At 51.2% G+C, this 70739-nt stretch overlaps 2 protein-coding genes across 2 annotated transcripts in view; both read right to left on the bottom strand.

Annotated features, from left to right (window-relative positions):
- The window catches only part of MATN1 (matrilin 1), a 9589-nt gene extending 7633 nt beyond the window's left edge, over nucleotides 1-1956 (bottom strand). Inside the window, exon 1 of the mRNA XM_088841755.1 lies at nucleotides 1860-1956. Coding sequence (XP_088697881.1) covers nucleotides 1860-1956 — 97 coding nt within the window. The remainder of the gene's footprint in view (nucleotides 1-1859) is intronic.
- A 15813-nt stretch (nucleotides 1957-17769) lies between these two features.
- On the bottom strand, nucleotides 17770-43810 carry LAPTM5 (lysosomal protein transmembrane 5). Its single transcript, XM_055398143.2, has 8 exons — nucleotides 43651-43810; nucleotides 27961-28054; nucleotides 27037-27113; nucleotides 25261-25395; nucleotides 24444-24566; nucleotides 23206-23301; nucleotides 20661-20753; nucleotides 17770-19159 (listed from the first exon to the last, which is right to left on the bottom strand). Exons 1-8 carry the CDS (start codon nucleotides 43735-43737, stop codon nucleotides 19070-19072), a joined length of 795 nt encoding a protein of 264 aa, XP_055254118.2. The 5' UTR covers nucleotides 43738-43810; the 3' UTR covers nucleotides 17770-19069.
- Between the last annotated feature and the right edge of the window lie 26929 nt (nucleotides 43811-70739).

A 70739-nucleotide genomic window follows, 5' to 3' on the forward strand; every position in this document is an offset into this window, starting at 1 on the left:
GGAACAGGGCACCAGGGGCTACTTGGGTCCAGACCTGAGGCCTCAGGCAGAGTAGACCAGACATGAATCAGCCTGGCTGGATCCTACTGTCAGCCTGGGGACACTCAGGCAAGCAACTTGCCAGAGGCCCCCAGCTCAGCCCATAGGAAAGACAGAGGTTCGAATGGTGCCTTCACCGCGCTGAGCCTCAGTTTCCTATCTGTACAATGGGCAGGCGATCCCTTCCTTACAGAATCCTTTGAGGACAAGCCAAAATATGTGTAAGGTGCCAGCTCAGGGCTGGGCATGTAGGGTTCTCAGAGGCAGCAAAGGAGAAGATAGCCTTCAAGTCTCAGGTTTCAGCCCAGAGTGTAAACAAAGGATTCTCTTTGCCCTGCCTGGGCAGAAGGGAACTGAGGGTCGGCCCTCCGGCAGGCACCGCCTTGAAAACCCGTCAACGTGGACTCTTTCATCTGAGCATCAAAGAGAATCAGCAAAGTGCACCCAGTTTGCCCCAATCCCGCAGAGCCTGCTGGCTGGTATCTAAGAACAGGAAAAACAGCAGGAGTTCCTCGTGGCCACCTTGGCAGTCTGACCAAGTGGGCCCCCAAGACACACCCCCAGGGAGTGATGTCTTTCCAGACAGCGTGGGAAGCAGCAAGTACCACATGCTGGGAGGGACACAGAGCCCAAGTGAGGTAGACGGAGTCAGTCCTAGCTCCGCCATTATGTGGCCTTGAGCAGATCATTGCAGCTTTGAAGCTTTGCTTTTCTCATCTGCCTGGAGGGGAGGATAGGTTTAATGCTTGATGTTATCACTGGCCTGGCCCTGCAGCCAGTACAGAAGTCTACACTCTGTCCCGCACTAAATCTGGGCTGCTCCCAAGCAGGGATGCAAGAAGAGTCAAGAAAGACAAGGTGTGTGGACGGTCCTATCTCCCAGCCACGGTGCTCCAGGCCTGGACATCAGAGATCCTCAAGGGACCTCAGAAATCACCTTGCAGCTTGGCTTCCTGGACCCCACTAGCTCAGGCTCCGTTCTGTTCCGTCGCTCAGTCGTGTCCGACTCTTTGCAACCCCGTGGACTGTAGCCTACCAGGCTTCTCCGTCCATGGGATTCTCCAGGCAAGAATACTGGAGTGGGTTACCATTTCCTTCTCCACAGGATCTTCCCGACCCAGGGATCGAACCCGGGTCTCCCGCATTGGAGGCAGACGCTTTAACCTCTGAGCCACCAATGGGTAAACTGAGGCCCAGAGAGGGAGAGGGCATTGGCCACACCATGGGACAGTGGACCAGGAGCCAGGAGGCTCTTAGGCTTGCTCACTCACTGTGTGGTCTTAGACAGGTCCTCCCCTCTCTAGCCTCAGTTTCTCCATCTGCACAGGAGGAGCTGGGCATCCCAGGACTCTGTCCTCACAGCTGAAACTCAGAGTGGTACAGCTCATGGAGAGCCCAGTCCAGAATATGCTGGAAGGGCTGGTGGAAGGGGGAATGTCGTCTTGCAACCCCCACTAGATCTGCAGTCATCTGAGAGTCATGAGCTCAGCCCTGGGCCTGGTTGCAGCCCCAGGTGTCAGCAGGCTGCACCCTCGGTGACCCAGAAGACCAAGGTCCCTGCAGGATGTGTAATCCCTAAGGACAGCCTGGGAGCTGCGAAGCCCAGAGACAGGCTCAGAGAAGCCGTCTCTTGCCCCCTCCGCACAGGACAGGGTCACCGTCACCCCACCCTGGTTCTTGTGTTTGTCACCATCTCTGTCTGCTCCTGGGTCAGCCCTGTGGGGCACCCCTGCCTTCCCCACATCGCCCATGCTGTATCCCATTTAGCCTCTGTCTGTCTCAGTGCCCAGAATCCCCCACCTCACATGGGGCCCCCTCACCTCTGGACAAGGGAGCGAGGCCAGGGGCGCATGGGGCCTGGAACAGCAGCAGCAGCAGGCCGCAGAGCACCAGGCGGGGGCCACCGAGTGCCCTCATGGTTCTGGCACGCAGGCAGTAGCAGCACAGTCGTGGGGGCCAGTGGAGGCCAGGTCTTATCAACCTCACTGACCGCTGGCCCAGCCTCCCAGTCAGGCGGGCCCCCCACTAACGTGGGGTCAGCCCCCTTGGAGGGCGGAGCCCAGCTGAATGGAGGTGTGTGTGCCAGGGAGGGAGGGACGGAGTCACCCTGCCTGGGCTCCAGAGGCCCCTCCGACCACAAGGGCTCCTTTGCCTGCAGAAGCTGCAGCTGGAATCCAGGAAATATCAGGTGGGTGGAGGGTAGCTCCTCTGGGGCCCAGAGCCTGCCCTGGTCTGAAGCTGCCAGACTGAGCCCACGTAAACCTGAGTCCAACAGCCTCGTACCCCAGCCCTGCCCGGAACCCTCATCCCACACCAACACTCTTCTCCCACCTACAACTCCAGCCTTGGCTGTCCTGTCTGCTGGCTCTCCACACACACCCTGCTCTCCAGCCGCGCCTGGATCTGAGTGCTCCTCAAGCCTTTGTCCCCGCAGGACCATCTGCCCATGTTGCCCCCTCCTCCTGATCACTCTCTGCCTAACAATCTTTCAGAGTCATATCGGAGTAAACAGGTACACGAGCCCCTTGTAGGAGTGGGGCAGACTTCAATGGTGGTTCAAATGGTAAAGGATCTGCTTACAATGCAGGAGACCTGGGTTCGATCCCTGGGTTGGGAAGATGCCCTAGAGAGGGCGGGGCAACCCACTCCAGTATTCTTGCCTGGAGAATCCCCATGGGCAGAGGAGCCTGGTGAGCTATACAGTCCATGGGGTCGCAATGAGTCAGAGACGACTGAGTGACTGAGCACAGCGCACCAGGAGCAGGGCGGTAGGGCAGAGGGTTGAGAGCACAGACTTAGGAGCCAGATGACCTGGGTATGCTCACTACTGGCTGCGTGACTGTGGGCAGGTTGCTTCACCTCTCTGCGCCTCATCTGAAAGGTGGGGATGCTAATGGTGCCCACCTCCCAGGGCAAGCAGTCTTATATGAACCATCTCATCGAATTCTCTGGACAGCCCTTTGAGGCAACCAGTACTATAACCCCCACTTCCCAGATGAGGAACTGGAACCAGAGCTTTGCAGTAACTTGTCTTAAGTGCAGCTGAGCGTCAAAGCCAGAAGAGGGGCCCCGGGCCAGGGCTCTCAGGCACCCTGCTTGCCTGGGGGAAGCTTGGTGGAGGCGCCTTCTCCCTGCCCATCTCTCTCACCGCTCCCCTGGGTTAGGACCGCTTCCCTGTGCTTCTGTACCTTGTCCGTCTCGCCCGTGAGTGGATAAGTGTCTGGTTGATTCATCTCTGCATCCGGGCCCAGTCCAGGGTCTGCACAGACGAGGCAAAACTAAAGGCTTATAAATAGAGGCGTATAACCAGGAAGGGTCCCCAACATTGCATCTAGGTCCAGTTCAGTTCAGTCGCTCAGTCATGTCTGACTCTTTGGGACCCCATAGAGGCCTCCCTGTCCATCACCAGCTCCCAGAGTTTGCTCAAATTCATGTCCATTGAGTCTGTGATGCCATCCAACCATCTCATCCTCTGTCATCCCCTTCTCCTCCTGCCTTCAATCTTTCCCAGCATCAGGGTCTTTTCTAATGAGTCAGTTCTTCACATCAGGTAGACAAAGTTCTAGAGTTTCAGCTGCAGCATCAGTCCTTCCAATGAATATTCAGGACTGACTTCTTTTAGGATTGACTGGTTTGATCTCCTTGCAGCCCAAGGGACTCTCAAGAGCCTTCTTCAACACTACAGTTCAAAAGCATCAATTATTTGACACTCAGCTTTCTTTACAGTCCAACTCTCACATCCATACATGACTGCTGTCGGTAAAGTCTCTGCTTTTTAATATGCTGTCTAGGTTTGTCATAGCTTTTCTTCCAAGGAGCAAGCATCTTTTAATTTCATGGCTGCAGTCACCATCTGCAGTGATTTTGGAGCCCAAGAAAGTAAAGTCTGTCACTGTTTCCATTGTTTCCCCTTCCATTTGCCATGAAGTGATGGGATGGGATACCCTGATCTTCATTTTCCGAATGTTGAGTTTTAAGCCAGCTTTTTCACTCTCCTCTTTGACTTTCATCAAGAGGTTCTTTAGTTCCTCTTCACCATCATAAGGGTGGTGTCATCTGCAGGTCCAGTAGTTGATGAGATAGAGAGAGCATGGGCTTGACCATCTGAGAGACCCAGGTTCTGCTGCTCACCAGCTGTGTGACTTGTAGCTGGTGACTTAGCCTCTCTGAGCCTCAGCTTGTTGCCATGCAAGATGACAAGGGAGTGCTAACTCTTGGCTTGCCTGCCTCACTGGGACCATTGAAGAGTCAGTGAGAGGATAGAAGTGGAGATTGTAGGGCTGAAGGATTATCATCTTTGGGGAGGCATAACTACCAATACTTAAGACCTGTGATTTCACTCTGTATAAATTACACCTCCATAAAAGGAAATATACGGATTTTTCTTATTAAGTGATTGCCAGGCACAGCTGACCCAACCAGCAGTGTCACAGCCTTCAGAAATCATGAAGGCAACAGTCCCTTGTCCACGTGACGTGGCACACTCACTCACCGTGTCACTGTGTGTCTCTCGTTCCCCCAGCAAACCTGTGAGGTCAGCAGGCCCAACTCTGTTAGCCCATTTGTCAGATAAGGAAACGGGCGCAGAGAGGGTCTTGACCTGCCTGAAGTCACCCAGCCTCTGTAGAGACAGAACCAAGCTTAGAAATCAGGTCTTGTTCCCCTTTGCCCCTATTTTAGAGAACAAGGAAGTTAAATCCTTCTGACTTTTCATTTTAGTTTCATTTTTTCACAATTCACCACCTCCTCCAATCAGTGGAAACTGACTTCTTGCCTCTCTGCAACTTGTAAGTCTGCTTCTCTCCTCCTGAGATGCCACAGGACATGGTCATTGTGGCCCATAGCACTTCCCAAAATTGTGTTCTGAATGTGGGACCTGCTCCCGCACCGCCACGCCCACCCTGCTCCAGAGGATGTGAGCTCCCTGCCTGCAGAGGTCTCATCTGTCTCATCACCAGTGAGCTCCCCAGGCCTGGCCTGGTGCCCATCACAGATCTCTGGTAAGCACGTGAAGAAATGAATAAAAAGAAGGGACTGGTGGAGAGCTGGGTCTACGTCCACGTTAACCAGCAAAGGCCAGACAGGGCTGGGCGACGGTGACCGATGGCGAGGGTTCCCCACCACTCCCATTCTGAAGGTGGACGAGCAGAACGTGAGCTGGAGCCTCCTTGCCCCCCACCGTCCCTCTCCCGATGGACAGGGTACAAAGCCCTCTTGGCCGGGGCCGCGGCTGGGCCCGTCAAACAGCTCTTTCAGCTCCATCTCTGAATGGCAGGTCTATGGGCTCCTCAGAGGAACACAAGCGCCTTCTCTGTGTCACTTTGCTCATTAGCGAAGCCACAGAAATATGCTACAGGTAGGTTTTCAGGAACAGAGATGGGTTTCCCCCAAAGGGGCAGCTTTAACATTCCATAGCGGGAGCTTAGGGAGGGGGAGGAGACCTGGATGTTAAATATATACATTGAGGAAAGAAACTAAATATTTGTGTTTTTAAAATGTGAAACATTTTACCCCAGGAATCAGAATGGGGAACAGTGTGTCCGGTCTTGGCCAAGGAGAAACAGTGCGTTAAGCCGCCTTCACCGAGGCTGCTTCTGAAGTCAGATAGGCAGCCCGTTAAGGGCTCCCCCGTTCCCTCTCCTTGTTTTCACACACCTCGGGTTTCCAGAGACTTAAAGCCTTCAGTGTTTTATCCAAGAGAGAGTGATCCATCGAGAGGCCTCTGGGCAGAGTGTGGGTCAGGGGAAGGCCCGCAGGACTCCCCATCCTGTGCCCCATGCTCAGTTCTTTTCCTAAAGAACAAACCTGGGTATCTTTAGTTGCAGCACAGTCCACGGGTGCCTGTCCCCTTCCTCCTTCCAAACCATTATCACCATTTAATGTTGTTGTTCAGTCACCCAGTTTTGTCCAGCTCTTTGCGACCCCACGGACTGCAGCACGCCAGGCTTCCCTGTCCATCACCAACTCCGGGAGCTTGCTCAAACTCATGTCCATTGAGTCAGTGATGCCATCCAACCATCTCATCCTCTGTCATCCCCTTCTCCTCCTGTCTTCAATCTTTCCCAGCATCAGGATATTTCCCAATAAGATGGTTCTTTGCATCAGGTGGCCAAAGTATTGGAGCTTCAGCTTCAGCATCAGTCCTTCCAATGAATACTCAGGCTTGATTTCATTTCGGATTAACTGATTTGATCTCCTTGATGTCCAAGAAACTCTCAAGAGTCTTCTCCAACACCATAGCTCGAAAGCATCAATTTTTCGGCGCATATACCTTTACTATTTTTTTTAATGAATCATTCTAACTTTAAAGCAACTCACTTTTGGGCAAAAATTTCTCCTCCTAATTTGAAATGGTAGCCATGAAATCATTGATTTGATGTACAGATTACATGTTTATTCCAATATGCCTTCAAATAAATTCAAAACAAATTAAACTTAACTTTTTCATCTACATGTCATGGAAAATTATCTTGATTTCTGTCCCTGGTGCTCATGCCAGATATTAAGGAATCCTATGAAGTGAAAAAAGTCTTGGAATCAGACAGAGCTGGCCTTGAGGCTCTGTTCTGTTACCTGCCAGCTGTCTTGACATTAGATGAATCCCCCCACTTTTTTACCCTTCGTCTGTAAAGTTGGGCTCTCAACGCCAGTGTCAGAGGACGGTGGAGAAGGAACGGTATGGAAGGCCACACCTGTGCTTATGGTTCTCAGAGTGCCTTCTTGTGTTAGTCAGCAAAGAACAGGCTAAGTGACAGTAACAAGCAAGCACTCAGATCACAGTCGGTTCAGTTCAGTTCAGTCACTCAGTCGTGTCCGACTCTTTGCCACCCCATGGACTGCAGGGCGCCAGGCCTCCCTGTCCATCACCAACTCCCAGAGTTTACTCAAACTCATGTCCATTGAGTCGGTGATGCCGTCCATCCATCTCATCCTCTGTCGTCCCCTTCTCCTCCTGCCTTCAATCTTTCCCAGCATCAGGGTCTTTTCAAATCAGTCAGTTCTTCGCTTCAGGTGGCCAAAGTATTGGAGTTTCAGCTTCACTCCTTCCCATGAATGTTCAGGGTTGATTTCCTTTAGGATGGACTGGTTGGATCTCCTTGCTGTCCAAGACTCCAAGACGGGCCCTCTGCAAAGCTGCCACCAGCTTGCTAACCCATCATATCCAAGCCTTTTGCCTCCAGTCACACGGACAAGAGAGAGAAAAGAAGCAGACATCACCAGATTCTTCCTGGGGATGGAGTGACTCCCGGGGGAGGAAGTGAGTATCTAGTGAGCAGGACACTCTCTGTCACTCTTCTCAAGACAGAATAACTTGTGATGGTCTTGTATCACCTCTAGATGAATATTCAGACCTAGCTGGGCATTTAGGGTCCTTCAAAATCCAAACAGCTGCCAGTCTCTCTCCCTGCCCCCCGCCTTCCCCATCTCTTCTCTGCCACAGAACGAGTCACTCCCTCCTCTATCTTCTCTCCCCACACTTTTTTTTTTAACATTTATTTATTTGACTGCCCCAGGTCTCAGCTGTGGAATTTTTTACTTGCAACACAGAAACTTTTAGTTGGCAGTATTGGGGATCTAGTTCCCCCACTAGGGATCGAACCCAGGCCCACTGCATGGGGAGCTCCAAGTCCCAGCCCCTGGACCACCAGGGAAGTTCCCTCATTGCATATTTTTATTAGCTAAGGAGATCCAACCAGTCCATTCTAGAGGAGATCAATCCTGGGTGTTCATTGAAAGGACTGATGCTAAAGCTGAAACTCCAATACTTTGGCCACCTCATGCGACGAGTTGACTCACTGGAAAAGACTCTGATGCTGGGAGGGATTGGGGGTGAGAGGAGAAGGGGATGACAGAGAATGAGATGGCTGGATGGCATCACCGACTCGATGGAGGTGAGTTTGAGTGAACTCTGGGAGTTGGTGATGGACAGGGAGGACTGGCGTGCTGTGATTCATGGGGTCGCAAAGAGTCGGACATGACTGAACGACTGAACTGACTGACTGATCCCTGTTCTGCCTCTCTCCTGCTCTCACTGTACTCCCTGGGACCACCTCCCAAAAAAACGACCTGCACCCAAGTCTATGTCTCAGGATCTGCGTTGGACAGGGGCGGGGGTGGGGAACTTAAGCAAAGTGAAGGCAAAGCTTTGGGGCCCACCAGGGCGTGGAAAAGAACAGAACCCCCAAGTGAAGGCCAGAAAGGGACATGCCCCTACAGTACCCCAAGGGCAGCTGGGATCTGTGGAGTGTGGAGCACAATTCTCATTCATATGCCCTTGCAAGTCACTCCGTTTTGTATTTCCTTCAGTTGCTCCCAAGCTATCCAGACAGTTTGAATAAGATTGTTCAGAGGAGGATACAGATCCCCAGGCTCCATCCCAGACCCAGGGAACCTGTATTTTTAAGCTCTCCAGGTGGTTCTGCTATAACTAAAGCACCTATCTCACCCAGCCTCCAATAAGAAACATAAATTCTCTCTCTGTCCCTGGGAAGCTGATGTCCAGCCTATGGTGTTCAGCCTCTTGGACAGAGAGCTTAGAGATCCCCCAAAGTATTGTCCATCCAGCTAAGAGAGCAAGTGAGCCTGACTCCCCCATGTACCATGTTCAGCAGCCTGAAGATCATGGTCACACCCCTACTGAGTCAATTCTTCTCTAATGAAAACTTCATTTCCTACAACCATCCTTTACAACACATGGATTTCAGCACATGGTGCCAGCTCCCAGTGGCATTTTAATTTGTCTCTTTCCCTCTTAAAAAATCAGAACTCTGAGTGTAATATAATGCTTTAGCTAGCAGAACGGATATATTTTCTCCCTCATTTTCCAAGGTATCTAACCTCTCTCTTGGCTGCCTGAAATCCCTGCTGTTTTCCCTCAAAGCAGAGTATCTGGAGACCTGAGAAGAGCATTTGAGGATGTGCGAACAGTGGTTGGCTCACCTGTTCCACCCTTCAGTCTCAAAACTCTGAATCTACCCTGACCAAGACTTCAGACGTGCAAGATCGTTGATGCAGCTGCCACTTAGACACTGAAGAGGAAAAATAAAACTTCCTCCAAACTGGGAAGGAGTGCTACATTCTTTTCCCTTTGCTGTGTAACAAATTACCACAAAATTAGCAGCTTGAACATAGCAAACAAAGTTCCTCACAGTTCCTGAAGGTCAGAAGTCTGGGTTCCCAGTCCCTCACAAGGCTGAACTCCAGCTGAAGTCAAGACTAGGCCTTGTTCTTCTTTTCTGGATCTCAGGATCCTCTTTCAAGCTCACACTGTGGCTGGCAGGATTCAGTTACTTGCGGTTGTCAGACTGAACCTCTGCCCTCCGCTCCCCTTCCCCGGCCTCGTTCAGGCTGCTACCCAGGAGACACTCAGGTTCCAGCGGCCACCTGTCATTCCTTGTTATGTGGGCTCCCCCAAGGCCTCTCACCCTTCACATCTCTCCCATGCCTTTCCCCCTCTTCCAGAAGAGCCCAGTCCCTTTTAAGAGATCAAACTGATCAGGTCTGGCTCACCGAGAATAATCTCCCTTTCTTAAAGTCAACTTGCCAGATAGGATAACCCTAAGCCAGGAGTGACTGTCTGATCAGAATCCCAGAATCCACCCACACTCGAGGGGAGAGAACTAGACAAGGTCATAGGTCACTGGAGGCTTCTTAGAATTCTACCTACCTTAGGTGGTATGTGTGGAGGGGGAGAGAAAAACTTGCCTGGTGGTCCAGTGTTTAAGAATCCACTTGCCAATGCAAGGGACACAGGTCCAATCCCTGGTTTGGGATGATCCCACATGTGGCAGGGCAATTAAGCCTGCAAGCCACAACTACTGAACCCACACGCCGCAACTACTGAAACCTGTGTGCCGAGGGCCCATGCTCCACAAGAGAAGCCACTGCAATGAGAGGCCTGTGCACCCTAACTCGAGAGTAGCCCCTGCCTGCCACAGCTAGAGAAAAGCCCATGCACAGCAATGAAGACCCGGTTCAGTTCAGTTCAGTCGCTCAGTCATGTCAAACTCTTTGTGACCCCGTGGACTGCAGCACGCCAGGCCTCTCTGCCCATCACCAACTCCCGGAGTTTACTCAAACTCATGTCCATTGAGTCTGTGATGCCATCCAACCATCTCATCCTCTGTTGTCCCTTTCTCCTCCTGCCTTCAATCTTTCCCAGCATCAGGGCTTTTTCAAATGAGTCAGCTCTTTTCATCAGGTGGCCAAAGTATTGGAGTTTCAGCTTTAGCATCAGTCCTTCCAATCAACAGTCAGGACTGATCTCCTTTAGAATGGACTGGTTGGCAGTCCAAGGGACTCTCAAGAGTCTTCTCCAACACCACAGTTCAAAAGCATCAATTCTTCTGCGCTCAACTTTCTTTATAGTCCAACTCTCACATCCATACATGACCACTGGAAAAACCATAGCCTTGACTAGACGGACCTTTGTTAGCAAAGTAATATCTCTGCTTTTTAATATGTTGTCTAGGCTGGTCATAACTTTTCCTCCAAGGAGTAAGCATCTTTTAATTTCATGGCTGCAGTCACCATCTGCAGTGATTTTGGAGCCCCAAAAAATAAAGTCTGACACTGTTTCCACTGTTTCTGCATCTATTTGCCATGAAGTGATGGGACCAGATGCCATGATCTTTGTTTTCTGAATGTTGAGTTTTAAGCCAACTTTTTGACTCTCCTCTTTCACTTTCATCAAGAGTCTTTTTAGTTCTTCACTTTCTGCCATAAGGGTGGTGTCATCTGCATATCTTAGGTTATTGATATTTCTCCCAGCAATCTTGATTCTAGCTTGTGCTTCATCCAGCCCAGCGTTTCTCATGATGTACTCTTCATATCAGTTAAATAAGCAGGGTGACAACATACAGCCTTGATGTGCTCCGTTTCCTATTTGGAACCAATCTGTTGTTCCATGTCCAGTTCTAACTCTTGCTTCCTGACCTACATACAGATTTCTCAAGAGGCAGGTCAGGTGGTTTGGTATTCCCATCTCTTTCAGAATTTTCCACAGTTTATTGTGATCCACACAGTCAAAGACTTTGGCATAGTCAATAAAGCAGAAATAGATGTTTTTCTGGAACTCTCTTGCTTTTTCGATGGCAAAATGTTGGCAATTTGATCTCTGGTTCCTCTGCCTTTTCTAAAACCAGCTTGAGCATCTGGAAGCTCACGGTTCACATATTGTTGAAGCCTGGGTTGGAGAATTTTGTGCATGACTTTGCTAGCGTGTGAGATGTGAGATGAGTGCAATTGTGCGGTAGTTTGAGAGAAGGGAATGGCAAACCACTTCAGTATTCCTGCCTTGAGAACCATATGAACAGTATGAAGACCCAACTTAGCTAAAAAAAATTTAATTGATTAATTAATTTTCAAGAAAGAACAAAGAAGGGGCAGGGGATTGACAAGTAAATATGACATTTTTATAATACAAATGAACCTATAAAACAGAGACTCAGACATAGAAAATAAACTTAGTCACCAAAGGGTGGGGAAGGGATTAGGAGTATGGGATTAAAAGACACACACTTGTATATAATGTAGATAAACAACAAAGATTTACTATATAACAATATTCAATACTTTGTAATAACCTATAAGGGAAAATAATCTGAAAAAATTAAATGTATAGATCACCTTGCTGTACCCCTGAAGCTAACACAGTATTGTAAATCAACTATACTTCAAAAAAATCTGATTCAAAAATGGACAGAGGAAGTGAATACACATTTTTTTCAAAGAAGACATCCAAGTGGCCAGCAGATACATAAAAGATGCTCAACATCACTATCAGAGAAATGCAAATCAAACCATAAGGTAGCTCCTCACTCCTGTTCAAAGGGTCATCATTAAAAAGACAAGGTAAACCAAACATCTGTGAGGATGTGGAAGAAGAAGGATCTTTGTTGCCTGTTGGTGGAAGTGTCATCATCTCAGCCACTGTGTAAAGCAGGTGACGCTTCCTCAGAAAATTAAAAATTGATTTGGAACCTTCTATTCCAGGAATGCCACATTTAGGCCTATATCTAATAAAAATATAAAAGTGAAAGTCGCTCAGTCGTGTCTGACTCTTTGCAAACCCATGGACTATACAGTCCATGGAATTCTCCAGGACAGAATACTGGAGTGGGTAGCCTTTCCCTTCTCCAGATGATCTTCCCAACCCAGGGATCAAACCCAGGTCTCCCGCATTGCAGGCAGATTCTTTACCAACTGAGCCACAAGGGAAGCCCCCAAAATATAAAAACCAGATCTTAAAAAGAAAAAAAGAAATACAGCACTTTTCAGTTCTGGCAAAGTTGCTTCAGGGTCAGTATGGGGAGGTGAAAGTGAAAAGTCGCTCAGTCGTCTCCAACTCTTTGAGACCCCATAGACCATACAGTCCATGGAATTCTCCAGGCTAGAAAACTGGAGTGGGTAGCATTTCCCTTCTCCAGGCAATCTTCCCAACCCAGAGATCGAACCCAGGTCTCCCTCATTGCAGGCGGATTCTTTACCAGCTGAGCCACCCAGGGAAGGACTAGGTGTTAATGACAGCAAGTCTGCTCGTAGTGCTTACCGAGTCTTCACGCCCTTCGCTCTGCAGTGCCTTCAGTGACGAAAGGTGTTGGGGAAGCAACCTGTGGAATCTGATCACCTGAGAGCGAGGTCTGGCCCTGTGCTTACAGAGTGACCATAGCAACAGGAATGTTACAGTGTCAGTGTTGTTCCACCTACAGCCTCTGTGCATGCGTGCATGCTAGTAGCTTCTTTGCAACCCTATGGACTGTAGCACATCAGGCTCCTCTGTCCATGAGATTCTTCAGGCAAGAATACTGGAGTGGGTTGCCGTGCCCTCCCCTTCCAGATGATCTTCCTGACCCGTCTCCTGCATCTTCTGAATTACAGTTGGATTCTTTACCCATAAGCCACTTGGGAAGCCCACAGCCTCTGTAAGGATGCCCAATGCCAAGAACATCTGAACCTTTCCTTTCCACCCTCCCCTTATGACACCTGACATCACTTCTTGGGACAGAGGAGCTGGGAAGGTGCACGGTGACATTCTTTTCCCTCCACGGTTCCACCTGTAGCCCCTTAGAATACCTTGGCTTTTCCCCACTCCCTTGGACTAGAATTCAGCTCCACCTCCATGTAAAAGTGTCAGCACCTTGGCCCTGGCAAGAAGGACAAGGCTGAACAACTTGTGGTGTCCGTTGTAAGTTGTGAGTTCTCAGAGGGGAGACTTCCAGACTGGAACCACCCTCTGACCTGTGATCAACATCTCCAGGTCTTTGCCTCGGCTGTCCCCCTGCCTGGCCTGTCCCCCCAGCATGTGGGCAGAGGAAGCTTCAAGGTCAATGTCCTGCTTGACCATCTGGGCCAGGGAGGAGCAGGGAAACCGTTTACCAGGTGGATTCTGTTTATTTAAGCCTGCAGCTCCCCTGTGTTGGCCGCTCCCTGCCAAGCCCACTGCCTGTTGCAACGCCCTTGCTGGCTAAGGAGGCCACTTCCTCCTGGAGTCCCAGGGGAGAGGTTGGAATGTGAGTGCTGGCTCCAGAGAGCCCATCCAGGAGGGCAGGGCCCTCAGAGACCCACAGAACCTGCCTTGCACACCCAGAGTAGGTGCTCGCACACCACCCAGACCCAGCATCCTTGAGCCTGGGACCTGCTCACCTTGCGAGTTAAGACTACTTCATTACAAGCTGGAGATTTCTTTTTTTTTTTTCTCTCTCTTTTTTTGTTGCTGTTTTGTTTTTGGCCATGCCACATTACATGCAGGATCTTAGTTCCCCGACCAGGGGTTGAACCCATGCTCCCTGCAGTGGAAGTGCAGAGTCTTAACCACTGGACCGCAAGGGAAGTCCCCAAATTGAAGATTTCATGGCCAGATTGGGCATGAATTGCTGGTCTCCCCCCAGATCTCCCCACAATATGGAGAACTTACCCATAAGCAGGGCAGGGCTCCTTCATCAGCTGTGGGGGTGTTGCCCATTCCCACCACCCCAGGCTGTTGCAGTGTCGCTGTGCTGCCCTTCCGACTTATGGCCCCTTCAGGCCACAGCCTCTGTGCACAGGAACCACTGTGTCCCGTGTCTCATCTGACCAAGTGTTATCTTGGTCTCAGGCCCTACGAGCAGCCAGGAAGGCTGGAAGCCAGAGGCAGGACAGGACACGGGGGCATGTGCTATCATGTGAGAGCATGCCTGGGAGGCCACGGGCCAACACTACGTCCTGCTGATGGGGTAACACCTCTGTGAACCCTGTGGAAAATGGTATACATGAGCTTATTTGCAAAGCAGAGAAAGAGACACAGATGCAGAGAATAAGTGCATGGATGCCAAGGGGGAAAAGGGTCGGGTGGGAGGAACTGGGAGGTTGGGGCTGACACACATAGACTATTGGTGCTGTGTATAAAACAAACATCCATCCTAGAGGAATCAGTCCTGAATATTCATTGGAAGGACTGAGGCTGAAGCTGAAACTCCAGTACTTTAGCCACCTGATGCAAAGAGCTGACTCATTTCAAAAGACCCTGATGCTGGGAAAGATTGAAGGCAGGAGGAGAGGGGAACGACAGAGGATGAAATGGTTGGATGGCATCACCTACTCGATGGACATGAGTTTGAGCAAGCTCCAGGAACTGGTGACGGACAGGGAGGCCTGGCGTGCTGCAGTCCATAGGGTTGCAAAGAGTTGGACACAACTGAGCAACTGAACTGAACCGATAAAATAGACAAATGATGGGAATATACTGTATAGCACAGGGAACTCTGTGGTGTCCTAAATGGGAGGGAAATCCAAATGGGAGGGAATATATAGGTAGGTATGGCTGATTCATTTGGCTGTACAGAAAGGAATACAACACGGTAAAGTGGCTATACTGCAATAAAAATTAATTTAAAAAGCAACCCTGATGACACCCACCCACACGACATCGCACTCACATGTCCTCGGGTGGCACTCATATCCTAAACCCCTCCTCCTTCACGCTCCTGCCTCCAGACCTGTGGATGCGGTTGCCCCTCAGCACCTCCCATCACATGGTCCCCCAGGCAACTCACATGCAAACAAAGCTGATTGCACCTCTTTTGTCCACTATCAGGTGTCCTCAGCTCAGAGCTGGGCAACACCGTCCCAAAGGCTTTCCAGACCTGGGCACCAATCTCATTACCCTCCTCTTCCTCACTTCTGCCCAGCAGGTCGTGCTTCCCAAATGTCTCATGAATCTATCCAGCCCCATAGCGAATCCATGCTTGAGTGTGTGCCCCCAACGTACCTCACCTGGACCACCTCTCTGTCACCTTCCGTCTGGGTCCTGCACCCACAACAGACCCCCAACCTCTACCATAAGCAGCGCGGGGCTCTGGAGCCAGGCCTGAACTCACTGCCAGGCATATAAGGGTAATTATGCTTCTGTCCCCATCTTCAAAGGACTTCCCAAGGTCATTCTCACGCCATCATTCTGATCACCGGCAAGGTGGCCGAGGTGGGCCAGGAAGGACCAGAGGGAGAAGCTCAGTCTCCATCAGGCATGTCGGAGTCAAAGCCCAGCTCCAGCCCTCAACTGCTGGTGACTTTGACGGTGACATTGGACTTGCCCGCCTTGAGCCTCAGGAAGCAGCATCGTGCGGCACCTGCTTGTGAGGCCAGTGGGAGAGGCAGAGACGACACACTAAGCAGCCCACTCCCTGACTGTTCCTGCCACGTCACAGCCCTGAGAAACTGGGTGTTCCCTCCCTTCAGCCACAAGGGCTTGATTTTGTCGCCCCTCCTTCCCTCCAAGAGACGGCCTGTCTGGGCGGCCCTCACCTGCCCAGCCCGCACACAGCCCCTCCTTCCTGGGGCCAGCTCTTTTCCGGGCATCTAGCTCAAATAGGCCCTCTCAGTGGGTCACCCGGCCCTGTCAAAGGATCCCTGTACAAGCCTCAAACGGGGCATTGATGGGGCTGCGGTGAGGACTGCCCAGTGATGGTGGGCTGGCTTGGCTTGGCCCGGGCCACGTGACTTCCCCAAACCCAGCTATTTCCTGCTCCTCGGGCCAGTGACACCCCCCACTCCCCACCCCCCACCACAGCCGCCTGGCCACAGGGCACAATTCCACTACACATCTCTGCCGGTTCCCTGGCTTCAGGCCAGGGGTGGAAGTGGGAAGGAGGATGGGAGTGTCATCTCAGGATTTGTCCTCAGGACACACAGCCACTGTCCCTTGACAACTTTTTGATGAAGACGCAAGGCCAGTCCCCTCCTCCTGTGGCCTCTGCCCCCAAGTTACCACTTGCTGGGGGTTTCTGGGTAGGGGGGGCTCTCTTCATATGAATCTTCATAAGAAGCAAGAGCTCACACAGACTGCATCCCCAACCCCCTAAACCTGCACTTGCAAGTAGAATAAAAAGGCACTTAGTCTAAGCCCTGACTGCTGTGTGGCCTCAGGAAAGCCAGTTAATGTCTCTGGGTCTCAGTTCCTTCATGTGTGAATGAATGGGAGGTTGCTGGCTATCTCCATTAGAGTCTCACCTTATCAGTTGTTTGGGCATTGGATAAAAAGCAGATAAAATCCACTAAGAAATCTGCCAATCTCAAGAAAACCTGACAACTCCAACAGATTGACAGCAGGCCTCAAATTCCCTTCTCTCTTTCCCTATAGGGGGACATCACCAGCCTTTTTATGGGTCCCAGAATTTGGTCTCTTCCTTCCTAAAACCCAAGTCCGATCCTGTAACTCCCCTGCCCAAAGCCCCTCAAAGAGTCCCCTATCCCAGGATAAGCCCACACTCCTGGCCATGGCATTCAAGGTTCTGTTAGGTCTCTGTTGGTGCTGGTGACAGAGCCCAACTCAGACTGCCATATGCTGTCTGCCAGCTTCACTCCCAGGCAACTCAGCCTGAAAGGAAGAAGGCTAGAGGTGGGAAAACAGATTATTGAAGATTTTGATTCCTGGATCCAACCATGCCTGAAGCTGAAATTCCCTGGATTTTCATTTATGTGAGCCAAGAAACATCGCGACCACCATTTATTTCTGATTGCTATTTTCAGTAAACGTGGTTCACTAAATTTTCTGTTACTTGCAACCATCTCCTTCCTATAAGTGCCCTTCTTGGCTGAAGTTAGCCAGGGTGGGCTTGCAGCCAAAGAACCCTGATGTACAAAAAGGCTCTTCATGACCCAGGCCCCAAGACACAGCCAACCTCCGCCTTACTTGCAGCCACACTGGGCTACCTCCCCCAGTTCCTCTCCTTGCCTCCACAAGGCCTTCTACACTCTGCCACTTCAATCCAGAACATCCTTCCCCACTGTGCTCACTGCTGTCCTGTCTCCCTTCAGCTCGGTGAAACCTCTTCCAAGAAGTCTTCTCTGGCTGATGGGGTCCCTCAGACTTTCCCCAGGATGGTGTTATAATCATTACAGGCTATTTACAATCATTTATGCTTCTGCTTCCTGTTACCCAGTCTGAAGGGTAACTGGAGGCTACTCAGATCCACTGTGGTCACCCCAGTGCCCATCATGGGACCTGGCTCCAGGTGGCTGCTGTCCAGGTGAGTGCAGTTCATACCTTGTCTGGGAAACCTGAGGGGGTTTACAGGGTCCATGATTTGTGATCAGAAACAGTGCCAGGTCATGACACTCCCTACCTGGACATGGGCCCTGTGAGTTTCTGGACCAAAAGAACAGTTTGTGTGTATGTGTGTGTGTTAGAGTGATGAAGGTTGACTTTCCAACCCTGGCCACACACCATATTTTAGGAACCACATGAGCCAAAGAGAAGCGTGTTGCTGCTTTATTAAAACTTCTTCCCCATCACACAAAGCAATGGCACAAGGGGAGTTGGTGGGGAGCCCCTTGCACAGCTCTCTCCCTCTGCAACCCCCTCACAGACCCCAGAGAACCTGCTTCTGTGGCCTTCTCTCCACCTTTGGATCTGTGCCCTCAGAAATCCTGGCCCCTGGGGAGGCAGACAGAAGAGGTGGTACAGGTACCAAAACCTTCCCTATGGCCCCACCAACATAAGCCCCCAGGGCTGGGTCTGTGCCCACAAAGGGTTTGCCTGTTTTGACTGAACTAACCTGTGGATTTAGTCCAACAGATGCATTTCCCTGATTTCAGGGCTGAATTTCTGCTTGACCCAAGTGTCAGGCAGAGCTGGGTGGCCTAGAGCTAACTGGCAGTGGACAGGCTGCAGGATGGGCCGATGGTGCGTTACTAGAGATGACCGCAGTTGAGGACACCCGTTTCCCAGGACCCATGGCTATGTGACCACACTGGCCGTGAGTGACTGGTTGTTGAGGATGACAACTCTTTAGTAAACCTATTGTGTGTCTGTAGGGGTTGTTTGATGATTAAAACAACTGCTGCTTCCTGTTTTGGCAAATGCCTGACTGCATTTTCATTTGAATGAGCAATTATTCAGGACTCACAAGGACTGAACTGATCACAGCGGCAGTTGGGTTATTGGACTAGATTGAATTGAATGGTTTGGGGGATAATTTGAGTTTTCTTTATTATTGGATGTTATCACTAAATTAACTGAGGGTTGGCTGACTTAATCATTGTTTAAGCAACTATTGGAAGAAATTGGACGTATGTATTTGGTGGGAAGGACCAAGTGATGATTACTTGACTAAATTGCTCTGTGAATTGACAACTATTTACAAATCAATGCAATGGACTTTGTTGTTTGACCACAATATTTTCACTGAACTGACAAGTGTGTTTTTTATTTGTCAGCCCCTTAGTAAAACTGGTCAAGTTGAGAGTTACATAACCAAACTCACTGACCTTAGAAAGACCAGTCATGTAGACCAATGTCAGAACTGATCGAAAGAAGCCAAGGGCTGTTGGACTGAATTTTCGAGACCCAAGGAATCATTCAGCCTAAAAGGGTTGACCCATTGTGAGCATCTCCCGGGCCCCGCAGGAAAAGCAGGCCAGCGAGGGGGACACAAGCAGATGGTCCTGAAGTCAGCCAGGTGGTTCACCCAGGCCACGGGGGCCACCAAAGCAAAGAAGCGGATTGCGAGGCAGCTCCGCCCCTCCCAGCACCAGGGCTGGGGCCTGGCGAGCGTCACACCTCTGAGTACGGGGGTGGCGCTGGGCCCCCCTCTGGAACCTTGTATGGCAGAGACACGGCTTCCTCATAAGATGGCAGGACCACCTGGGAGAGAGAGAGATGAGGACTGAGAATTGACCAGCTGGGAAAACCATCCCAACCCGGGGTCAAGGGGCTCCAACCCCCACATCTGACAAGATGATGAAAATGATGAAGAGGATGACGACTAGCATGCTTTGGGTGCTAACTACGTGCCAGGCATTACACGAATAAGACAGGTGCAGACAGACGTGTTTCTGCCTGTTCAGCATCAAGCCCCCTGTTCTGAGAACAGTATACCGTTTTCCCTGGGGAAACATTCTCAGTCCATGCACTTTCAGATCATCCTTCTGACCTAAGGGAGTGGATATGAGACCTGCAGTGGTCACTCAAAGTAGAATTTCATCCTCCCTGGCAATCCATCATTGGTTTGGGGAAAGGCTTGTAACCCAGCCTGGCCCAGTCAGACATGCTCCTGGAATGTCTTTTTTTTGTTGGGGTTACTTAGAGGGTGGGATGTCAGTCTAGGGCTATTGGCAGCTATTTTGTCACCATGCAGACAGGGATGTCTAAAAATGAAATCATTTCTGGACATCAGGCCTCAACTGTACCTGAACCAGACCTACACTGGACTTTCAAGTTATATAAGCTAATAAATTCCCTATTTTTTTTAACATAAGTAAGACTGAGTTGGGTTTCTGACACTAGCAACCCAAAAAAAGTCTTAACCAATACAATCCCCATTTTACAGATGAGGAAAGCGAGCCTCCAATAATTTAAACCAGCTGCAATTTTGCATCATTTCTCCAATCAGCTGCTTCTTAGTGCACTTCACCCTTCTTCCTGGAAGATCCCTTCCCCTTTTTCAACTGCTGCTGCTAAGTCACTTCAGTCGTGTCCGACTCTGTGTGACCCCATAGACGGAAGCCCACCAGGCAAGAACACTGGAGTGGGTTGCCATTTCCTTCTCCAATGTGTGAAAGGGAAAAGTGAAAGTGAAGTCGCTCAGTCGTATCCGACCCTTAGCGACCCCACGGACTGCAGCCTACCAGGCTACCAGGCTCCTCCATCCATGGGATTTTCTAGGCAATAGTACTGGAGTGGCTTGCCATTGCCTTCTCCGCCTTTTTCAACTAACTTGTACCAACTGACAGTCTAAGATTTGGTCAGGTGCCACCTCCTCCAGGAAGCCTTCCCTGAAACCCCAGATGAGGCTAGATGCCTCCTCTGTGCTCCCATTGCCCCTGTGCTTCACGGCAAGTTGTAACTGAATCTCCATGTCTAGGTTTACTCTGGACTATACTCTCCTCCAGGACAGGGTGGCATCTTAATTTTCTCCACATCCCAAGTGTTGGATGTGAGGCCAAGAAAGAGTAAGAGGCAGAAAATGTTTAATGTGTGAATGAATGAATTGAATCCTAGACAGAGTGGAAAGGGATCTTCACACTTCTTCTGGTCCAACTCTCATCTTACAAGTAGAGAAACTGAGACCGAGCAAGGCAGAGAGACCCGCCCTCAGTGATACAGCGAGAGGCAGACCTGGGACCTGAATGCCCAGCAGGCTCACCTTTTGTAGCATCTTGGACCCACTCCTCTCCTCAGCCGAGTTCATGTACTTCATGAATCTGTAGCATCGCCACACACACTTGAACATGTAGACCTGGAAAAAAGGCCCAGGTCAGGCTATGCTGTGTGATCCCCTTCTCACCACCCCAGCTGCCCTGGGACAGATGCTAGGTGCTTCCTGAGGAGCCCCAGTTCACTCCCAAAGCCACATTCAACTGCTGCTGCTCAGACCCCTCTTCTGGCTGGAGGGGGCCTCACCTGCCAATCTCAGGCATCCAAGATGCTTCCCTTTTCACTGCCTCACAGACTCAGCACAGGGAGTTTTCTGGAGGCTTCTGGGCTACCCTCCAGCCACTCTGGCAACACTTCTGCAGATCCTGATTCTTCACCCCAGGGACAGGAAACTCACCACCTCCTAAGGTAGCTCCACTCCTCCTGAGACAGAGCTAACAGCCAGAAAAGGTTTCTACAAAGTCACTTATGATATGTTGATTTTTTTAAGCAAATTCCCAAACTGTACGCAGTAGTGTTTTATGTTTATCAATGCATAAAAATTATATGTACAGATGTATATATCTGTCAGATGACAGGAGCAATAGTTTTCTCTTAGCAATTGATGTAAGAATTGGGGAGAAGTTTTCCAGGGTGGGGAGTGAAGTCCCTGGGGTACATTCAAGGAACAAGAGCCAGTAAGTCTCTCTCTGCCCCTAAACTGCCTTCTAAGGAAGAGCGGGTCCTGGTATCTGGAATGTCCCCTGCCTCATGGAGTCCCATGATGGAGACTTAGAGGGAGAAGAAATAAATAAAATGAGCTATGAAAGAATGAAGTATGAAGGGCCAGGGCAAAGCAAGCAGGTGGAGGGTGGTCACTGAGGCAGAGTTGGGTTACTTAACATAAATAAGATGGAGTTGGGTTCCATTTCAGGTCCCAGTTCTCAGAAATATGGTGACAGACAGGAGTGTGTTAATTGTATCAGTCTCTCAAAACATATTGATACATCTCTGGCCAATAACGGGCTTCCCTGGTGGCTCAGTGGTAAAGAACCGGCCTGCAAGGTCAGTAACATTTGAGTAAAAAAAGATGTGTGAATAGGCCTCCCTGTTAACAGAGAACAGCCCCCCTCTCCCACTGGGTGAAAATAATAGCAGAGTCTCGGCTGGAGGGAGGGAGCTGTGTGCCGGCATTTGGGCAGTTTTTCTCTAGCAGCGTGTATGATGTGAACCCCTACTTGGGTCCCCCCCAACCCCGCCGCAGCCTTCAGAAATATTCTCACTGAGCATGACTGATGCATTTGTGATAGCTCAGTCCTTTGAGGAAGGGTTAAAAGGAGTGAAGCTGTTTCCAGTTTGGCATTAAGTGACAGCAGAGTCTGCTCAGGGCCTTGGATGAAAGGAGGCAGTGATGTCTGGTAACGCCACCCGTAAAAAAATAGATGGGGCAGAAATGCACCCAGATATCCAAGAGGCGGTGGATGGTGGGCTGATCATCTTCTTTCTGCTCATCAGTAGTTTCTAAATTTCTACAGCGATCATATGTTACTTTCACAATCAGAAAAGAACGCTTTTAAAAGCCCTTCCTTCTCTTGAGTCGACATCAGCCTCCCTGTGGCTTCCGGCCACAGGTCCCCACTGTGGCCTGTAGAATCCCCATGAGAGTCCTTCGGGTACTTGGAGACAGTGATCACGTCCCCTTGAGTCATTTCTTTCTCAAGCTGAACACGGTTTCGCTGACTCCCTAAGATGCAGAGTTTCCTTGCCCCTTCACCTCCCTGTCTTGCTGATATTAACATGTTATTGACCAGAGACATATTAACACATCTTTTGTTATTAAATGTTACTGACCATTGCAGGCAGGTTCTTTACCACTGAGCTACCAGGGAAGCCCATTATTGACCAGAGATGTATCAATATGTTTTTAGAGACTGACACAATTAACACTCTCCCGTCTGTCACCATATCTCTGACAACTGGGACCGGAAATGGAACTCTATCCTCCCAGCCTGACTGCTCCTGAGAAAAATAAAACCAATCTCCTTCTTCTTTCTCATCACCAAACCTCTAATAATATGACCTCAGGACCTGTCTACATTTTGGTGCCTGAATCACATAAAACTGTTGATAAGGGCAAACCAAGACATAGGATGTACCTTTCAAAGGTGAGACCCAAGACCCAGAGAGAAGTGACTTGAAAACCAACCATACAGCTACAGGGGGGAAAGCTGGGATTCAAATCCAGGTCTTTCTGAATCTAATTCCAGACAGAATTAAATCCTTCCCCTAGATCAGGGTTTCTCTGAGTCACACACTAAGTCCCTGACAAACACAGCTGGGTCTTCACAGATCCACTTACTCTAAATAGGGGGTCCCTGAGGATCCCATGTGGGGTCAGAGGAGCTGGTGTGGGGAGCGCTGGAGCTTGGAGCCCATAGCAGGGAAGGCAGACATGGAAGACACACTTCCCTGCCTCCTAACCACCTGGCATGGGAGGGCCTGGAGCAGCACAACCTCATCACCCTTCCCTGAGCCGTGGGGCAGGGACTACTCACCTTCAGGATGAGGACAGTGATAAAGGCGATTGAGAAGATGATCATCATCTTGATGAACTGGTTGTGAGTCATACCGTCCTGGCTGGGGAGGTAATTCTGTAACAGATTTGGGGGCCATTTCAGTGCCTCTGCCCTAAGGAACTCTAACAGGAATAAAAGCCAGCTCTCCACACACATAGGAGCACATTGTCTCAGATGATCCTCGCAATGGCCCTGGGAGGCCAGTGCTAGCTACCATCAGCCCTGTCTGGCAGGGGAACAAACCCAGAGAGGCAAATGTAGCTAATGCCCATCCAGATGACCCTTATCTGGCTGGTGCCCCCCGTGGTCCCCATCATGTCCTTCTCCAGAAGGTAGTCTTGGCTGACAGATCCACCTCATCCTCAAACACCTGGGGGGCATGTCCCCTCCCCTAGGGGCAGCCCACAGCAGGACTGGTTGATGGAAGGTCCCGCTCTGGGGGGACAATCTCTGTGGCCTATGCAAATATGTGCACACATCCTTTGACACTCCACCCTCGAGTGTGAGCCAGACTTAGAGACTCACCTCTCACAGACAATAGGATGCGCCAGAGGCAAGTGTGACCTCGGAGACCACATGGCTGTTTCCTCCTTGCTTTCACTCGGCTACTCACTAGGGGAAAGCTGGCAGCCATGACATGAGGATGCTCAAACAGCCTTCTCAAAGGTTCACATAGTTGGGAACCAAGGCAAAGAACCCCACAGCTATGCCAGTAAGCCAGCCTGGGAGGGCATCCTCCAGATTTAGAAAACCCCTCGGCGTCCACAGTCACATGCCCTCAAGGCAACCTCAAGAGAGACCTTGAATCTGAACAACCCAGCTAAGCCACTCCCAAATTCCCAGTCCTCAGAAACTATTCAGATATCAATTGCTTATTGTTTTAAGTCACTATGTTAGAGGATCATTTTTCAGAGAGCAATGAAAAACTATCACCGTCTCCACACTGCAGTTCACACTGCAGGGCGCCCTCTGGGATCCCTCAGGGCTACTCCGAAAGCCGCATATCTGCCTGACTTCTTCCTTTTGTCTAACCTGCTTCCCTGGCTCCTTACAGATTTCTTCCTGAGAACTCTTCTTCAGGAAATCACTCACACAAGAATGTCCCCACCCAGCTCCACTTTCAGAGAACCCAACCTAAGCACTGAGGCACAGAGGCGAAGCAACTTGCTCAAGGCCACACCATCAGTGACGGCAGTGAACCCTCGGCCCAGACTCACCATGTGGTTCATGGCCTTGAAGTTGAGATAGGTGGGCACCTCCATGTAGGAGCTGCAGAGGGTCAGGATGCTCAGACAGAAGTCCAACAGCCGTAGGGTCATCAGTGGGACCTTGGAGGGGCTCTTTGGAGGAAGAAGACAGACCAGCAAGTCAGCCCCAACCCAGAAGTCTGGGCACCATGGGGCACAGAGTGGACCCTCAGTTTGAGAGACTGCCAGCCAGACATATCAACAACTCTCTGGTCCATGGTTCCCAGAAAGAAACGGAAGCTCATTCCTCAGACATTGCCACCACAGGCTGGTGCAGACCCAGGACAAGAACCAGGGCGTCCTGACTCCCAGCCCAGGGTCATCTTCAGTATAGCTTGTCTATCTCCTCAAAGGTCACAGTCAGGAGAAGTGTGAAAGCACCTCAGCAAAGCTGAGTCAGTGACTGGCACCATTCCCACCAAGGATGCTCACCATCTTTCCCTTCCTTTCTTCAACGTGGTTACAAAGGAGGGACAAAGCAGGAGTTGGGGGCAGACATGGGGTGTCCTCTTTCTTATGGTGTAAATTCACCTTTGTTCCATGCTTACCACATGCTGCGCGCCCTGTGCACGCATTCCCCAATTAATACTTAGACGTATGGATGAGACATGATCTCAGACACATTTTACAGGAAGAAATGCAGGGTGATTTGAAGGGGCTCAGAGACTTGCTCAACCTCACCAACTAGAAAGGCGCCTTGTGGGCTCCCGCCCTCACTGACCTGAGCTCCTCTGTCTCCCCCGCTGGAGGCTGGGAGGCACAGGACAGGGACACAGGACATACTCACCACCCGCCTGCTGCTCCGGGAGGCGAACTTGAGGTAGGCGGGCAGTTCAATATAAGAGCCCAGCAGGGTTAGCAGGCACAGGAGGAAGTCCATGATTTGCAGGGACAGGAAGGGCAGCAAGTACTTCTCCCGGTTCTGAAAGGCAAGCCCAGCATGGTTGGGGTCCCTTGTACAAGCTGTCTTATGCAGCCTGAGGATCTCCGGCACCCCACGGCCTGAATCTCCCTTCCCTCCCTGAGAACCTGATGCTCTCTTAAATCATCTGGGCAGCTCAGCTGAGGTCACCCCATGGGGACCCACATGCCTTTCTCTGAGCAAGGCTCTGGACATGGGGAGAAGGCAAGACCCAGGCCCTGAGGGTAAGCAGTCTCAGTGTCCTGGGAGACAGCAGGAACACCAGGAACAGTCCTCACCTACAGAGATAAGTGCTCGGGGCTCTAGGACCCAGGTCTGCCTCAACTCACTCTTAAGAACCCAAGAAGGAAAGACGTTGTGTCCATTTGACATGAAAAGGAATCTGAGAAGACTTCCTGGAAGTGGAGGCACTGGGACTAGAGCTGGAAAGAAGCAGGGGGGAAAGGGGTGGGCATTGGAGGCAGCAGGGCTGGCAGGAGCTAAGGCCTGAAGGTAGGGAAAAATAAAGTTTATGTGGCTTTAACAATGGGTCTGGCCTCTGTGTAGCATGCCTCCCGGGATGTTCAGTGACAGTGAGACGCCCTGGGAGGCTGAGACTGACATCCCTCTCCTTCAACTGAAAGCAAGTGACCACTGTGACCAGTATTAATTCATAGGAACCCACAGGTGGGGACAAAATCAGAGAAAAGGTGGTTTCGTGGTTTCTCATGTGGTTATCCAAAACTGCTCAGGAGGCAGCCAAATCAGCCCAGGCTAAAGCTCAGAGGCTTCAGGGACAATCTGACCCATCTTCCCAACTGGACCATTTGTGTCTCAGCACAATACCCCAGGAACCACCAGGAACCAAGGCGAAAGCCCTCCCTGGGATGCAGGGCTCCCAAGAGAGTGATCTTAGCTAGGGAGTGAACAGTGGTGTTTGGAGCAAGGTGGAGACGTTCCAAACCAGCACCAAATCACCACCCCACCCTGCTGGCCCTGGGACACCCGGCCCACTATCTGCCCAGGAAGGACTCTCTTTCCGGGGCCCACTCCCATGACTGTGTGACCTGGGCCCTGGCTTCCTGCCCACTCCCGGGGGTGCCAAGGGACAAACAGGTTCCTCTTTGCAGGAGGCTGAGCCGCGGCCCGTCTCTCTCATCTGCTAGCTAGATGGCACTGAGCTAGATGCATCTGCACCCTCCTCTCTGCTTGGGCTCCTCTCACTGATTACAAAATCCACTGCTTTCCTCCCCTCTACCTAGGCCTCAAAATGCCCCTTCCTTTTCTCTCTACCAAATTCCCTGCCACCACCTGCAATTCAAAAGGATGTGGTTCGGCAGCTAGTTCAGCCAAAGGGTCAGTGATGAGCAGCAGCCACAGCTGGCTGAGCACACCCTCGCCCGCGGAAGACAGATTTTCATAGGAAACCGGGGCCTCCAGCCCGAGGAGTCTGGCGTGGAAAGAGGCGGGGGGTTTCCAAAAGCTAAGTGTGAAGATCTCAGGGTGCAAGCTGGATCTCCACCAAATACCTGCCTCCCACCTCTCAGCATCCAGGGCTGCCCACGTAGCGGGTGTGAATAGGAGAGGGCAGGAGGGCAGCGAGGGTTCCATGCCCACCTCCCAGGTCCCAGCTCCCCTCCCCGTTCCCAACCAGGCCCTCACCTTGACCACGCCAACCAGCAGGCTCAAGCTGATGATGAAGAGCATGGTGATGAGCAAGAAGCTGGAGACCAGTTCAGCTGAAAGGAAAAGAGAGCGGTGAGGGGCCCAGAAGTGCCCCCTAGGGAGGCATTCCAGGTTCCAAGGGCCACACTCTGGGAACCTCTGGGGTGGGCACTATGCCCGGAAGCAAGAAAGTCCAGGCCCCGCTCTCCTGCAGTTCTCAGTCTTGATGGGCTACCAAGTTGCAAACAGAACATTTCAGGTAACAAAGATGGTGTAAGAGAGGGAGTGGGGTGGCAGAGGCCTGGGAAGGCCTCTAAGGTGGTGGCCAGTGAGCCAGGAGGCCAGGCAGGGACCCCGAGACAGGGCACAGCTTGGTGTGGTCGGTGCAGCAGGGGGAGGGTAGCATGGTGGGAGCAGAAAGAGATGAGAGGTGAGCAGGGGCTGGAGCCCACGGCGAGGAGCCTAGTGATGGGCAGCTGACTGGGCTAAGCAGGGGAGAGTCTGTTGCCACTGCCACTAGTCCAGCCTAGAAAGGCTGGTTAGGTTTGCAAAGTGGGTCAGTCGCTCAGTCATGGCCAACTCTTTGCAACCCATGGACTGTAGCCCACCAGTCTCCTCTGTCCAAGGGATTCTCCAGGCAGGAATACTGGAGTGGGTTGCCATTCCCTTTCTCCAGGGGATCTTCCTGAGCCAGGGATTGAACCCGGGTCTCCCGCACCATGGGCAGATTCTTTACTGTCTGAGCCACCTAGCACCTCCTATTTGCTCTCACACCTGGGGACTTCATACGGACACATGGGGATTTCTCCACTTGCAGACGTCAGAAAGGACGAGTCACAGTGCTTCAACTCCAGCCGGTCCACCCCTGGCCGGCGCCCCTTCCCTCACCCCTCCCCACCCTTCAGCTTCCCCTGGACCTACCGATCCTGAGGTAGCCCGTCTTCGAGAACTTGCAGGAGGACTTGCCGTGGGCCACTTCCACCGAGTGTTCAATGAACAGCAACACGCTCATGATCTGGTGGCAGAACAGAGCATCAGTGAGCCGGGGTCTGTACAGCCCCACCACCAATCACTCACACCCCACCTGTGTGCAGTCAGGGCCTGTAAGGAGAGGTCCTAGAGGAGGTGGAATGCCGGGCAGTGAGGCATCCTGGATACAGCGTGACTTAGACAGAGAGGTAGCTCAAGCTCTTAACCCTCCTTCTTCCTCTTCCTAGCTGTGTGAGCTTGGGTAAATCATTTGACTTCTCTGTGCCTCGGTTTCCCCATCTGTAAAATGAATATAATACTGATAGCTACCTAAGGAGGCTAATGGGAGGAGTAAAGGAGAACATCGCAGGACAGCACTTAGAACCACACCCAGTTCTTAGTAAAGCAGTGACTACTGAAGGTCAGGCTTGAGGTAGTGGGGGAAATGGAGGGCTCTCGCCAGGGACTGGGTCCCTGCTCTGTAGCCCCTTTTATAATGACAGGCCTTGGACATCACAGGATCTTAGTCACAGCATTAAGCATGACAGAAATTCAAGTTCTTGGGATCATCAACTCAGACCTTGGAGTCTCTGATCTATGAATGCTAGTCCTCCTGGCTGTTCAACCTTCATATGCAAATGGGGGTAATACTAATATCTGTCTCATAAGGTTGCAGTGGGGACAGATGGCGTGATTCACTTAAAGTACATGACAAATAATAAGCACAGTCTGTGCTATCGTTGTTGTTACTATTCTCTCTGGATTATAAAAGACACTTGCTCCTTGGAAGGAAAGTTATGACCAATCTAGACAGCATATTAAAAAGCAGAGACATTACTTTGCCAACAAAAGTCCATTTAGTCAAGGCTATGGTTTTTCCAGTAGTCATGTATGGATGTGAGAGTTGGACTATAAAGAAAGCTGAGTGCTGAAGAATTGATGCTTTTGAACTGTGGTGTTGGAAAAGACTCTTGAGAGTCCCTTGGACTGCAAGGAGATCCAACCAGTCCACTGTAAAGCAGATCAGAACTGGGTGTTCATTGGAAGGACTGATGCTGAAGCTGAAACTCCAACACTTTGGAACAGCTGACTCATCAGAAAAGATCCTGATGCTGGGAAAGATTGAAGGCAGGAGGAGAAGGGGACGACAGAGGATGAGATGGTTGGATGGCATCACCGACTTAATGGACATGAGTTTGAGCAAGCTCTGGGAGTTGGTGATGGACAGGGAAGCCTGGCGTGCTGCAGTCCATGGGGTCGCAGTCAGACACGACTGATTGACTGAATTGAACTGAGGAAAGGACTATGTCTCTCTTGCTCACTGCTCTAGCTGCTACAGATGAATGAACAGATGGGTGGATGGATGAGCGGATAAACCCTATTCCCTCAGGGGACCCTTGCTGAGAATGGGTGAGGAGCAAACCTCATGGACATGAGCAGTGCTGTGGTCCTGGCAATAGCTGTGGTTCAGCCACAAAGCTGCAGTTGCAAAGGACCTTCGAGGCCACCTTTTCCCTGCCCTCCATCTTCTGAGGCAGGAACCCTGTACCACGCAGCCTCTACGTGAATGCTTCCAACCACAGCGAACTTACTCTTCATCGAGCTCATGTCCTTACAGCAAGCCTTCTCCCCATCATACACACACTTCTCCAGTGCCATCTGACCACACTGTGAAAAAGACTGTCTCCTCCCTTGCAGTGGATGGCCTACCTCTATTAATATGGCCTCAGTTTGCATGGGCTTTCTAGGTGGCCCTGCACTAGGAACTGATGCTCAGCTGACAAACAACTAGACACCCACCATCTGTTTCCCCCTGGTTGACTTGTGATGGGTTTTTTTTTAGCTCAGACATAGGTTTCAATTTGTCTTCCTGCCGTATTACATCCTGTTCAGGGGGCAGAAAGGAACAGCAAAGAAGACTGATGAGGAGCTGGCCTCCAGAGTCAGGCAGAGATGGATACAAATCCAGGTCATTATGTGACCTTGAGCAAGTCACTTCACGCTCCGAATTCCCTCATCTGGAAACTGGCAAGCACTGGATTTAATGGGAAATAAATTGTATTGTATTTGCAAAGCACTGAGCGTCAAGCCTTGCAGTGGGTGCTCAGCAAGTATAAGCTGCTTTTGGCTGGTGTGAGTTGACATGGGCCTCCTCTACCCGGTGAAAAAGGCTTTGTTTCACCAGGAGGGCGGAAAGCAGCTCAGAGCAGAAGGCAGTTGCGGTGGGGGCTGTGGCTGGTACCCACAGGAAACAGCTCACAGAGAGAAAGGCTGCTTCCTCACCTCCCAAAGACTGGAGTTCCAGCCCCGCTTCCCCCAGTTTCCCCTGTAATGAGGGAAAGTGGGGGAGGCACGTGACAGCTCAGTTCAGGACAGAACAGGGCACCTTGAAAGATGGTAAGCTCTGGAGCTCCCTGGGATGTGCGAGCAGAGCACAGACAACTCGCCACAACCGGGCTCAGAAATGCATGAGCATCTATCAGCCACGATACAGGAAGCCTTTGCAGTCCCAAGAGTCCAGGATTGTCTGAGTCTAGGACGAAACTCAGATCAGACAGTCTCCACCTCCAGCTGCTAGAAAGAGTCTGTCCACTTCTTTTATAAGCTCCTTCTGCCCATTTTCTAAGCTCAGAGAGGTTAGGTGGCTGGACCAAGGACACACAGCATGTTGGGGACAACGAGGAGCCTGGAGTCCCAATGTCCCAGGGCTGTCCTAATGCCTTCCCACACACCCCAATCCCAAAGTCACCTCGGAGCCCTGCTTTTCCTGACTCCAGAGGGCTCAGATACTTTGATCATGTACCTATGTCAATCAAACCGTTTGTACACACTACTCTCCGTTTCTTGATTTCCAAATTATACGCATGGGCCACCGTCCTGGTTTAGAGTGAACATCATAAAATCTACATACAACATACCCAGAAATGAATAAAGAACGTGATTGAAAAATTTAGAAATTGTAATACTGTCATTCTGAGGCCCCAGTGGTCACCTCGGGTATCATCCCACTTTGGAAACCGGTGCCAACCCACAAACCATTCCCGAGATTCTCAATTCTGGCCCTAACGCTCTCCCACAGCCCTGCTGCCATGTCTGCAATCCTGCCACTAGCGTCCTAACTACCCTCTTCAACCACCCACTCCTGAATATCCTGGGATCCCAGGAAGGAGAGGGAAGAGGTGGGGACATTTACACAGCCCGATTCCATGCCTGGTTCACCACCCACACCATCCCTGTGATCCTCCCAAATCCAGCAAAGGGACTGTTCTTAATGCTCCCACCTCCATTTCACAGATGGGAAAAGTGAGGCTCAAAGAGGTCCGGTAACTTGTCTAAGACCTTTCAACTGATCATTTGTAGGACCCCAGGCCAATGGGTGCTGGATCTGATTCTCTGCCCCCTCCAGTGTCCTCCCAGCATCTCCCCACCTCCTGGCTCTGCCTGAGGTCTGCCCTTCCCCACTCCCATGTGAGAGCCCTGCAGAGCCAGCAGAGGCCCGCCTCCCCTTCCCTCTGCCGCCTCCTCCACCTCCCACAGCTTGTGCTGGAAGCAGCAGCAGACACTAGAAGCATTTCCACTTTTATGAAAAACCACCTGTGCTTAAAACCAAGCGCCTCCTTTACCCTGCTTCACCTTCCCGCCCGACCATTCTGTGGGAGGAGAGAGAGAACCCTGTCCCCGCTTGCCAGAGAAGAACCTGGAACCAACCCCAGAGCAGAGCAACCTCAGAGTCTGACTCAGACCCTCTGTTGGCCTCTGACCGTCAATGGAAGACACCAGTCCCTGATCCAGGAGGGAGACAGGCGTCTCAGTTCTGTAGGAGATGAAGCAGAGAGGAACTGACGTTCCCTGAGGGCCTACTCTGTGCTCAGACCTGTGTCCACAGGCTTGCACCGCCATCTCCCAAAAGCCTGCAAGAAAGCCAACATCTTCCCCGTGTTAGAGACGAGGAATGGAGACTCAGGGAGGAAAATTCACGTGCCCTGAGTCACGTGGCCTGGCTGGGATATGAACCCTGTTGCCTGGGCTCCCAGAGACCAGGCTCCACTCCAGGCTGAGTGGTTGATCTGGGGCCCAGCCCTGTCTCACCAACCATCTGCCCACCCTCCCCAGGCCCCCGACCCTACGCCCACAGCTCAAGGGACAATAGCTGGGGTAGAAGAGGCCTCTCCCACTGTCTCACGGCTAGATAACCCTGGCCAAGTCCTGGCTCCTCCCTGACCTCGGTTTATCCCCTTCAGTCAATGAAGAGAGTCACCCCTATTCTCACTGGAATGAGTGAACTCCTGACACCCATGGCATGTCACACCCAGGCTGCCCAGGGTCTCCCACCCCAGAATGTACCCCACTCATCAGAAAGTCCTCACTGCTCCACCCAAGTCCCCAACCAAGTGCTGTTTGCAGTTCTATAAAGTACCTGACTTACCTATAGCTTAAGCTGGGAGAGGCCAGGAAACCCCAAGAGTCCAGACTGCCCAGGCCACCTGGCACTCCCCTTCCCCTCATCTCCCTCCTCCCACCAGAGCAGAGCTGTCCTCTCCCTGAGTCTGAGCGCCCGCCGGGTCATGATTCATGCCCTCTTGGGATAGGAATGGGGCTTCTCTCCTCCCACAATGCCCGGGCACATGGCATTCACTTGCCCACCTGTTGCTCCATCACGGCATTTTTGGTCAGTTACAGCTAAGAGCCAGGGTGCTGGACTCAAGTGACCCTGCCCAAATCCCAGCTCTGTGCCCTTGAGCAAGCTCCTAACCTCTCTAATCCTCAGTCTGCTCCTCTGGGAAATGGGATAATAATTGGACCTGCCTGGCAGGGCTGCTATCGGTCAAATGGCACTCCAGCCCTGAGCCTGGCATACAGCAAGGGCCCCATCAGTACACACTGTTGGGCAGGTATACACCTGCTCCCTTGTTTGTTCATCCAGTAAACACTCTCTGAGCACCCACCACCTCCCAGCCCTGTCTGGAAAAGTCACTGACCCTGGCCTGCAGGTGTCACAGTCCCCAGGGGAACCCAACAGGTGACCAGAGTGTTCAGAGCCATGTCATGGGACATGCGGGAGGCTAAGAGTCCCTGACGAGGGACTGATCATAGCTGTCTAGAAGGCCCCGGCAAGGTTTCACAAACAGGCAAAGCTTGACCATGGCTTTGAAGGAGAAGTAGTTTTCCAGCAGAGAGGAGAGAAAAGCATTCCAGGAGAGACCTGGAGCATGGCGGTACAGATAGAGGGAAACTTGGGGGTGGGAATGACTCTTCCCTGAGAGAGGGGATGTCACCCGTGGGCATGTGGGGCCCAGAGAGAGGCGGTGACCAGCCCAAGGCCACTCAGCAAACACACTGCAGAGTCGGGCTGTGTGACCGCGTCGGCCCGCCCACTGCCGCCTTCACTCCCAATTCCCCTTTCTCACCTCTTCCCTCTTCTCCCTGGTTTCAGTTCCCACTTTCATCCCCACCCCAGCTCTCCTTTCTCAAAAACAAACACACAACTTCCCTGAGCCGTGTGATGGGGGAAGTGGCCAGGAGGCCAGGAGAATGTTTACTTGTTTTCCTGGCGATGCTGAGGAGCAAACCAACAGCCTGAGCTAAAATAAAAGGGCAGCTGAAGGAAAGGTACACGGCTCAAAATAGCCTGGAGTTAAAACTCCCCTCCAGGCCCTCCCCACCATTCTACTCAAAACAAAGAACTCTCTCACCGGAAGAAAAAAAATGGACGTTAAGGTTGATTACCCCCAGCTCCCAGCCAGTCCCAGCCTCTGGCCGATCACCGTTTAAGAGATAACTACTCCAAACAACCTTGGAGAAGAACAGGCCCCCTTAAGATAGTCGCTTTCCACATATATATATATACTTACTCTTTTCTTGGGTAAGGGCTGCTGCTGCTGCTGCTAAGTCACTTCAGTCGTGTCCGACTATGTGCGACCCCATAGACGGAAGCCCACCAGGCTCCCCCGTCCCTGGGATTCTCCAGGCAAAGAACACTGGAGTGGGCTGCCATTTCCTTCTCCGATGTGTGAAAGTGAAGCAGCTCACTAATCGGACTACTGACCCTTCTCGCCTCATTAAAGGTGTTCTGTTCCTGTACAGTGCCCGTCTCCTTCTTTTTCTGAACCTCGCCTTCTCTAACTCCCTTAACCTACAGCAGCGGTTATAGGAGGAGAGGAGGAGGCCGGGATGGCAGGGTATGGGAGCACCACTGAACATGGCCGTGGCCATAACGGCAGTGATGCCACAGCTGAGTGGGGTAGAGACAACAGTCAGGTGGGTTTGACGATGGTGAGGGAGCTGGGAGGCGGGGACTGGCTGCCCGTGGCTGGGTTATGATCCTATGGGCAATGACGGTAGAGGTGGCGTGGTGGTGGTGATAGAGGTAGCCACAGGCCTGCTGGGAATTGTAATTAACTAACTGCAAAGACTGTAAGGCCATGCTGTTGCTGCTGATGTCCACGGCACTCCTGACAGTATGGCATGATAATCATGGCGATGGTGGTAATGACACCAGATCCCCTGAGTCTGGGGATCAAGCACCATTTCCCAGCCCAAGAATGGGGACCCCACTTCTCAGACCTCCTGAGGGGGCTTAGGATCCAGCCTTTCACAAGCATGCAGGCAGAGACCTATCCTCTGAGCTTCCAGGGGGTAAAATTTACAGAGCGATCTAACACTCAGTGAGCATCTACTATGGGACAGCCGGTGCATGGGCCATTTCCTGTCTGTTAACTCCACCGACTCCTCCTCTCAAGTCTGTGAGATCAGAACTGCTGACCCACTTCCATTCCGAGGAGAACGGGGCCTGTGGGTGCCTCAGCCAAGGTTGCACAGGGAGTCACGCCGCAGCTTGTCCTCCGCCCTCGCCAACAGAGATGAAGCAGTTTGCACAATGGGAAACCGGTCCCAAGAGCACAGTTCTTCCAGCCTGCCAGGGCTGCTCCAACCTGACCCCACTTCCTCCAGCTCTGGCGGCCAAGGAACTCATGGACTCCTGCATGTTCAGGCTGTCATTATTGTTATCTTTCTCCTTCCCATCATCATCACCCCCTCCCTGAAGCTCACTTCCCTCCACCTCACCCACCCACCCTGATTTCCCTGGGAGTGGGGAGCCCCCTGGGGCTGTCTGGCCAGACGTTGGGAGAAAAGAACCAGATGCATCAGCGTCGGGAGGAAGCTCTCTTCCCCCAACCCCACCCCACACTTCCTGTCGCAGCTTATCAGGGGCAACTGGGTGGGGGCCATTCCCCCCTCCCGCCTCTGCCGGCGCTACCTCCCCAGACACCTCCCCAGCCAGCCTAGATATCATCACAGGCGCCTTCCCAGAACCACGGCTCAGCGGCTGCCCCAGCCAGGCCACCCTCACTTCCCTGGGAGCCCAGCTGCAGTGGCCTCCCTTCCATCCCCGCCCCCTCCTCCTACAAACCACCCTGCCTTTGCCCCACCTGGCCCCTCGACTCCTCTGCGCCCCAGTTTCCTCATCTGTAAAACAGAGAGAAGGCCCCACCCACTAGCAGGGCAGTTGTGTGGAGCAGATGAGGTTGACAGACGTCTGCTACCAAAGACTTGATCTTCAGAAAGATCAAGTGACTGTGCCTGGGGTGGCCACCAAGCCACAGATCCCCGTGACCGTTGTAAGAGCCCCACGCTGGAAACAGCCCCAGTGTCTTCCCTCTCCTACAAGAGGCAAACATACTCTGATATATTCATGCAGTGGAATGGTATACAGCAAGGGGGAAACAAAGCGGATATACACAGTCATGCAGAGAAAGGCCACAAGCACAGGGTTGAAAGAAAAGAAGAGCCCGTGATGTGTGAACTCATCCCTGGGTGCTTCTAGAACTACGAGGGTTGAAAGAAGTCAGTGAGGGCCACATAGTGACGAGCAGGGGCCACCAGGGGCCCTTAGGGGCTGGTCCCATCCTATTTCTCAGTCTGGAGGTTACCTGGATGTTGCTCCCTGAAAAAGGTCATCAAGACATGCACTTATAGAAATTGTGCATCAATAAAAGGTTTGCAAAAGTAAAATACAATTGAGATTGGCAGCCAGCTACTCCGTGTCAGACCCTGGGGATGATAAAGATGAATCAGGCAGGGCCAACCCTGGCCTTCAGGCCTCCAGGCCAGAACACAGGACCCCAGGGCCCCCACAGGTGGAGGTGGGAGCCACCCTGGGATAGGGGGAAACGCTGAGAACTCAGGGTCTAGGAGTCGGGGCGCCAGGAAGGCTTCAAAGAGGTGGTGAGAATTAAAGATTTCTCCCAAAGGGCAGTGGGAAGGGTGTTCCAGGCAGAGGGAACAGCAAAAGCGAAAAAGGATGAGGTGCGTTTAGGAAACTGCAAGAAGCTTCTCTTGGGGAACTGCAACTTGGGCTCAGCACATGCCCGGTGCACAGGAGGCTCCCAGGAAATGGCAGCTGCCGCTAGGTAGCTGGGCTGGTGGAGGGATGCAGGAGATGCTAAGGGGACATGTGGTTTTCCAGGGATGTGACTGTGAGGTAGGCAGAAAAAGGAGAAAGAACACTCCAGGGAAAAAAGGAACAGTTCACGCAAAGGCCGGGAGCTGGCAGAGAACATGGTTGGGATTGCACACTCTGTGGTTCATTATCCTGCAGTGGAAAGTGGAAAGTGCCAGCATGGGAGCAGCTTGCTCTGGGCCCACGTCCAGGAAAACCAGTGTATCAACCTCTGAGCCCCGTCCCTTGTCTGTGCTTTGAGTGTGACAGCCCAGCAAGGCCTGTCCTCTGCCCTCTGCCCTTAGACCTTTCAGACCTGCCCCTGTGAAAGAAGACAGGAGGGCAAGCCTTCCCCTGAAGGAAGAGGCACTGAAGGTGAACTTTCTGACCCAGTGAATCCCACGGGGTCTCTGCTATTCTTGGAGGATGGGGGGTGGTCATCCCTTAAGGGCACCCATTTGGGGGCTCAGAGTGCGCCTCCAAGGTGAGTCCATGCTCCCATCCTCCTCCACTTCCTGAACACCCCCAAACTATCCCCACAAATCATCAATTCATTATTTACCTTCAGGGCAAACGCCCCGGCTGTGATAATAAGTGTTACTATAACTGGAGTATTTAGGAGAGGTCAATTCCCTCTCATTTTATGGCTGAAATAGAGATTGCATCTTTGCCCAAGAGCTCTGTGTTTCTAAGAACAAGGCTCCCTGGATATTACTGTTGAATCCCACTCCACGGCCACCAAGAGGCCTGCCCTTCCCCCGCGACGGTCTGGAGCAACAGTGGTGAAGCCTGGGCCTCGAGCAGGACCCTTGGGCTCTTGTTCTGGATCTACCCCGGGCTGCAAAGTCACTTGGCTTGTGCAAGCCTTAATTTCCTCTTCTGTCAAATAGGGGCTTCAGGGGTACCTCCCATTTGTGGGGCACTCGCTGGGTCTCCCACCTGGTTCCCTTTGAGTCTCTGACCATGCCGGTCATGGTTACTGGCCCCCAGTTGGCAGGGGAAGAAACTGAAGCTCAGAGAAGGAGAGGGACCCACTAGGCCTGCAGCAGGCAGAGCTGAGGGCTGAAGGTGGGGAGCCAGCACCTTAGCTCTGCAAGCTCCCTGCTCAGCTTCCTGCCTCATTAAAGGCTCTGTGCCCCCGGTGGGGTGGGGTCCCCTGGGAGACCAATGCAGGCCTCAGTAAGCTCAGATAGAAGTCCTGGTTCTGAGACACTGCCCTGGGCTCAAAATAAAAGCCTCCCTTCCGGTTGGGGGCGGGGAGGGGGGAGCGGCAGGGCTCTGGACTAGGGTGCTGACTGAGAAACTTGGCCCCCCCAGGCCTTGCCCTCCAGCCATAGGGCCAGGTCTGAGTGAGGCCCCAGCCCCTGTACCAGGGAGGACCATCCCCAAGGCTGGTATGGCTCTCTGACAGCAGTGGGTCCCTCCAGCCAAGGTGACCCCCAACGGCTGGAACCACCATTCACCACCTCCCATTCCCAGAAGCCCTTTCTTTCTCTCTCCTTGGGCTTGAGAACCAGAAAGTGGGGAAGGGATAAGGCTCAGCCTGGGGTCTGGCCCGTCCGGCCCACCTCACACAGATGACTGGCCACCATCACTCAGCCCTCCAGGCCTGGAGTAGGAAGAAGAGCCCAACTAACTTTGCTCCCCAGAAGGCCCTGCCTGCCACTCCACATTGGGCCCAGTGGGTCCAGGGGGTCCCCTTGAAGGCCTCTGACATTTTATAAGCTAGAAGGCAGGGTGTGCACCCCGGGGATGGGGAGCACAACTGAGGTCCTCCCAGGGAGCCTTGGCCATGGCTCTGGAGAGGGGCCATGATTCCCACCCTTCCCCCCACTGGCCTCCCCCCATCCAGGCAGCATACAGAGCAAGCTCTTTCTGCCCCACATGGAGCCACTGGGCGTGAAGGCAGAGGTCCTAACAGAGGGACCTAACAGTTAGGACCTATTTTTAGACTCTAAACAGATGAGCTCTAGAAAGGGGAGTGGCCTCTGGCCACGTCCCACAGCCCACACTGGGCACTTACCTGCCAGCCTCCCTCTCTCATAGGGCCACAACAGCTCAGTATTTCAAAACATCACCCTTGAGACAGGGACCACTGGCCCCATTTAACAGATAGGAAGCTGAGGCCCAGACAGCAAAGGCAACTGCCTGCTCAGTCACATCGTCAACGAGTGATAGAGACAAGTCCACAATCTTTTCAGGTCCCAAAGCGGAGCAGAGAGAGAGGAGCCACTGCAGTTCTCAGGAGGACAAACAAGAGGGCTTCCTGGAGGAGGAAGCTTCCCATGAGCCGGACCATGAAGAAGAAACGAACGCTGGGTGAGAGAAGGGCCTCTCAGACAGACAGACCACCCCCGGGCCATGGACCAGGTAAGGAGGTCATTTGTGCACCCGAGGGCTCATCCCACACACCTGCATGCTGGCAGCTGAGGTCTGCAGCAAGCCCCTCCCCCACCTCCCTGTGTGACCTGGAGCAAGTCAGGGACCCTCTGGAGCCTGTTCACTACGCTATGAAATGAGAGAACTAGGGCAAGCAGAGATCCATGAAAGAAGCCAGAGGTTTCTTCCAGTCTTACCCCTGCTGACCTCTGCAACCTCCCCTACCACACCTTATAAACATCACTCCCTCCATCCCAGCTCCATGAGCTTCCCAGTACTTCCAAAGTTCACCTGCTGCTCCCTCGGCCAGCATGCCCTTTTTTCCCTCTACGTTCTCAAGCAAAGTCCTGCTCATGCTTAGCACACAGGCCTCCTCCCAAAAGCCTTTCCTGAATCCCCAACCTCCACCTGGTGTGTGCTCACTAGAGTCCAATTCTTACTCCAACTCCATGGACTGTAGCCCACCAGGCTCCTCTATCCATGGGGTTTTCCAGGCAAGAATACTGGGGTGGGTTCCAGGGGATTTTCCTGACTCAGGGATCAAACCCATGTCTCCTGTATCTCCTGCATTGCAGGCAGATTTTTTTACCTCTGAGCAACCAGAGAAGCCCATAGCTTCTATGCCAGGGCTGAGCTAAGGCAGCTCGTCTGTGCTCCCTTCCAAGCCAGCACTGTTATCCTTCAGCACTATTATCACCATTTGTCCTTGGTAGGTTGGAACCCCTAGAGGACAGAGGCCGTGAAAGAGTCAGGCCCGTTTGCTGGCCTAGGGCTGGGCATGGAAAAGAAAGACATGTTGAGAGCAAATCCACGTTGACAAGAGGGTCCTTTAAATAATAGAGGTTGAGTGCTTTCTCACTGGCAGTGCCTCAGACATGGAGCCTGCTGCCAGCAGACCTGTACGTCAAGCAGAACACTGGTGGAGAAGCAGTCTCTTTACAGCAGAGAAACACAACAGACAGGACCTCAGCCGGTGATCAAGGTCAACATCAACAGTGATAAGACATGTGGAAGTATATACCCTCGATACGCAGTGCGGAGAAGGGCACTTTACCTCTGCGATCTCCTTCCCCAAACACGTTGTCCAAGTCTAACCAGGAGAAAACCACCACACAGGTCCCATTTGTTGAATATCTGACAAAATGCATGACTAATATTCCTCCAAACTGTCAAGGTCATCAAAAATGAGGAAAATCCGAAAAACTGTCACAGCCGAGGAAAACCTAAGGAGGCGTGATGACTATATACAACTTGGGATCCTGGAAGAGAAAAAGGATCTTGGGGAAAAGCTGAAGAAATCCGGATAAAGTATGGGCTGTGGTTAATAACAGTACATCAATACTGACTCATCAATTGTGACAAATGCGTCATGTTAATGTAAAATGCTATCAATCGGGGAGCCGAGAAAGAGGGTATACAGGAACTCTGTTCACAGTTCCCCTATAAATCCAAAACTGTTCTAAAATAAAACATTTATTTTTAAAATGTAATACATGTTCATTGTAGCAAATACTGAGAATAGAGAAAAAGAAAAAAAAATAGAACTTTCACAACCTGTAACCCAGAGACAAGCCAAGGCCACCATCAGTCTCATTTCCTCCTGGCCTTGTTTCGGTGTAACCTCTTGCTACAGGGTTGAAATCACCGTGGGTGTAAGCTTTTTATCAGACAATGAATTTCTAATGGAACTCCAGGCACCTTGGGATGGAGATATTTCTGGGCAAAAGGGTCATCTGGGGTCCTTATCTCCTGCCATTAACTTGGGACAGACATGCTTTGGGCTGCCAAAGAGACCAATTTACACAAGTTCTCTGACTCCTCTAGGTATGCCACTTTGGGTCAGAAATCATTTGTGACCCAGGGAATCCTCTGCACAAACCCAGGGAAGTGGGGAAGAAGGTCCTCCGGCCGTTGGACGTGGAGGTCCTGCAGTAATAACGCCCCAATGACTCAGTAAACGGTGGCACTGTCTCAGGATGCCAAGAGCCCGATTTAACCGTCCCTAGAGGGGCCCAGTCCATGAATAACTCTCCATGTGCAGGGCTGTCACCCACGACTGGCTCCAGATGACACCAGTCTAGGTGATCAATACATCTGGATGGCAGCTTCTACTTTTCTATCCAGATGTTCAAGGCCCTGACAGTACACCTGCTATGTGACTACCAGGACACGGAGAAAGCCCTGCCCTTTCTGGGAAGGAGCAAGACCTCACAGAGAGGGCGGGAGGACCGTCCTCCACTGGAATCAATCAAGCATCCCAGCCCAGAGAAGACTGCCCGGACCAGCTTCCAGACTTTTCCTCCGTTCTCATGCCTTCTGCTCTAGGACATCCCATGGCTCCCCATGACCCACATGAAAGACAGTGGTTCTCAGCTGGGCGTGATTTCACCCCCAGGAGACATTCACAGTGTCTGGAGATATTTTGGGTCATCACAGCTGGTGGGGCATTATTGGTATCTTGTAAATAAAGGCCAGGGGATGCGGCTAAACATCTGACAGTGCACTCTTCACTCTCCACAACAAAGAATGCTCCAGCCCCAAATATCAATAGTGCCCTGTCGTGAAGGTCCAGCCTCTAGCTTATCAATCCAATCCCCTCCCACCTCCTACTCCCCAACCTAAAGCCTCCAGTTGGTCTGTGTAGGGTCCCAAGCACAAGCCACCATCCTCAGCCTCCACAGCTTTGCACACCTATTCCTCCCAGATCCACCCTCCTCATAACCAAACTGCACCTCTGCCAGTGGCACTTCTCCAAGAAGGCTTCCTGATCACCCGCCCACACATTCTCCAGCTCCGTGGGCAGGGACTGATGTCACGTCACTGTCTACAGGTGAGGATCTCTGATGGCAGGAGCAAAAGGAAACCTCAAGAGTCACAAAGTCAGGGGTTTGCAAGGCAGACTCTGGGCCCTGCAGCCTGCAAGTAGATTTGACTCAATCTGCCCAAGGATTTCTTTTTTTCCTCCAATCAGTCACCAACATGGAGACAGCAGAAGTTGTGACATAAAAGCCCGTGTTTCCTGTTTCTCCAAATGTCACAAGAGCGGCTGCTGGGGCCCACATAGCAACAATCGGCGGAAACAGAGATCAGCTGCCAGAACAGACGCAGAACAGGCTTCCCAGGTCACAGCGAGGTCCACGGGCCCCAGGGCGCTCACTTACAGGAGCTGCCTGGCCCCGGAGGCATCAGCGCTTGAGATCTCTCAGCCAGTCCACACCCCTCATCCATCATCTTGTAAAGGAAAAACTGAGGCCCAAGGAAGCAGCTTGTCCAAGGTTGCATGGCCAGTTAGCGGCAGAGCAAGCGTAGAGACCCAGGGGCCCGCTTCCCACGGGGACACCCCTGCTTAGGACACTGTGTTTCCAAGAACATGATACAATCTCACAGCTTGAAGAGGCCCTAAGGACTTGGTCTGGGGACAGTCAAGTGCCTTTCACTTCTCTCAGAATCACTCTCACATTGGCAGGAGCCTGCTGGAGCAACCTCTGAGCTCCGCCCAAAACCAGTGTTCTGGGTATCTGACTGCTTGACTTATGGGTGTGCCGGCCTCAGGTTCTGTGTCTGAGGCCCTGCTAATAATATCTTCAACTACCTGTCAGGTAATAGTTCCCAATACGTGCCTCGTAGATATTTATACCCTTGATCCCCGCAACAACCCCATCAAAGAGGTATTATTATTCTCAAGCTCATTTTTTTTTAGACGAAACAGACATTCAGAGAAGTTAAGTAAGTGGCCCAAGGCTGCACAGCTAGGAAGTGACGAGGCCAGGACTGGCACACATGAGTCCAGATCCAGAGACTGTGCGCTGAACCCTGAGCGGCACCAGTGCTCTGAAGGTTGGGCTCTGGCCACAGCCCTGCCGGCTCTGCCTGCAACAGGAAGCAGATGCAACCAGGTCTGAACAGTTTGTAGCAGCCCGCCACAGCGTTGCTGGATTTAGGCTAATTTTAAGGAAGCCCTTCCAGGCTCATAAAAGAACTGTTAACCACAGGCCCTGAGTCACCCTGGGAGGGAGGCGCTGGGTCTGGTGAGCTGTGTGTGTCTCAGAGCTGTGGACTGCGGGGAAGGGTCTGGACAGGGCCCGAAAAGAGAACCCCAACCTTCGGCCACCTAAACAGAGGGAGAGCCTCTGGCCCCCGGCGGCTATGACTCGCCCAGAGTCACTCTGAGTTTATAAGAGACAAGACTCAACACCAGCCTCCAAAGGGGCACCAGGGGGCCCGTTCCTCCTCAACCGGCCCCAGTCTCCAGGGCCAGGCCAGTCACCCTGCTCATATGCAAGCCAAACCGAGAGGACTCAGGCCCCTCTGGCTCCTCTGGAAGCACAAAAGGGAGATTCCCGCTTCCCATCCCTTCCAGTGGCCCAGGCCCCAGGAAGAGGGTCAACGCAGCCGTGTCTGTGACCTGAGCCCATTTCCTGACAACACTCCTGGCTCACGTTCCTCCTGAGATTCCGGGTTTCCAAAGCACTTTCACATCTGGGGCTGTTTGCACCTGAATGAGCTTGTGGAGCTGAAGGTCCCATTTCACAGAGGCAGAAACTGAGCCTCAGAGAGAATGGGAGCTACATTCACTTAGAACAAGGACCCCCTCCTTCCACTCCTGCCGCTGCCACAGAGCTCCCCCCGCCCCCAGACCCCACCCCTGGCACGCACTCTGGACAGAGAGGGACCCCAAGGCCCAGAGCCAGGAAGGGACGGGGCCGGGGTCTAGGAAGAGGTGGTGAGCAGCGGTCCTCCCATTCCAGGGGGTGGGGCGCTCTCTCTGTCTCACACACGCACACACACGCACACACAGTGTCCGGGGCCACCTGCACACTCACCACATGGTAGATGGCCAGGGCAGTGGTCGCGATGCGGACACTGAAGCAGCAGCAGGTCTGGCGGTTGGTGGCCGCGCGGGGGGCCATGATGCTGCCTCCCCTCCTCTGAGGCACTGACGGGGAAGGAACTAGGAGCCTGGAGCAGGGGCAGAAAAGGGGAAGCTGCCGGCTGCCCTCCTCACTTCCTTCCTGCCCCTCAGACAGCCAGGGGTGTGGGCGTCACAGCTGGGGCGGGGCGGCAGGGGAAGGGCCACCGGCCTGCCTCGAATAGGACAGCGGGGGCCCCTGCCACTCCCCGAGGGGCTTCCCTTACATCTCCGCTGCCTGCTGTTTGCCAGGACTCAGGGCTGGGGTTTAAGCAGTTTCACTCACAAAACCCCGCTGACGGACAGGATGCTCACCACCATCCTTGGAAGCAGGGACTGTTACCAATCCCATTTCCGGACAGAAGTTAGACCCTCAGAGAGATCAAGGCATCCACCCAAAGTCACACAGCAGTTAATGCTGGTGGCAGGATTCAAACCCAGTTCTGCCCAGCTACAGAAACAGCTTCTGCTAGTGTTTCCCAAGCATGGTCCTGGATCCACGCCTTTAATCCTCTAAAGTGAAGTCGCTCAGTCATGTCCGACTCTTTGCCACCCAATGGATCATAGCCAACCAGGCTTCTCTGTCCATGGGATTTCCCAGGCAAGAATACCGGAGTGGCTTGCCATTTCCTTCTCCAGGGGATCTTCCCAATCCAGGGATCGAACCTGGGTCTTCTGCATTGCAGGCAGATGCTTTACCCTCTGAGCCACCAGGGAGGCTAAACACTCCTCTAATCTTCTCCTCAGCCCTTTCAGGGAGGTACTATTATCCCTATTTTACAGATGAAGAAACTGAGGCACAGAGAGGGATTTGCCCAAGGTTACACATTTTACCTGTGGAGGAATGGAGATTTGAACTAAGGCTTGACTGGCTCTAGAAACCAGTGTCTTCACTCTACCCTGAGCCTCAGAGAGAAGCCCAAACCAGGACAAGAATAATTACTAACAAACCCACCAACTGGGTGTCAGGTCCTGGGCTAGTCTCTTCCCACAGCTGGGCCATCAATGCATCATAGCAATCTGGGGGACCCGCCATCAAGTCCCCCTTTGTGAGCCTCAAGGCCCCGGATGCTCCCATGCAATCAGGGATTTTCCTGCCTCACTCTTAGGAAAAGCTGGAATGAATCTACTGAGACTATTAAATAAGTTACACTGGGATCTATACTCCCTTCTCAGATGAGAAATTATCTGTGTTGCAAGAAAGGAAGGGAACAGGAGGCACCTGCAGAATTCCTGCAAGAAGTCTGCTCGGTTCAGACTCTGAGATTTCACTTGCAACATGAAGCTTCCTCCAGTGGAGAAACTCAGCAGGACCTGCCATGAAGTCCCACTCTCTTATGAGATCACAGAGTTAGAATTGGTTACTACAGCTGCCCATCATTTATACACCAGGAGAGGTTATTAAAGGTCTCTAACTCCTCCCCCTCAGCAGGAGCTGCTCTATTAGACCTACAAAACTTGACTGGGGGTCTTGATCAAAGCTTTGCCAATGAGACCGAGGGTTCTGCAAGTTTGGGGCTCCTAAGTGGCCCAGCCAAGCCCTTCCCTACTTCATTTTCAAGCCTGTCTTTGTTGTTGTTACAGGCCTTGCTGAGACCAGGCATCATAGAAAGGTGGTACAGAGTGGAGGTTAACAGCTTGGCTCAGAGGCTCATGCCTTGGGTTCAAACCCCAGCCCCTCCCAGCTGGGTAGCCAATCAATTCAGTCAGTTCAGTCACTCAGTCGTATCCAACTCTTTGTGACCCCATGGACTGCAGCATGCCAGGCCTCCCTGTCTATCACCAACTCACGGAGCTTGCTCAAACTCATGTCCATCGAGTCCATGATGCCATCCAACCATCTCATCCTCTGTCATCCCTTTCTCCCTCCTTCAATCTTTCCCAGCATCAGGGTCTTTTCAAATGAGTCAGTTCTTTGCATCAGGTGGCCAAAGTGTTGGAGTTTCAGCTTCAGTATCAGTCCTTCCAATAAATATTCAGGACTGATTTCCTACAGGATCAGGATCTCCTTGCAATCCAGCAAAATTGGATAGCCAGTGCAGCAAGAAAAACCCTTCTTTCCCCAAGAGCAGCAAGTCCAGACTACCGGAGATGAGGACAGCAGAGGCCTGAGGCCAGGCTGACGAGTCTGGATTTAATGGTGCTGGGAAGACATTTGAAATTTTAATACTGTAATAAATGATAGCCATGAATAATATGATTTGGTGAAACCAGAGCAGGTATGGAGTCAATTTCCAAAGAGAGGGCCAAAGGTACTAATGGAGCCGAGATCTCATTGTACATGGCATAGGGATGAGTACTTTTCATTTTTATGGTGATAAATTCATTTTGATGTGCATTATAAAAATATACATAACTAGCCCATGGATTCTGTTATTATCCATTTATGGGAGTAATATAAAGTCTCAATTTAAAACAGAAGTATTTAAATTTTAAAAAAAGCAAAAAGTTGATTTAAAGAAAATTATTAAGCATCCATAGCCCATGAGGTAGGCAGATGTGGCCAACAGCCTTGGAGCGGGTGAGGGCATCGCCGGTTTGGGAATCCTGGCGCATGGGAAATCCCACAGTGGTTATGTGATCTCAGACAAGGTGCCTAATCACTCTGTCTGAGCTGTTGTTTCCACATCTGCAAAACGGAGGCAGAAGCTCCACCACAGTGGAGAAGAAATGAGGTCACGTGCACACACGTCTTGTTTGTTTCTCCCTTTCCGGCCCACCCTACTCCCCCATCTCAACCACACCCAGGCTTCTGGGAGAAGGCAGAGCTGGAATTTGAACTCTGATCTGTCTGATGCTGAGTCCTGGGACACGCCTCCAGAAAGGTCCAGTGACTGAAAGGGACAGGTGCTTCATGGGCAGGTGGCATTTCCCAAACACTGGCTCCCTTCCAGAAACATCAGAGTTCTGATGGATCTTCTATCCCTCACTGGATGGCCAGCCTCCAGCACATGCTGGTCCCTGGGTGGGGCTTCAGTAACTTCCTAGGGGCTGGAAATCTGATCCTTTTTATTTTCACTCCCTCCAACTTCCTAGGGAAGGGATAGCTGTTATCCCAAATACTAAGCCCCTTGGCCAAGACCACTGTGGTAGGCAGAATAAAGACCCTCCAAGGGTACCCACATCCTAATCCCCAGAACTGGCAGATACATGTTACCTTACATGGCAAAGGGGATTTGCACATGTGATTAAGTTAGGAATCTTGAGGTTGTCTTGAATTATGCAAGTGAACCCAATGTAATCAAAAGAGTCCCCCAAAGTGAAAGAGGGACGTGGAAATATCAGAGTCAGACAGAGACTAGAAGATGCTACACTTCTGGCTCATAAGATAAAGAAGTGACCATAAGTCAAGGAATGCAAGCAGCTTCAAGGGGCTGCAAACAGCAATGGAGCAGATTTTCTCTGTCTAAAAGAAATGCAACCCTGCTGACACTTTGCTTTTAGCCCAGTGACCACTGTTTCAGACTTCTGACCTCCAGAACTATAAGATAATAAATGTGTATCGTTTTAAGCCACTGCATTTAAGGTAATTTGTTACAGCAGCAACAGGTAACTCACACAACTACTCAGCAGAGTCCACAATGGAACCCGGAAGTCTCTGCCTTTGGAATCACAGTACACTCCATCGCCATGGAAGCCCCAGTCCCCATCTTCACAAGTGCAGCCCTTGACCTCATCACTGTGTGATCTTGGCCAAGTCATGGACTACTCTGAGTCTCAATTTCCTCCTGCACAGGGTGAAGGTAATGCTAACACCCATCTCCTCGTCTGTGACGATTAAATAAGAAAACGCACATAGGGACTTCCCTGGTGGTCCAGTGGTTGGGGTTCTGTGCCTCCAGTGCCGGGGGTATGTTCTCGATCCCCAGTGGGGGTAACTAGGACCTCACACGCCATGTGGCAAGAAAAAAGAGAGAAAGACCGAAGAAGAAAACGCACATGCAGCTGACAACACTGCAGATGCTCCGACTCCAATTCTGTCCTCTTCCATTACCAAGTTTTGAGCTCCTCCAGGCTACTCTTTAAACTCCCTTTGTTAACAGAACCCTTGAAAATTTCACGCCTTCCAAACTCCTCAAAATAAGGAGGAAGAAATGTTTCACATCTCTGCAGAGATGAATCTGCTTATCAAACTGTCCTCCTAAGTTCTACTCCTTTCAAAAGAGTCTTCTAAGACTCCCTGACTTCAAGGGTGATTCGCATATCCTAGAAAATCACCTTTCATCCAGAAAAAGTCTATAATTCTGGTTGGCTGCCTTGCTTAATTATTTACTGCCATGGTATATTAATATTGCAATGGACACCTCTGTTTCCTCAAAGGCAGAGTCACTTGCGGGTTTTCTTTGTGAAGCCAGAAGAACATCTTTGGAACTTCCCTCTTCACACACATGCCTGGAGGTAAAAATAAAACCCATGACTCTATCAGGTTTCATATTTAAACAAATAACTGGGGAGTCGTGTCCTTTCAATGAACCAGGTAAAGCACTTTGGAGGGTCTGGCTCATAGTAAAGCCCTAATGCCGGGAGCTATTTTGATCGTGATTGTTTTGATGATCATTTCTATTATTAGCTAAGCTCTTTCCCAGCTCATTGCTCAGCCGAGTGTCCCCCAGACCCCGCCTGGAGAGGAAGCCAGCGTGAAGTTGCTGGTATGGACCTGGCAGGCCTGAGGGGAGAGTGGCCTGCCACAAGACACGCAGCCAGGCAGCAGCAGAACCATAAGTGGGGTCCCACTTTGGGATAGCGGCTTGGGAAGCATCTGAGTGGTGCAGCCACGGGTAACTCACCAGAACTCTCCTCCCCAGGGTGCTCCTGGGGACGCTCTGTGGCTCCCCCTGGCCAAGGGTCAAGCTTCCTGCCAGACCACTGGTCTGTAATTCCCTCTTGGCAGCCCACACCACCTCACTCCTGCCTTTGAGATTTGGAGCTGAGACCTGCAGAGCCATGGCCACTGGTCTGGAAAATATGAGAAACCACATATCCCATCTTCCCCTTCTCCTTCTCCCAACTGAGCAGACTCACCAGCACCCACAGCCTGAATATGCAACCTGGGTATCCCTCCCCTGCTCCCTTGTCCTGTGAAAGGGGGTCAGGCCTTGACCTCAGAGGATCAGCCTGGTTACCACAGCCCAAAGGCCTGGACGTGGGGAGAGCAGGCCCTCAAATGACCAGCAAGTCAGTCCCCAGGTAGGCAGGGGCCCTGAAGCTGTCTAACACTCCATCAAAGAGGATATCTCTTGGCCAGCAATCCCGCGGTCACTGGTGGCACCCAGGGGCACAATCACACCACATACATATCTGTCAGTGCTGCCATGGTCTTTGTGGGCAGAAGACTCCTGAGCAGAAGGCTCTAGGGTGATGGCACCGCCTTCAGAAAGGGTGCTGGCTGGAAATAGAAGGAAGAGCTGTGTCATTGCCCTCTGGCAGAAAGTCAGCTCTGGGCATTCCCCAAAGTCTAGCATCCCAGACCAAGGGTACCACTGATGCTCTCTGTGGGGACAAGATCACTGATCCGAGAGCTAGGAACCCAACTCCTCTCCTTGCTCGGGTCTCCAATCTGCCTCTTTGTCACTGTGAGTCTGTAGAGTGGGAATTGTCATCCTGTGTCTGTTGTAAGCACTGGAGGGTAGTCTCTGTGAAGCATCAAGTCTCTGGCAGCATCTCCCTTCTCCTAGCTGTCAACCCCACCCTTGGAAAGAACCTCAAAGATCCAGGTCCCTGAAAAGTTGCACACCTGCGATTAACCCCACAATAAGAGTGACCTCATTCGGGCATTTCCCCAAGTTAGGGGATTTTTCCTTAATCAAATAAAAACAACAACAACCAAACAACAAAAGTGATAGGCCTTGCTAAAAGCCAAGTCACTACAAGAGATTTTTTTAAAAAAGGACGACTGAAAACTAGTATTTATGGTTCTGGCCAATGCACTATTGATGGACTTCTAAGAAAACTATGGTTATGCTGATCAAAAAGGGACAGACTTGATAAGGATGCGCTCTCGACCCTTTGTCCTAACTCCGCTGTTCCTGCCAGGAATGCAGGCTCAGTGGCTGGAGGAGCAGCAGCTATTTTGGAGGCATGAGAACAAAAGTCATGCCTTAAGAATACTTGAGGAGAATGATGGAAAGAGCCTGGGGCCCTGAGGGCATCATGAAGCCTCTGTATCAGCCCTGAACTCCCTTTCTCTGGCCATCTTGAACTGTAAGAAAAAGAAACCTACCCAGGAATTCTGACTTAATTCATGTGTTCAGCTAGAGGCTTGGAACACCAGCCTTAGGTGCTTGGAACACAACAGCAGACAAGACAGACAAGGTCCCTGCTCTCATGGGGTGAATATTCTAATAGGGGAGACAGGAAGTAAACAAGGACCCACAAAACAAGGTCATTTCAGTAAGAAATAATTCTCAGTCACTGTGCTCTGCTGCCTCCGCTAGCCTGGCTTCTGGTCTCAACTAGAGAATAGGTTTTCTGTGGGACTTTGGGACAATCACCCACTCTAACGTCTGTATCACTGTCTGTAACATCAGGGAGGGGTCCAAAGTCATCCTCCCTAAGGCCTGGCTCTCCTCAGCCAGGCCCCAATGCCGGGCAGGTTACTTACTCTAAGAAACTGCTCCCAGAGCCTGGACACCCTCCAGGCTGACTGGGCTGTTGCTGCCCTCAAATTTCTCAGCATTGGGTAAACAGCTGGGAGGCCCTGGCCCAGACCTCCTGACTGCAGCCCTTTCAGAGCCACTAGTAAATCTCAAGCTACTGCTGAAAGATCTGTGCCCAGACAGCCTATGGCTGAAGGGCCCGATTGTGGTCACGGCCTCTCCTTGCCAGCAGTGGACACGACCCTGGGCAGGTTGGGAAGCTGGGCCAGAAGAGGCCAGACTGTACTCTGCAGCCACCACGGCTGCTGTCCCAGGCCACTGTGCCTGTTCTGGGGACCCCAGCTGCTGCTAACTTCCTGCCCAGGTGCCCCTCTGTGCCTCAGCCCCCCACACACCCCACTTTGTACTCAGCACCCCACAAACAGGGTCCTCTGGGCATGAACACCCCCCGCAGCCTCCCCTTCACCCAACACCCCTTCACCTCTCCCTCACCTTCACTTCCTCCCAGTCACCAAGCCCTGTGGATTCAGCCTCCCTTTCCTCTGCCTGTCTCCATCCCCACCTACAGGGCCCAAGGACCACCACCTCCCACTGGACTTACCTGTGGAGAGAGGCTGGGGCAGAAGGAAAAGGGCCCCCCTCCCTGCCCCTGGGGCTGAGCAGGCTCTGAGGGCTGGTGCCCGGGCCCAGCTCCCACACTCTCCCAGGAGGGAAGGTGTTTCTTTGGCCTGAGGGCTTTCAGAGGGCTGGGTCTGCTGTCAGACCTGCTCTTTGGGGCCCTCTGTCCTCCTCCAAGTGTCTGAAGAGGAGGTGGTCCAGGTCACAAATTCAGAATCAATGGACAGATGGTAATAATACCACCTCCGAGCAAAAGGGATGATTGAAATATATTCAAAAAATATATATTTCAATCATCCCTTTTGCTCGAGGTGGTATTATTACCCGTCCCTGCTCTGCTATCTATCCATTGATTCTGAATTACATCAAAAACCATTAGAAACACTGGACAAGTGGCGAGGAGCCCCCCTGGGACATGTGACTGACTTGAAGGCCACACCTTCTCCCGCAGAGTCTGCCCAAGCGCCCGAGGTCCAGCACTGGGCTTATGAGGACGCCCTGTTCAGACTCTGCAGCCCGTCCACACTGGCCTTGTGGTCTGGGGAACCTGAGTCTGCTCCCGTGCCTCCAAGGGAACAGTGTGGAAATGCTAATCTGCCAGGTCTCCCCTGTGAGTCCGTTTGACGAGCACTTACTGCATGCTTACTGTGTGCCAGGCCCTGTGCTAGGCCTCAGGGATCAAGCATTGAGCAAGACAAAGGCCCGGCCTGCAAGGGGCCGCCAATGGAGGGGGCCAGCTAGATCCCAACCCCCCACTTGTAAAAGCTGGAGTGGGGGCCTCCTGACAATCGGGGCTGCCTTGAGCCTGCGGTCACAGGTGGCAGCCCCAGTGATTCCAGCCAAAACCCAACCGGGGAAAGCAGAGGCCAGTAATAGTCACAGCACTATTAATAGCGTCAAAGGGACAGGTGACAATACCACCTCTTAGTAAAAGGCATAATCGAGATGACACCGGTGGTCTAAAAATAGCTGGACCCTCAGTTCGAGAGGCATCAGGTGTAGGGGAAATCTGCAGACCTTGAAGGAGGACCAGTCTGGGTTCATACCCCATCTTTGTCCCTGGTAAGCTGTGTAACCTAGGTCTAGTCTAACGGCCTTTCTCGGTTTTCTCATCTGTAAAATGGGTATAACAAAAAGCTGACTTTTCTGGCAAAATTGCCATGAATAATAAGATAATGATTAGGACGTTGAACTGTACAGGTGGCCGCTGAAGCATCTATACCTGCCCCAACTCATCACGTTTACCCTTGCCAACCACACTTCCTAAAGGCTGATTCTAAACAATTCCTGTCTGGCTCAAGAACTTTCAGTGGCTCCCTACGGCCCGCAAAGTCCATTCTTTGGCAGTCGCTAATCAGGGGCTCTGTCTGCAGCTCCCCAGGGAAGCTAAGACTTTCTCTGAGGCAGAGCTCTTCCGGATCCCACAGAGCAGGGCCGCCTTGAGGACCACACGCTCCACCCTCACCCCAGGGATCTCTTGGTATGAGGCCTTGGGGTACAAGGCTTGAAGCTATCACTTGTATCACCAGCCTCAGCCCCACCCCATTCCCCCAAAACCCCCTTACACTGGAGGGAAATGTGGGGGTGTTTGTGGTTGGAGAAGCGTGCTGTTTCCCATCAGGGCTAATCTGATATTGACATTTTCCACCCCACCCCCAAGCTGCTTTGCTAAGTAACACAGCCTTTTGCTCCTGCCTCGGAAGGGTAGGGGGCTGAGTCCTATCCCCCTCCGGCTGTTCCCAGGGATGACAGAAGGTACTGATAAGGTCCAGGGAAACTGGACGGGCAGCATCACAGGGCACCTCTGGAGGGCTGGCCTTTCACACGCACCGTTTCATTTTCACTCTGGGAAGGTGCTGTTCTTGTCTCCACTTTACAGACTAAAATACTGAAGATTCCAGGGGAGAACGGGTTTTCTGGGAGTACATTCTCCCTATGGGTAAAGTGAAACTCTTAGCATTCACTTTTTTAAGCTTATTTTTTAATCTATAACATGCATAAACTTTTAAATATGCAAAAAGATACAAAGTGAAAAGTAAGCATCACTCTGTCCAGTTGAGTTCAGTTATCCCACCCCGTCCAGTTCAGGTCGGTCCCTCAGGCGTGTCTTACTCTTTGCAACCCCAAGGACTGGAGCATGTCAGGCCTCCCTGTCCATCACCAACTCCTGGAACTTGCTTAAACTCATGTCCATCGAGTCTGTGATGCCATCCAACCATCTCATCCTCTGTCGTTCCCTTCTCCTCCCACCTTCCATCTTTCCCAGCATCAGGGTCTTTTTCAATGAGTCAGTTCTTCACGTCAGGTGGCCAAAGTATTGGTGCTGAGTGCAAATTAACTGAGTTAATATTCAGGACTGATTTCCTTTAGGACTGACTGTTTTGATCTCCTTGCTGTCAAGGGACTCAAGAGTCTTCTCCAACATCACAGTTCAGAAACATCAGTTCTCTCGTGCTCAGCATTCTTTATGGTCCAACGCTCACATCCATATATGGCTACTGGAAAAAACATAGCTTTGACTATACAGAGCTTTGTAAAGTTCCTGACTATAAGCAGAGTAATGTCTCTGCTTTTTAATATGCTGTCTAGGTTGGTCATAGCTTGTCTTCCAAGGAATAAGCGTCTTTTACTTTCACGGCTGCGGTCACCATCTGCAGTGATTTTGGAGCCCAAGAAAGTAGCCTCTCACTGTTTCCACTGTTTCCCCATCTATTTACCATCAAGTGATGGGACCGGTTGCCATGATCTTAGTTTTTTGAATGTTGAGTTTTAAGCCAACTTTTTCACACTCCTCTTTCACTTTCATCAAGAGGCTTTTTAGTTCCTCTTCACTTTCTGCCATAATGATAGTGTAATCTGCGTATCTGAGGTTACTGATATTTCTCCTGGCAATCTTGATCCCATCCTGTGACTCATTCAGGCCAGCATTTTGCATGATGTACTGTGCTTCCCTGGTGGCTCAGAGGTTGAAGCTTCTGCCTCCAATGCGGGAGACACGGGTTCCATCCCTGGGTCAGGAAGATCCCCTGGAGAAGGAAACGGTAACCCACTCCAGTATTCTTGCCTGGAGAATCCCATGGACGGAGAAGCCTGGTAGGCTACAGCCCACAGGGTCGCAAAGAGTCGGACACGACTGAGCAATGGAACAGAACTGTGCATTTAAGTTAAAGAAATAAGGGGACAATATACAGCCTTGACATATTCCTTTCCCAATTTGGAACTAGTCCGTCGTTCAATGTCCGGCTCTAACTGTAGCTCTTGACCTGCATACAGATTTCTCAGAAGCCAGGTAAGGTGGTCTGGTATACCCACCTCCTGAAGAATTTTCCAGTTTGTTGTGATTCACACAGTCAAAGGCTTTAGTGTATTCAAGTCACGTCAACCATGAAGCAGAAGTAGATGTTTCTCTGGAATTCTCTTGCTTTTTCTATGATCCAACAGATGTTGGCAATTTGATTTCTGGTTCCTCTGCCTTTTCTCAGTCCAGCTTGAACATCTGGGAGTTCTCAATTCACGTACTATTGAAGCCTAGATTGAAGAATTTTGAGCATTATTTTGCTAGCATATGAAATTAGTGGAATTGTGTGGTAGTTTGAACATTCTTTTGCATTGCTCTTCTTTGGGATTAGAATGAAAATTGACCTTTTCCAGTCCTGTGGCCACTGCTGAGTTTTCCAAATTTGCTGGCATATTGAGTGCAGCACTTTCACAGCATCATCTTTCAGGATTTGAAATGACTCAACTGGAATTCCATCACCTCCACTGGCTCTGTTCATAGTGATGCTTTCTAAGGCCCACTTGACTTCTTACTCCAGGATGTCCAGCTCTAGGTGAATGATCACATCATTGTGGTTATTGGGCCATTAAGACCTTTTTTGTATAGTTTTTCTGTGTATTCTTGCCACCTCCTCACATCTTCTGCTTCTGTTAGGTCCATAGCATTTCTGTCCTTCATCGAGCCCATCTTTGCATGAAATGGTCCCTCGATATCTCTAATTTTCTTGAAGAGATCTCTAGTCTTTCCCATTCTATTGTTTTCCTATATTTCTTTGCATTGGTCACTTAGGAAGGCTTTTTTTTTTTATCTCTCCTTGCTATTCTTTGGAACTCTGCATTCAGATGGGTATATCTTCCCTCTCCTCCTTTGCGTTTCGCTTTTCTTTTCTCAGCTATTTGTAAGGCCCCCTCAGACAACCATTTGCCTATTTGAATATTCTTCTTCTTGGGGATAGTTTTGATCACTGCCTTCTATATAATGCCATGAACCTCTGTCCATAATTCTTCAGGCATTCTATCTATCAGATCTAATCCTTTGAATCTATTTGTCACTTCCTCTGTATAATCGTAAGGGGTTTGACTTAGGTCATACCTGAATGGTCTAGTGTTTTCCCTATTTTCTTCAATTTAAGTCTGAATTTTGCAATAAGGAGTTCATGATCTGAGCCATAGTCAGCTCCTGTTCTTGTTTTTGCTGACTGTATAGAGCTTCTCCATCTTCGGCTGCAATGAATATAGTCAATCTGATTTCGGTGTTGACCATCTGGTGATATTCATGTGTAGAGTCTTCTCTTGTGTTGTTGGAAGAGGGTATTTGCTATGACCAGTGCGTTCTCTTGGCAAAACTCTGTTAGACTTTGCCATGCTTCATTTTGTACTCCAAGGCCAAATTTGCCTGTTACTCCAGGTATCTCTTGACTTCCTACTTGTGCATTCCGGTCCCCTATGATGAAAAGAACATCTTTTTTTTGTTGTTAGCTCTAGAAGGTCTTGTCATTCTTCAGAGAACCGTTCAAGTTCAGCTTCTTTAGCATTAGTGGTTGGAGCATAGACTGGGATTACTGTGATATTGAATGGTTTGCCTTGGAAACGAACAGAGATCATTCCGTCATTTTTGAGACTGCGTCCAAGTACTGCATTTTGGACTCTTTTGTTGACTATGAGGGATACTCCATTTCTTCTAAGGGATTCTTGCCCACAGTAGTAGACATAATGGTCACCTGAACTAAATTCGCCCATTACAGTCCATTTTAGGTCACTGATTCCTGAAATGCCAATGTTCACTCTTGCCATCTCCTGTTTGACCACTTCAACTTAACTTGATTCATGGACCTAACATTCCAGGTTCCTATGCAACATTGCTCTTTACAGCATCAGACTTTACTTCCGTCACCAGTCGCATCCACCACTGGGTGTTGTTTTTGCTTTGGCTCAGGCTCTTCATTCTTTCTGGAGTTATTTCTCCACTGATCTCCAGTAGCATATTGGGCACCTACCGACTTAGGGAATTCTTCTTTCAGTGTCATATCTTTTTACCTTTTCATCCTGTTCATGGGGCTCTCAAGTCAAGAATACTGAAATGGTTTGCCATTCCCTTCTCCAGTGGACCATCTTTAGTCAGAATGCTCCGCCATGACCCGTCTGACTTGGGTGGCCTTACGCGGCATGGCTCATGGTTTCATTGAGTTAGACAAGACTATGTCCTTGTGATCAGTTTGGTTAGTTTTTCTGTTACTGCGGTTTTCATTCTGTCTGTCTTCTGATGGATAAAGATAAGAGGCTTGTGGAAGCTTCCTAATGGAAAGGACTGGCTATGGAGGAATCTGGGTCTTGCTCTGTTGGGTGGTAAATGCTCAGTAAATCTTTAATCCAATTTTCTGTGGATAGATAGGGCTGTGTTCCCTCCCTATAGTTTGGCCTGAGGTCAGCTATGATAGGGGTAATGGAGGTAATGGCTACCTCCTTCAAAAGGACTCGTGCCACCATGCCGCAGCTCCCGGAACTGTTGTATTCCATGCCCCTGACCCCATGGCAGGCCATTGCTGACGTATGCCTTCGCCAGAGGCTCCTGGACACACACAAGTCTGGTTCAGTCTCTTGTAGGGCAACTGTTCCTTTCTCCTGGGTCCTGGTGTGCACGTGGTTTTGTTTGTGGCCTCCAAGAGTCTGTTTCCTCAGTCCTGTGGAAGTTCTGTAATCAAATCCCACTGGCCTTCAAAGTCAAATTCCCTGGGGCTTCTCAGTCCCTTTCCCAGGTTGGGAAATCTGTCGTGGGCCCTAGAACTTTTGCAACAGTGTGAGAACTTCTTGGTATAATGCTTCTCCAGTCTGTGGGTCGTCAGCTTGCGGCTCTATGCTGGGGCTAATGGCGACCTCCTCCAAGAGGACTCGTGCCACGTGCCATGCCTCCCAGGTCTGCTGCAGCCAGAGCCCCTGTCCCGGCAGCAGGTCACTGCTGCCCTGTGACTCTGCAAGAGACCCTCAAACACTCAAAGGCAGGTCTGGTTCAGTCTCTTGTGGGATCCCTGGGTCCTGGTACACACAAGGTTTCGTTTGAGCTTTCTGAGCATCTCTGGTGGGTATAGGGTTTGATTCTAAAGTCAGTTTTGCCCCTCCTACCGTCTTGTTGAGGCTTCTCCTTTGCCCTTGGGTGTGGGATATGTTTTTTTGGTGGGACCCCTGTCCAACAGCTGCCACATTACTCTCCCCTGGGGAACAAGGTGACCTGCTTTCTAGTGTTTCCTTCCAGAGATTTCTACACATGTACAAGCACAGCCACATACATTCCAATATCAAAAACAGTAACTTAACTTGTGTTCTGCATCATGTGTTCCCTGAAGGATAGGTTTGGAGCCTGTTGCATTTAAGTACATAAAGAGGGTTCGCATTCTTTTGGGAATAGTACTCCTTTGAGTGACTCTCTTATAACTAAATAAACTTTAATCAATGGGTATTAGATTGTTTCCAGGCTTTAGCAATGACAAACACTGCAGCAATAGACATCATTCTATATGCATCATTTTCACATATTTGAGGACACGTGTAAGATAAATTCCAAAAGGTGGAATTCTTAGGTTAAAGAGTACAAACATACCAGGTTTGATCCATATTGACAAATCACTTTTCATACAGTTTGAACCAATATATACTCCCACCGGCAATGTGCCTGTTACCCACATTCTTACCAACAGTTAGTTATCAAACGTTTTGCTCTCTACCAACATAATAGATGAAAAATGGCTTACAAATACAGTTCAATTCATTTTATAAGTAAGGTTAAGGTTCACTTGTGTTTCATAAGTAACCTTTTACTTAAGGTTTTGTATGTTTAGGAGCCAAGTATTTCCTTTTCTAATAAACTGTCTGAATCCTTTGCCCAACTTTTCTGTTAGTTGTCAATCTATTTCTTATTGATTTTGAGGTGTTCCTTATAGATTAAGGAACTTACTCTTTTGTCAGTAATATAAGTTTAAGTATTTTCACAAAGTGTATCTTTTGATTTGCTGGTGGATTTTTTTCACTATTGTTAAAGGATACTTAAATTTGTTGATATTTTGGGGTTATAGCTATTTAAGTGTCTGATTATAAAAATATTTCTCCATTTTTCTAGTACTTTTATGCTCTTGTTTCTACATCATTCCCTCTTCTGACTGATTTTCTTTGCCTTGATTTACCCATTCACCAAATAAAAGAGTCTTCCCTCATGGATATTCCGTGGTTGTATCTCTTGGAAGAACATTAAACAGAAAAAGTAGGGAGATTACAGAAGGAGGAATGGTGGGGATTTCCAGATCCATTTCTGTCACTGTGTGACCTTAGCCAAGTCCCTTCCCTTCCCTGAGTTTCAGGACAAGGAAGTTGACCTGAGTGCTCACAAAGGCCCCTTCTTTCTCCCCGTCTCTCTCACTGTTGAGCTATTTATTCTTTGAGTCTGGAGTTTGGAGTTGCCTGGGCTGTGGCAATCAGGGAAGGCTTCCAGGAGAAGGTGGGTCTTCATCCAGGCCTAGTCTAGGAGCTGGAGATGACAGAAGCCACTGCTTTGTACCAAACTCTCTTACCTTACCTGCTTCAGTCCTCAAAACAACCCAGTGAGCCAGTGAGACTGGATTACCTCACTCTGCCCATTTCACAAATGAGAAAACTGAGGCTTTGAGTCATTGAGCAACTTACCCAGGATCCTAGAGCCCGTCCATGGTAGAGATGGGACTCAGACGCTGGCCTGTGATAAGCAGAAGCTGGGGTTCTCAGTTTGAGAGCTGGGGGGGCAGGGGTGCTGGCTCTGGGAGTGGACAGCGGTCAGTGACTCTCCCTGTGGCAGGAGCGAGCATTGGGAAGCAGCTGGAGTTGGGCGATAGGAGGCCAAGGGCCCACAGATCAGGCCCACGGTGGGTGGGCAATGTGCCCGTCCCGGAAGCTGGAGTTTAGATGAAATCTCGACTAGCCCAACCCAAAGGCTAGGAGAGGGACCATGTCAACCCGGGCCCGGGGAAGCCCACATCCTGCTTCTTGGGGCCTGGCTCACCGCTCAGGTTTTGCAGCGTCTCCTGGCACTTTTCCCTGCCGGGAGTGTTCATCTTGTTTTACTGTGAGCACCATTGTGCAGGACCCACACTTCCAAGCTCTCCCGCACTGCCTCCCAACTTGCTCGCATCACATGGTCATGCTTTCCACCTGGCTGGGCCCCGGTGACTTCTGAGTTTGAGGACCTGAATTAGCGGCCCAGAACCCTGGAAATGCAGAGGTGATAGTTTGCAGGGAGAAGGGAGATCTTTGAAAGAAAGGCGATGGAGGCCCAGAGGGAGGCAAGGACATCCCAGAGTCCCACCGTGGGGCCGGGCTGCACCAGAAGTAGGGTCAGAACCCGTGGCTCCGAGGCCAGTGCTTGCCCACCTGCCCTCCGCTGCCTTCCAGAAGCCACAGGGTGTGGAGGGGGCGGCAAGGGTGGCACAGAGCCACCCGAAGGAGAAGGATGGAGAACACAACTGACGGCTCCTTCGACGGCCGGTCTCGCCACCCACACTGTGACCCAAGGCGAGTCCCTGCCACCCCTGGGCCTCGGTGTCCCCATCCCGCAGAAGGAGAATGGACCTAGGACGGCCTAGGACATCTACAGTGTCCGTGAGCTCCTGAGCCCCCCACCCTCCCCGCTCCGAGAGGCCTCAGGAACAAACCGTGCATTCCTCGGGCCTGTTCTGCACGGGCTAATATTGACCCAGGGCTGTTTCCTTTGGCCTGTGCAGGGGCTGTGTTTGCTCTGGCAGGACCCTTAGCCTTGCCTGTGCCCTTCTGTCCTCCCGCCGTGCCGGCCAAGACAGGAGGGGCCCAGACGTGTGCCTCATAGGCTGGGGGCGGAGGGGGGAAGCAGAAACCAGAAGGGGCCCAGAGCACTATCCCATGACCCCCTCACCCCCGCCCAGCTTTTAATGCTTCCAGTGTATTTTTTTTAATAAGAACTACCCAAACAGCAAAATGTCTGAGGTCTTCTTTTAGCGTTGTATTTTATAAATACACTCTCTTAACAAATATCTAACACTCATCCATACACACACATATGATACAATAAATGTTTGTTTTATCTCCCTTGGGAATCACATGGGAAACTTAAAAGAATCCTTTCCTTGGAGAAATGACTGATTCCAGGGTCAGGCCAAGAACAGAAAGAGATAAGCCCAAAGCATCTTTCTGCACCAGGAAGTAAGGGAAAACTCAAAGAGCAACGAAGCCATCGTTGAAATCACAAGAGCCGGCAAGAAGGGCCGCTCCAGCCCACTCTGAGCATCAGAATAAGAAGAGGAGAATCACATTATTACCCATTCAATAAAAGAGAAGTCATCATTCATCCCTGAATAAATGCACAAATGATTACAAGTGTGAGGAGAAGTTAGTAATTAGCATTGCCTCCAAGTACCTCCCTGAACATGCTTTTCTGAGACAAAGGGGAACGTGTAACCTGACTGTGGAGAAGCCTGCAGGTCGATCCCAGCAGAGGGTCCAGGAGGCCTTCATCAGCAAACCCCAAGCACGTTCCACCTGGCGGGACACAAGCAGGAACCCCAGCATCGCTTCTGTGATAGCTCAGCTTAAGACACACCAACTTGAATCCGGCCAGGAGCAAACCAACCCCAAACCAGGCTCACTCTGCCAAGCGACTGGCCTGCCATCTTCAGCAGCGTCAAGACTGTGAAAGCTAAGAAGAGAGGAGGAAACAGCTGTTCCATGCCAAAGCCTACTGGAGAGGCAGGATAACTCAAGGCCAGGGCACTCCTGGGACCACAGGTGACTTCAGATGGAGCTTGAGGATGGCCGTAGAGATGCATCAACAGCAGTGTCCTGATTTCCAGGTGGAAGTGTGTTTGTGCGGGAAAGGTCCCTATTGGCAGGAAACAGGCACTAAAATATTCTAGGGGCTGGGTCACCATAACAGCCATTTACTCTTAAACGATCCAGGGGAAATGGTTTTTAGGGCTTGACTTGTAACTTTTCAATAATGTTCAAGATCGTTAGAAAATTAGAGCAGGGAGGGGGACTTCATGAATCTAAGGCCCCCTGAGTCCTGAGCTAAGATTCCCAGGGGAGGCCAGGAGGAGCAAGGGGCTGCCTTGCAGGAGGCTGGCTCCTCCCACCTCCTTTGAAGCACTTCCAGCAAATGAAATGAGAAACGGACATCCAGAGAGGGCACAGCCCTGCCTGAGGCCACACAGCAAAGAGGGCAGCGGGCAGTATTAGCTCCCGCCTTCCTGTGTTTCCATCTCCCTCCTTCAGGCTTTTTGAGGCCTCCCAGGATTCTGGGCAGCACCTGCTCCCCTGGGGCTGACCCCAGACAGAGACCAGAACTCTTAAGTTTCATCCTCGCTTTGCCTTGTTCATCCTTGCTCACTTAGGTCTTCCCCTCTCTAGGTCTCCTTCCCCCACCTCTGGTCCAAGCAGAGAGCAAGTCAGTGGCATTCTATGGGGCTGGGAGTCAGGGACTCAGCTTTAGCCAATTCAGTCCCTGGACCTCTGGATAATCTGGAACAAGTCACTGAAACCTCTGCAATTGTTTCCTTATCATCACACGGCAGGATAACGTGTCAAAATTTTCACCAATGCCTCCTTCTCCAGAATTTCCCATGTCCCGTCTCCATCCCACCCCCTGCTCCCCAGTCCCCATCTGGGGCCTGGCATGCTGCTGTCCTCAGGATGACACAGAAGCATGCAGATGACACAAGAGTCAAATTCACTGACTTCTGAGTTTCCAAAGTCCAGACTCCACCATCATGTAGAAAATGTGGACGCCCGGGTGATAAACCAGAGGCATCCACCTTTGGGACCAGGTAGATTTCTGGACTGTGGAGGATGGAGACAAGGAGCTGTGAGGGAACCCGGGAAGCTGTGAGTCCCTCAGCTCCCACTGGAGTGGGAGTCCAGATGCTCAGAGGGTCTGATGTCCTAGGATGTGGTGAGAGCAGAATTCCTACCTGGCACAGAAGCCAGGGACAAAGCCTTTCCTAGGGGCGGATGAGACAGCCAGAGCACCCCCACGGCATGTGAGCAGAGAGCTCTCCCCTCAGAGGGATGGGTGCAGGCAACTTTCTCTCCTGTACCCACGGCAGCACGATCATGGCACTGACGTGGCCCCAGGGAGCTGGTGGCTCCAAAGGGGCACTGTGATGAGAAATGAGGGAGGAACCAGCAGGGCCCTCAAGGACAGAAACACAGGGACAAGCCAGCAGATGACAACACTGGTTTGTAATGCACTCCTCCCACCTAAGCCCCCAGACCTTCAACAACCGCGGGGCAGGGGCCGGGGGCCAGGGGCCAGGGAATGACTAGATGATGATATTTCCATAACTTAGTGGGGTGAAGGCATCACACAGAGGTTCACAGTTCAGAGTTTAGAAAGAAAGCTGCTCTCCTCACATCTTATTATTGTTCAGTTGCTCAGTCGTGTCCAACTCTTTGCAACCCCACAGCCCGCCAGGCTCCCCTGTCCTTCACCATCTCCCAGAGTTTGCTCAAACTCATGTCCATTGAGTTGATGGCGCCATCCTACCATCTCATGCTCTGTCGCCCCCTTCTCCTGCCGTCAGTCCTTCCCAGCATCAGGGTCTTTTCCAAAGAGTCAGCTCTTCACATCATGTGGCCAAAGTATTGAAGCTGCAGCTTCAGCACCAGTCCTTCCAATGAATATTCAGGGTTGATTTCCTTTAGGATTGACCAGTTTGATCTCCTTGCAGTTCAAGGGACTGTCAAGAGTCTTCTCTGGCACCATATATTCTTCAGGGCTCAGCCTTCTTTACGGTCCAACTCTCCCATCTGTACATGACTACTGGAAAAACTGTAGCTCATTTGCAAATTTTGATTGCTGCCTAAGGTGTGGTAAACAGGAACAGACCAGGGGCACACTCGGGGCAGGCTCCCACGGGCTGGTGAAGCTAACTGTGCACGCATGTTTCTACTCTGCATTCAGCAACCTTATCAGCCACGATGGAAGTATTTACACCTTGGAAATTGGCAGATGCAACTAGTTGGTAGGATTTGTAGTTTGTTTTGCTTTTCAGAGGGACTCTGCTAGCAGGTCCCCAAGTAGCATCTCCTGCACAAGGTTGCCATAGGCAACAAGTGAACTTGTTCAGAGAACTTGGCACTGTACCTGGTACCCAGTAGAGGCTCAGTCAGGGATCGCTGCTTCCGCTGCTGTTGCCTCAACAGGAAGATGAGGTCAGGCCCTGCCTCCAAGCTGGTCCCCTGTCTGTCTCACTGCTGGGGTTGGGATCAGGGGCTGTGGAATTATTTAGCCCCGTGAGTCACCAGAGCTGTCCAATGTGAGGACCCCCCACCTCCCACCCCTGAGAAAGCCTTATCTTGAGGATGCTATGCTCAGTTTGCAAAGACCCAGGCTGCTCCGTGGAGGACAGCAAGGCCTTTGTGGGCCTTCTAGGTGAGCCAGGAACACCAGTCTCTGGGCAGGACCCTGTAAAGAGCCAGCAGCAGGGTACAAGCCCCTGGATGTGGGGATAAGGTTGTTGGGAAACAGAGAGATGGACCCCTGGACCATAGTCAGCTCTGTAAGGACTGAAAGCTCTCAGTGGAAACACTACAGAGTTGTTTGCCCCTTTCTGTGGGCTGCCTGTGTGTTTGTGATCAGGTGACAGGAAAATGGTTTTCTTCCTGGTCTCAGGCTGTATCGCATGCCCCGTCACACTCCGGGGAGGCCTCACAGAAGGGTGACGTTGGGATTGTTTATGTTTGTTTTATTTTTCTTCATTTCAGGATGCCCATTCCCAGCCCAGAAACCACATTGCCATTAAGAGGTCAGGACATTTGAGGCCCCTGTGCCCACTCCACCCAGCCTGGGCTGAGGGAGCCCAGTGTATACGCTGATGCTGGCCACTGACTGTCCACGAAGGCCAGCAGAGCCATAAACAAGAGGGGCGGGAACTTCCAGGCTGGTTGGGGCCAGCTTATTTGGACCAGAGTATAGTGCACTGGCCAGGATGTCCCAAAATAAAACTCCCATGGCCGGGGCTGTGAGCCAATCCCTCCATGGAAAATTTAAGACAATTTTTCACGGCTGCAAGGTCCAGGCCTCTAGATGGGCCACCCAGAATCACCTCATTGCCACGGTCCTGATGGCTCTAGAAGTCCAAGGAAGCCATCCCCCTGTCTTTGGGCTCCCTCCCACTGCCAGGAGTCACAGTATGGCCAGAGCCGTCAGATGTTCAGAGTGCTACCCCTTCCAGCATCACACATGTGCGGAAATTGAGGCCAGAGGAAGAAAACTAAAACCATAAGAGCTGGGACTTCCCTGGTGGTTCGGTGGTTAAGACTCTGCCTTTCAACGCAGGGCGTGCTCCTCTGGTTGGAGAGCTAAGATCTCACTTGCCTCCAGGCCAAAAAACCAAAACATGAAACAGAAACAATATTGTAACAAACTCAATAAAGACTTTAAAAATGGTCCACATCAAAAAAAAACTTTAAAAAATAATACTAAATACATTAATAAATAAAACCGTAAGCGCAGAAGTGTGCTTTGTCAGATTCTTGTAGGTATTGTGTACGGTTGCTGTTCAGTCGCTCAGTTGTGTCTGACTCTTTGCGACCCCATGGACTGCAGCGTGTCGGGCTTCCTTGTCCATCAACAACTCCCAGAGTCTGCTCAGACTTATGTCCATCAAGTTGATGATGCCATCCAACCACCTCAACCTCTGTTGCCCCCCTTCTTCTCGTGCCTTCAATCTTTCCAAGGATCAGGGTCTTTTCTAATGAGTCGGCTCGTCGCATCACGCATCACATTTCAGTTCAGTCGCTCAGTTGGGTCTGACTCTTTGCGACCCCGTGGACTGCAGCACGCCAGGCCTCCCTGTCCATCACCAGCTCCCAGAGTCCACCCAAACTCACGTCCATCGAGTATTGGTATTGTTGCTGAGTCCAGATTAACACTGAAGGGAGCAACTGAGCGAGCAGCACGGAGGCAGATTAAGTGAGCAGAACACCGGGCAGCTGCGGAAGGTCAAGGGTGTGGAATCTCAGCCGGGGGTCTTGACAAAGGATAGGGGCCTCAGGGGGGCCTTGCAGAAGCAGTCTGTGCCCAGGAGAGAGGAGGGGATGAGAGAGGCACTTCTGGGAGCAGAAGCAGAGCAGGCAAAGGTGAAGAGGTGGGACCACGATGCCCTGCACACACAGGGCTCATCCATGGCCAGAGGCCACGCTCTGACCACCCAGAGGGAAAGCGATCCACCCGAGCTTGAACCCGCACCCCTGATCCCAAATCACATGCCCTTCCGGTGACCCGAGGCTGCCCTCCCAGAGGCTGGAGGAGCCAAGAGCAAGCTCCAAGGACCCCACTTTCCTTGGTCATATCACACAAGGCAGGAGCCTCAAATGGAAAGAGTCTGGGACTTGGAAATGTCCTTGTCCTCGGATTCCCCAGCGGGGAAGGAGCCTGGGGCCTCTGGAAAAGCCCAGGTTTCAGAGTCAGACACTGGAGCCCCCAGTTCCCTCCAGGCTTTGCTAATGTTCACAGTGGAGGCTGCTGAGTCCCTACCCATCAGTGCAGCCTCTCAGTTAATCTTTCCACACCCATGAAGGAAGCACTTGTGTCATCCCCATTTTGCAGATGAAGGGACTGAGGTGCAGAGGTTAAGCAGGTTGCTCAAGGTCATGTAGTGGTCAGGGGACAATCCAGGAGCTCAGTCCCAGGCTGCCTGACACCAGAGTTCTCACCAGCTGCTCCCATTTCCAGGCAAGTTGCTAAACCCCTCCAGGCCTCTGCATCCTCAAAGCCACTGTGACTCCTGTGAAGGCATCAGGATAGGAGAAAATGCCTGTCAGGGACCTGGCCCATCCCCAGCCATGCAGCCTACACATCCCAAAGCCCTCAGGCCCCTGACCTTTCCCAGGGTCCCTGCCTCCCCTTCCAGGAGGAAGCTGGGCCCCTCTAGCACAGCGGGGCAGGAGTTCAAGAGAATCAGGGGCGCATCGGGGGCCCAGGTAAGGGACCAGGCAACCAGGGGAACACAGGTCCCCTTCATGGCCAGCTCAGCCAGTTGGATCCTCCCTTGTCCCCCTGGACCCGCTGGGGACTTGGGGTTTTCATACATCTGATTAGCATAAATTAGCAGCTGCCAGCAGGAGGGAGGAACACATTCCGGGGGGCCCAGTCTTGTTTTTGGAACCCTTATCGAGTCCTGCTGAGGGCTCCCCTTGTTCACCAGCCACCGGATGGCCGTCTGGTGTTTGTGTACCCAGCAGCGGCCCACCCCAGCCCCCAGTGAGCCCATGACCAGCGGGCTCCAAGGATAACACAGAGGGAAAGAGCGTGATGCCCAGTAGGGGACATGATGCCCCAGGAACAACACGCCCTGACTTTAGACCTAACCCAACCCCAGACCCTCGCCCAGGATCCCTTTGAGCTGGGAGAAAGACCTCTGTGCAGGGCAGGGGGGGATGCAGGGAGATGGCCTGAATGGCCTCCCCCAGTTCTCCTATCAGGGAAGCAGTGGTCCTCCTGAGCTGCCCAGGACAGGTTATGTTCACAGCGCCCTTCCCACTGGGTATACCAATCCCATTCCCTGGGGAAGAAGCTGGTGGGCCCTGACTTCCCAAGCAAAGGGAAGGCAACTTCCATCCCCCAAACCCCACTTGTGCCAAGCCCAAGTTGGGTACTTGCTGTGTTATCCAAGGATCCCATGGGTGGTAGAAGGGACATGGACAGCTTTTATCTACCAACCAGCCCTTCCCCCTGCTCCCGGTAACTGTCACCATTAGAGTTCCTTATTAGGTGAACTATGAGCAAGAACTCTGGAATCAAAGTTCAGATCCCAGCCTCACCACTCACCAGCTGTGTGCCTCTGTGCCTCAGTTTCTTGGCCTGCAAAATGGGATCATGGTTACCAGAGTGAAATGAATTAGTGCATTTAAGATACTTCTTAGAACAGCACTGGGACGTGGTAAGTGTGATGTGTTAGCTATTGCTGATTGCCTTAGCAAGACCACTAATAACAGGACCTGTCTCTCCAACCACAAGGGTGGCCATGTAATGTGCTGTTGTTATTCAGTCATAAGCCATGTCTGAGTCTTTGTGACCCTGTGTACTGAACCACAACAAGCCTCCCTATCTCCCACTGTCTACCGGAGTTTGCCCAAATTGGTGTCCACTGAGTCAGCCATGCGATCCAACCATCTCATCCTCTGCTGCCCTCTTCTCCTTTTGGCTTTAATCTTTCCCAACTTCAAGGGTAGACATGCCACCTGGAGGTGGCTAACTGGAACATCTCATCTCCAACTGACCACAGTGATTGTCCCAGGAATAGGCAAGCTCAGCCAATCAGACTTTTGCCCTGGTGTTTTATATTTGGATGTTGGCAGAGATGCTCTCTGCTTGTCTGGTGTGGCTCAGCTGAAAAGACATAGCCCAGTGCTGCACATGGCCCTGCCCGCCTGTCCTCACTCACCATGTCAAGTAGAGAAAGTGTAGTGTAGCGTGCAGCAGGAGAAAGTGGGGCCGCCGCCTAGAGACTAGCAGAGACAAGAGAGACGGAAGAGAGACTGAGAAAGCAAGAGGCTCGGAGACTGACAGAGGGCCTGGCTGGCAGCAGAGCCCGCCCCGTTATTTCTCTCCCTGCACCTCCCCTACTGTGGGCCAGTCAAGATCCTGAACAACCCAAGGTTTGTCATCTCTGTTGTACAAACAAGCAGACTGAGGCTCAGGGTGAAGAGTGTCTTAATCTATTTAGGCTGCCATAACAAAAGACTGTAGTCTAGGTGGCTTGCAAACAATGGAAAATTATTTCTCACAGTTCTGGAGGCCGGCAAGTCCAAGATTCAGACAGCAGCAGATTCAGTGTCTGGTGAGGGCCCGCATCCTGGTTCACAGACAGCCATCTTCACTTGAACTTACACGTGTCAGGGGCAAGGCAACTTGCGGGGGCCACTTTAATAAGGGCACTAACCTCACTTTGGAGGGCTCCACTCTCATGGCCTAATTACCTCCCAAAGGCCCCACCTCCTAATACCATCACCTCCAGATTAGATTTCAACACAGGAATTTGGGGGAGATGTAAACATTTAGCCCAGAGGAGGAACCATCTGCTTGTGGAGGGGAGAGGTAAATGGTGGTGGAGCCAAAGGCAGGTGGCCCTCCAGAGTCCGATGAGGGAAGGAGGGAGGGAGGGAGAAAGGGAGGGACAGAGACAATTTAGCCTCTTTGTCTCTGCTTCCCTTCTTGGACTGGACATTAGCCCTCTGTTTGGACAGCTGCCTGGAAGACAGAACCTGAACTGGAAATCCAGCTCTGCTATTGTCTTGCTGTGGGAACTTTAGGAAACTCATTTGTCTTCTCCAAGCCCAGTTTTCTCATCTGTAAAATGGGTAGAATAGTCCTTATTTTACTATGTTAGCATAAACTCATGTCACATTGAGAGTGCCCAGCACGTACTCAGCACCCAGTAAATGTTCACTTTTCTATTCCCCTCAAACCACATCATTCATCTCAGTCCTCCAGGAAGCCAAAATACCTTAGATCTAAAGGGCCCTCCATGCTCTCAATGGATCACCAAGACAGTATGGTAACCCCCATTTTAGAGAGGGGTAACTGAAGCTCAGGGCAGTTCAGCAACATACCCAAGTTGTCACACAGCCATGGGACCTCTCAAACTCCAACCAAATTGCCCTGAGTCCCTGCCCCAGCATTCTTTGCAGTCAGAGACTGAGTCTAAGTCGGAGAGATGAGGGTCAAGAGATGAGAGAAGCAGGTGGGGGTGAGCCCAGAGCTCAGCCCTCCCCACTCCCTCCATGCTTAGGCTCTGAGTCCTAGGTAAAGGCCTCCCCCTGCTGGCCAGACAGCAAACTCCAGCCCAGTTCAGTTCAGTTCAGTCGCTCAGTCGTGTCCGATTTTTGCGACCCCATGAATCACAGCACGCCAGGCCTCCCTGTCCATCACCAACTCCCGGAGTTCACTCAAACTCATGTCCATCGAGTCGGTGATGCCACCCAGCCATCTTATTCTCTGTCGTCCCCTTCTCCTCCTGCCCCAAATCCTTCCCAGCATCAGACTCTTTTCCAGTGAGTCAGCTTGTCGCATGAGGTGGCCAAAGTATTGGAGTTTCAGCTTTAGCATCAGTCCTTCCAATGAACACCCAGGATTGATCTCCTTTAGAATGGACTGGTTGGATTTCCTTCCTGGTCAATCCCAGCAAATGCACACACTGACAGTTAAGGAGCTTGGAGTTTGCACTCCTTGTGAATTTAGGGAAAGGAGTTTACCTCTCTGAGCTTTGGCTTTTTCATAGGCCAAATGGGAATAATAACAGTGTAATAAATGAAACAATGCTGGAAAATGCTTGGCACAATGCCCAGACCAGTGGTTTTCATACTTGAGTGTGTATCAGAATTACCTGGGCTTTCCAGGTGGCTCAGTCGTAAAGAATCTGCTTGCAAATCAGAAGATACTCAGGAGATGTGGGTTCACTCCCTGGGAAGGGAAGCTCCCTTGGAAGAGAAATGGCAACCCACTCCAGTATTCTTGCCTGGAAAAATCCCATGGACAAAGCAGCCTGGTGGGCTAAAGTCCATGGGGTTGCAAAACAGTTCAACACAACTTAGAGACTAAGCAACAATGAAAATAAAGAAATAACCCAATTGTCCATTAATGAATGAATGATGAACAAAGCATAAAATATGCATACAATGGAATATTATTCAGCTTTTAAATTTGACGTATGCTACAACATGGATTCACCTTGAAGAGATTATGCTAAGTGAAATAAGACAAATATTATATGATTCTGCTTATATGAGTTACCTCAAACAGCCAAATTCATAGAGACAGAAAGTAAAATGGTGGTTGCCAACGGCTGGGAAGAGCAGAGAATGGGGAGTTCCTGTTTTCATAGGTACTGAGTTTGGGTTTGGGAAGATGGGAACGTTCTGGAGGCAGATGGTGGTGACAGTAGTGTGAATGTATTTAATGCCACTGAACTCCTACACACAAAAACGGTAAAAATGGTAAATTGTACCTTATGCATCTCTTACCCAAAAAAGTCAATAAATAAACATAAATGAAAGAGCACTTCGTATGAGATCTGAAGGAAAAGCATTCCTCCAAAGAAGGGGATGGTGTCCTAGCAGAGGAAACCATGTGAGTCCAGTCTGGGAGGCCAGGATCCTCAGGGAGTCTCAGCGTGGGGCAGAGGGAGGCTGGGGCCAGGAACTTATCCCTGAGGTCCCTGAGATTCAGTCTCCCCATCTGCAACATGGGGATGACCCACTTGCTTCACTTCACAGAGGAAAAGGATCTCTATGAACTCCCCAGAAACAAGAGAAAAACATCCTAGATGGGAGCTTGGTTTCTCTGAGATAGGGAGGTTGGTAATGGGATTACATTTGGGGGTTCAAAAGCTTCCCAAAGCTTCCCAGGAACTATAGCAACCCCATCTCCACCCATTTCCCCCTCTTCCCCCCGCTGAAGGAGCAAAAACTGCTTCCCCTACACTGGGGCCCTAACCCAGAAGGGTTGGTCATAACTTTAAAA

Source organism: Moschus berezovskii, chromosome 2 (assembly GCF_049115385.1).
Source record: "Moschus berezovskii isolate FMDL1 chromosome 2, NW_MosBer_1.0, whole genome shotgun sequence".
Classification (NCBI taxonomy): Eukaryota; Metazoa; Chordata; class Mammalia; order Artiodactyla; family Moschidae; genus Moschus; species Moschus berezovskii.

What these genes read in the sequence shown, in the direction of transcription:
- LAPTM5 (XM_055398143.2), bottom strand. Translation starts at nt 43,737, where the DNA reads ATGGCCCCCCGCGCGGCCACCAACCGCCAGACCTGCTGCTGCTTCAGT. An exon ending in CCCTGGCCATCTACCATGTG is followed by an intron (nt 28,055 to 43,650) that starts GTGAGTGTGCAG and finishes TTCTGCCACCAG; the next exon opens with ATCATGAGCGTGTTGCTGTT. An exon ending in GACGGGCTACCTCAGGATCG is followed by an intron (nt 27,114 to 27,960) that starts GTAGGTCCAGGG and finishes TTTTCCTTTCAG; the next exon opens with CTGAACTGGTCTCCAGCTTC.